The 72,089-nt window shown below is 27.9% G+C and overlaps 5 protein-coding genes across 5 annotated transcripts in view; 1 reads left to right on the forward strand and 4 right to left on the reverse strand.

Annotated features, from left to right (window-relative positions):
• Positions 1-9,812: 9,812 nt before the first annotated feature.
• LOC8280814 (tetraspanin-6) lies at positions 9,813-12,298 on the reverse strand. The gene is made up of 3 exons (XM_002534503.4): positions 11,561-12,298; positions 10,528-10,844; positions 9,813-10,131 (listed from the first exon to the last, which is right to left on the reverse strand). Exons 1-3 carry the CDS (start codon positions 12,050-12,052, stop codon positions 10,092-10,094), a joined length of 849 nt encoding a protein of 282 aa, XP_002534549.2. The 5' UTR covers positions 12,053-12,298; the 3' UTR covers positions 9,813-10,091.
• A 2,386-nt stretch (positions 12,299-14,684) lies between these two features.
• Positions 14,685-18,303, reverse strand: LOC8280813 (serine carboxypeptidase-like 28). The gene is made up of 9 exons (XM_048375438.1): positions 17,485-18,303; positions 17,235-17,330; positions 17,051-17,143; positions 16,888-16,973; positions 16,179-16,439; positions 15,943-16,070; positions 15,510-15,605; positions 15,159-15,267; positions 14,685-15,006 (listed from the first exon to the last, which is right to left on the reverse strand). The coding sequence occupies exons 1-9, from the start codon at positions 17,876-17,878 to the stop codon at positions 14,854-14,856; spliced, it is 1,416 nt and encodes a 471-aa protein (XP_048231395.1). The 5' UTR covers positions 17,879-18,303; the 3' UTR covers positions 14,685-14,853.
• A 13,417-nt stretch (positions 18,304-31,720) lies between these two features.
• On the reverse strand, positions 31,721-36,870 carry LOC8280793 (serine carboxypeptidase-like 27). The gene is made up of 9 exons (XM_048376142.1): positions 35,609-36,870; positions 35,411-35,506; positions 35,109-35,201; positions 34,902-34,987; positions 34,548-34,808; positions 33,964-34,091; positions 33,765-33,860; positions 32,504-32,609; positions 31,721-32,189 (listed from the first exon to the last, which is right to left on the reverse strand). Exons 1-9 carry the CDS (start codon positions 35,970-35,972, stop codon positions 32,049-32,051), a joined length of 1,371 nt encoding a protein of 456 aa, XP_048232099.1. The 5' UTR covers positions 35,973-36,870; the 3' UTR covers positions 31,721-32,048.
• Positions 36,871-46,283: 9,413 nt separating this feature from the next.
• On the reverse strand, positions 46,284-48,576 carry LOC8287950 (50S ribosomal protein L18). Its single transcript, XM_048375379.1, has 3 exons — positions 48,423-48,576; positions 47,275-47,465; positions 46,284-46,993 (listed from the first exon to the last, which is right to left on the reverse strand). Exons 2-3 carry the CDS (start codon positions 47,383-47,385, stop codon positions 46,538-46,540), a joined length of 567 nt encoding a protein of 188 aa, XP_048231336.1. The 5' UTR covers positions 47,386-47,465; positions 48,423-48,576; the 3' UTR covers positions 46,284-46,537.
• Positions 48,577-65,312: 16,736 nt separating this feature from the next.
• LOC8259383 overlaps positions 65,313-72,089 on the forward strand; it is a 9,902-nt gene continuing 3,125 nt past the window's right edge. Inside the window, exons 1-4 of the mRNA XM_015728523.3 lie at positions 65,313-66,303; positions 66,803-67,696; positions 68,362-69,522; positions 71,944-72,089. The exon at positions 71,944-72,089 is cut by the window's right edge and continues 3,125 nt beyond it. Coding sequence (XP_015584009.2) covers positions 66,132-66,303; positions 66,803-67,696; positions 68,362-69,522; positions 71,944-72,089 — 2,373 coding nt within the window. The 5' untranslated portion in view covers positions 65,313-66,131. The remainder of the gene's footprint in view (positions 66,304-66,802; positions 67,697-68,361; positions 69,523-71,943) is intronic.

The raw sequence follows: 72,089 nt of genomic DNA on the forward strand, positions 1-72,089 counted from the left end.
TATTTATGAATTCTGAGATTACATTGTTTGATGATTGTGAATATATATACATGAAGTGCAACGGTAGCCTAATTTATACTGGTTGCCTTGTAAACTCTGTCCAACGTCCCTTTCTATTTAGGAAAGGTTGAAGTAACCATTCCCTGCCATAGGGATGGTTGCTCCTTTTTGCCTGCAGCCTGTGATGAGTAGCCCTGCACAGGCAGAAAATCTGAGGCTCTCTTTCCTGCTACATTCAGGTTATAGTCTTCAACACTATTATCCACTTCTCTCACCTACTAGTTAAGCTTTTTACTTGTATGGAGGGCTTGGATCAGCATTCACCAAAGAAAAAGCTTAAGCTTGCTCGAGAGTGAAAGTTTCCAAAGATCTTTCCATACACCTAATTCTTACAGTCTCTTGGAAAGCTCCTCATTGGATAAAGATACTAGGTTAGAATCCCTTCTATCCATCATGACTTGATTCTTTGTGAGTCTTGCTATCTCATAGTCCAATTTTACTAAATATTCACTATGTCTAAAGAAGTGCCAAACCCTTCTGTCTTTACTTTGACAAGGCGAATAAGAATCCTCTGAATAATCTCTGCATCGTCCTTTAAAAACAGTTGTTGAATGAGCTGCTCATTCCAGCTTCGTGACTGTTGATTAATTAATTAGTTGACAAACACCCTGGGACAGTTGCGTGGCCAATCTGACACATTGAAGGGGGTAAGTAGGCAGCCAAGCATCTTTTTAATACTAAATACTCTTTTCTTCTTGATCCTATTTTCTTAGGGCATACTTACAATATTTTTTAACCCTTAAGATAACTTTGTTAAGACCATAAGATATTAGAGCACGGGTCTACCCATAAGAAGGAAGATAAGAGAAGATACTTGCCACAAAACACTCTTAAAATGAGAGAGTTTGGGTTAGAAATAAAACTCCAGCCTTTTTTTGCAAAGAGGGCAATATTGAAACACTCTAGATCCCTAAACCCTAAGCCCCCTCGCCCCCTCTCTTTCTTTTTACACATTGTCTTCTAAGAGACTAATGATTTTTTTTTTTTTTTTGCTTGAACCAAAAATTAGCAATCCTTCTATTATTCTCTTTGTACAACGATACTGCTAGCTTGAAGTAAGATATAGCATAAACTAGTATTGCCATTACAATAGCCTTGATTAGAACCTTCTTACCCCTATGTGACTATAGTTTCTCCTTCCAACTAGCCAATTCCCCCAACACGCTCTCTTTGATCTCCCTGAAAATTTTAGTTTTTCAATTTAAATACTACTTGCTAGCAGCCTAAGTTCTTATCTTGTGCTCTTATATGGCTCGTCCCAAAACTCCTAGCAATTCTCTCCCCTTGACTATCTAGAGGTATTCTTGCTAAAAAAGATAGAAAATTGCACCATAAAATTTGCCAATTAATAATAGAAAAGTGGAGGCAGAAATATCAAATAGAGGAATGAATGGCCAAATTGACCTAAAATCTGAAGAAGGGCAAGCTCGCGTACCTTGAATTGACTTCACTTTTGTATATTACTGGCCATTGATTCTCTGGTTAGGACCACCATAAATATTCGTGGTTGCCATGTGGGTTCCACAGAGGCCAACTTTTGCCTACACTGTTTTTCTCTTTTTTTTTTAAAAAAAAAAAAAAACTTTCAATTTCTTGTTTTGATGGAAAATAGAAAGAGACTGCTGCAAGCAAAAGGATAAATCCCCAGGAAAAAAAAAAAAAAACACCAAAACTGAGAAGATGTTTCTCCAATAAAAACCTGATCATAAAAAACAAAATATATATATATATATATATCCAACTAGCAACTAGTAGATGAGGAGCTTTTATTACAATTTCCATGGGCATGAGAAAAAGCCACTGAAAGCTTAACTGCCTGATATCATCAGGATAGGAACAAATAAGGAGCCGCTCAGAATTTTATTTTGGTATAATCTATTAATTTATAAAATTTAATATATAATTAAATTTATATAAAATAGTTATAATTAAATTAAATTTTAATAAAATAAGTAGAATTTTTATATATTAATAAATCAAAATATTTTATAATATTAAAATCTTATTTAAAATTTTATTATTTTTATTTTATTTATTTTATATTTTTTAAATAAAATTAATTTATTTTTAGATTTAACTAGACATAGCATAAAAATTAATTCGGCCTTAAATTTTATCCTTTTTGATATTTTAGGATAATTTAATTTAAAATCTTACTTATTTTTAGCTCAAGTCACCCCATTTGGAAAAGAGTTTAAATCACTCTTGATAAAAGGAGTAAATAATAAATTAATTATTTTTGCTAAAAAATTATTAAAATTAATTATTAAATTATTTTTTATTTAAAATATATGATGATTATTAAGTTGAATAAAAAAATAGATATTTTATTAATTATGTGTTTAAAGTTATATTACAAATTATAAAATAATTTTTAAGAATTAGTAAATTATTTTCTATTTTATTTTAATTTTTTATTTTTTTTAAAAAGAACGATTCTCACTTTTTTATGTAAGGATTAAAACACTATTTTGGTATTAAATTGATCTAAAAGATAATAAAAAAAGAATTAAATTGAGTTCGTTGGAGAATAAATTAAACCATGTTTTATGATTTTGACTTGCAACCCAACAAGATTTTATAGAAAAATTCTTGCAATAAATTATGATATTGGAGAGTAAGAGACAAATCTAGGAGCACATTTGTTATTACTGCTATTACAACAAGTATTGATCAAGCGTAACTCTTTATGAGAGCAAGTCCAACGCTAACCTAAAAATAGACAAATCTACCATTTCTTTTTTCTTTTTTTCAGTTTGTTTGGACTGAGGCGCTCCCATTATTTGAATTGACTTTTATACATCTTCTATTTAATTCTCTTATCTAGATATTTTCAAATTCACATTTTCTTTTATTGTTTAATAGCTCAATATTCTTTATAATTCACTTAACAAATGTTTTGCGGCATCTATGGTTTATATAAGTTTTCAATATTTGAAATTCTTCATGATAATTTAAATTATTAATAATTCAAGATAGATTGATCAAATCATTATTAATTTCTACCCAGTAGTTATTTGGTGTCTTCTTTAAAATATTTTTAACGATATTTCTTATACAATTTTTTTATTAAATTATAAATAAGAATGTGTATTTCAAAAATATTTTTTATTTTATTCTCTGATTAGTTTTTATTAATAGAATAAAAAAAGAATAAATGAGAGATAGTATATCTTTTAAAAAATAAAAAAATAATAGAAAATATTTAAAATTACATCAAAGTCACTTTCGCCCTTTTAAAATTTTAAAATGAGAAAATATGGCTCATATATTATTTTAAAAATGAGAGATAAATTAAGAAATCTCAATTTATGTATATACTCTCTGTAATTGAAAATTAACGCAATTTAAGAGTTTATTGGGACATTGTGTATTTTAAACAAATTAACATCATTTTAAGATGAAAGAAAGATAAAGATATTTTAAAGAAAGTATCAATATAATTTTAGAATATGAGTATAAAGTTTTATTATTTTAGTGAGATTTTCTTTTTATACTTTATAATTATTTTTATTTTATATTTTTATTCACTATTTCTTATTATTTCAATCAACAATCGAAATGTATTTTTATTCTTTTAATGAATAGAAGATTTATGATTTTTCAATTCATTTTTGTCATGAGGAAAATTATATATACAACTAGCAATAGCGTACCATTTTGCAGTTGGGAGTTCCCCGAAATCAATGGATGTTTCTTTTTTATTTTTTTCCTTGTAATTGTAACCACTAAATAATGTTTCAGTCAATTGTATGACACATTTGGATTGCGACTCCTATTTCTTTTCTTCTTATTTTTGAAAGAATTAGGACTCCTACTTTAATGAACTAAATGATTGAGTTTGGGGTGAAAATTTAAACATAATATTTGTTAATTTGAATAAAATCTAATAATTTAATCGTATCAAAAATTTAAATTTATATATATTCGTTCATGAAATGAATAATATGATATCGACATAATAATTTATTTATTATAAATATTTTTAATAAAATAGCAAGAAATAGTTTAAGGTAAAGTTTCTTATATATGCGATATATATTATAAATTATGAATAAAATTACTTTAGTACAAGAAAGTTTTAATATTTTTAGCATAAAAATATCCCAAATATATAAATTCTTCATATTTATATCTTATTAATAAGTACTATGCAACAACGAATCGGTACAATAACGACACTAATATTATAACTTTGAACCTGAACCCTTTATTTTCATATCATATTTATTAGCTTCTAGTGGCCAATATTGCCACCCCTACTCTTAACTAATATTAACAAGTCAAGTGTTGCCGCCCCTTTGTAACTGAAGTGAAAATTGCACATGGCAGTGGTCCAATTTGGGGCTCATTTAAAGTAGCTGTTTATCCATTAAATGAGAAGCAAATGGGTTTGTATCATTTATGAGAGTTTGTCATGTTGAGAAGGTCAGATCAGTACTTCATTTTCATCTCAGTTCAAGAAAAAGTACTTCAATTTCATCAATTATTGGGCAGAAAATGTATTCTACTAGTCTAAGTCTTTATTTTCTATCAAAAACCCATTTAATTGCAAACCAAATTATTTACTCTACATATTGGTATGCACTCTTTTTGTTTTGTTTCTTCAAATTAATATCATTATAATTAATCTGTAAAGCTTATATTGGTTTTGTTAAGGAATTAAATACATTAAAAAGCCTAGTAATTAGTTGAGTTTATGCACCAAAAGAAATAAATTGTAAAGAATTCTTAGAGAACACATGCCTCACCATCATTGGCAAAAACTACTGTAAATTATTCCAATTAGGAACGTGCGATGTGGTGGATACTGGCTAGGTAGATAAAGTATTAAAGAATATTAATCAGATTAGTTGAGCTAGTAAAGAGAAGGGCATTAAATTTTTCAATTGAGATTTGATCATCATATGAAAAATGTTAATTAAATGCATTAAATTTATATGAAATGGACATTTTTAATTAAACTAATATGATTGTCTAAAAGGGGGCATTTTATAAAAACGATCTAAAAGTACAGTAGTCAGGTATCAATATTTCAGAAAAAAAGAAATAATAAAACATTAATAATAAACATAATTATAGTATAAAAAGTTTAATTTCACTAGTCGTTTATCCGTGCAACGTATCTTTATTATTATTATTTTGATTATAAAATCAAGTTGATAGATACAATCTAATAAGATTTTCAAAGTATAATATTACCTTGTAAAATTTTAAAAAATAATAACAAACTAATTTTTTTAATTTTTTTTAATCCAATAATATAAAAAAATTATTAATTAATTTTAATATTATGAATTAACATGTCAATATAATTAATATTACTATTTTCAGAATTAGAATTTATTATATAAATAAAATTTTAATTTATTAATATTCAAAATATATTTTAAAATATTATTTTCTATATTAGAATTACTATCTAATTATAAAACTAATTTATTAGTTAATGTAATATTAAAATATAATTAATATTTTATTTTTTAGAATAGATTTAATATCGTTATTTGATTAGAAAACTATTTATTAGTTAATATAATATTAGAATATAATTAATGTGCTACTATTTCTTAAAATAGAATCAATATTATTATTTGATAGGAAATTATTTATTAGTTAATATAATATTAAAATATAATAATATAGTCTTTTAAGTTTTATTAGGAAGATTATTTAGATAGTTTTTTCCGGTAAGCGTAATTTTTGATTTAAGTATTTATAAAATAATTAGTAAGCGTGATTATTATTTATTTAAATATTTATTAAATAAGTAATAAATAAAATATAACGAGTATGATATGAATTTGGTGTTTTAATTGAAGATATATTGTAATATAATAATTTATGTTTAAAAAGAACTATTCTCTTGATAAAAAAATAGTGTTTATATTGTGAGATAAAAAAATATAAAAATAGTATGAATTTAATACAATAATGAAATGCAATTTGTTACTTATCTATGGAGTTACATATAATATTATGCAGAATAATGTTTAAAGTAAACGTAAAAAAATGCAGAAAATGATATGAGTAAAATGATTAAATTTATTTCTAAATAATTAAATAATAGATAAATGGGTAAAATTTAAAAAACTATTCTATAATTTGATGCTTTTTCACTTGAGGAACGAATATATTTTTTGTATTAAAAGAGTACCATGTGTTTAATTTTTTAGCATTTTTGGTTGCATCATTTTTAGGTACACATTTATGTTTTCATTATTGGTTTACATAATTTTTTTATGTATTTATTATAAACTATTACTAAATTATGATTTTATAAGTAATGTGACATCTAATAATACATCAAAGAATTTATAAATGTATTAAAATTTTATTTAAAAAATAATATTTTAAGTTTAATTAAAAATTTAATATATATTTTAACAATTTATTATGATTATAAAATATTTAATTGAATGTTAAATTAATTAAATAAATTTTTATATTTTTATTAATATTTACAATTTAAAAAATAAAAAAAAATATTAAATGAATCTAAAAAATACTAAAAACATAAAACACATATTACGAAGAATACATCTATCCTCAAATGTAAAAGCGTCAAATTGTAGGATATTTTTTGAACTTTATCCTAGAAAAATAATAGTCTGTGAAAATTAATAAAAGTCTATCAATGTCTATAAAAATATTTTTAAGTAAAGTCTGTAAAAATTATTTATAAAATCATGAACTTTATAAAAATTTAAAAACTCTTTAAAAATAATTCATTTAAAAAGTCTTTAAAAGTCGTAATTAAATATATCATTTCACTTCCTATGCTATTATAAATAATTCAACTTTTTATTATAATTTATATTAAAAGTTATCCATGTTTAACAATATTCTCTATTTCATTTTTTATTTCAATATTTAATAAATTAAACTATTTAAAAAATAATAATAATGTGGAGAGAGAAGAAGAAAAGAAAAACAAAGAAAAGAAATTGGTTAGGAAGCTTTTGGATATTGGGATGCTTTAGAACACAATGTGCCATATGAAGTCTGAGAGGAATGAATGGCTAAATTGACCTAAATGCCCTGATTTGACTTTTATATATATATAATCCCTATCCTTCCTAATTTAATTTTTCTTCTCCTAAGTTTGGATTCCACAAAGGAGTCATTATTGCCTAACCATATTTGGATTATATTCAATTCTAATAGTGAATAAGGAGCCCACTCACAGTACCATTTTGGCATCATCTATTGTTTTAACTTGCAACTAAAGTTGGGATTTACATTAGTATGGAGTGAGCTACTGAGGTTTGGATTTTAGGAGACAAATTTTGGGGGCTTAATGGCTATAAATTTTAAATCTTTGCTTGTTTTGCTGATTATGTCCAAATCTTTTTTAATTTTGGAAATTTAATGAAATATTTTTTAGTAATTATAGTCAATTTTCAAAGTTTGTCAAAATTGAATAAGGTAGCAACACAGTGGCACACATGAATTTAATTTTTAATTTTTAATTTTAAAAAAGAATAAAGATAAAAATAATTGTTATATATCAAATAGGGTATGGCATGAGAGAATATTTTAAAACTACCAAGATGATATGGATGGTTTTGGCTATTTGTTTTTGTCCTATTGTTGCTGTGGATTGCAAAGAATATATTGAAGCAATTGGAGTTAAAAGTTCAATGTTTTTAAATTAAAAAAGAATATCAATTTATGCCCTTATCAAATATATCATCTTAAGACATACACTCTGATCCAATTCATATAAAAATGATAATTGATGTCAGCATAATATATACTTAATGTATATATTAAAGTAGCAATGCTTTATATTTTTAAGTAAAAACTAATAAGTTTCTTGTTATAAATTTCTAGCTAGAGCTATACAAACACCAATGTTCTTAATGACTTAAGTTTCAAAATTTTCTTAATTGTTTTACCATTATTATAAAGCTGTAACATGCCATCTTTATCAAATTGAATTTACATTTAGTTTTATTTTAATCACAAAATTTTATTTATTTTATTTTAAATCATTTAATTTTGATTTTATTATATATAGTTACGTTATTATTAAGAAATTAATATATTATATTTTTTTTAATTAATCCATTTCTATTGGCTATAAATGATTAAAAAGAAACATAATTAGAGTTGAAAGATTAAAACAAAATAAATTAAAATTTTATAACTAAAACAAAATTGAATACAACATTCAGCGGTCATTTATGTCATTATTCCATAAGTTTTGGAAAGAAAAAGAATTACTATGTGAAAAGCAATTTCTACCCTTTAGATTAGGAAGTCATCTTGGTATCAGTGATTTTAAGATTTGAAAAAGAAAATCTAAAGAAATGTCAACTTTTACTGGTGTGGACATGGGAGTATGATATAGGGAGAAGGAGAGCTTATTATGTATGTGGAGTCCAAATTGCAAATAAGTACTAAATATGAATTAGATGCCTAACACTAATTTGTGGACTGGAAAATGATTGAATCACTCACATTTCTGGAGCAACTAATTAAAATAAATAATTTATAAGTCACTTATGAGTCATGGAATTCTAATTACTTCAAAAGATTTAGTGTAGAATTAAGAAATTCTGTACTGAAATGGGCAACCCACAATACTAAAACTAAAAAGAGTCGAACAAATTAGCCCAATTTGACCCAGATCAGACTCCATGCAAAAGGAGGGAGGACAAAAATTTTACTAAAATCATTCATTTCAATTTCATGTATCTCAAGTTTTTCTTTTAAAAAACCACTAGGAACCGAAATCTGGTAGGTATATCCGACTGACCCTTAATATGATGAATTTATGTAATATTAGATGAATTTAAAATTTTATTTTATTTTTTTATTTATATTAATTGTTGTTAATATATTTTAAAATTTGATTATTATAAATGGATTCAGTAATAAATATCTATTTAATTATTCGAATATTTATATAAATGAGTAGGATATCATTTATCTGTTTAATTATCTATAAATATATTTAATAGTTATTTAATTTAAACATATTTTAATTGGGTTTCAGTAACAAAGGCAATTTCTTAAATGAATTTAGAAAAAATTCAGATAGATATATTTTAATCAAATTCGGATTTGGACATCCTTAAATAGGCAAATACTCTATCTGTTGTTATTTCTAAAATTCACAATAGACAATTTTACGAGTCAATCGTTATACTCATTTGTCACTTAGAAGTTTCAGGTTTGAATTAATTATTTTATGGTATATTAATAGGAAGGTGAACTATCATTTTATATTTATTATAATTAATTAGAAAGAATCAACGCCTTGATTCATAGCCCAAAATTCTTTAAAGAAAGCCATTGAACATGTTTTCACATCCAGACTAAATACATGTTGTATTAGAGATCAACCATCAAAATTGGAAACATAAAATTCATTTAGAGAAGCTTTTACAAAACGAAGATTTTATTACGAATTAACACTTTAGAAATTTTAAAATGCGTTTATCAAATAATCATCCTATCTAAAAGTTTAAATAACAAATAATGTTTTGAAAATAATATATCTTAAAACATTTATACTTGCGGATGTTCATTAAATGTAAAATATGAAAAGTGCATGTTTATTATATATTTTATTGAAATATTTAATTAATAATATATAAATTATTAATGATCATACAAACTATAATATTATGTTAAAGAACCATATTACATTCCAACTTTAAAGTAATAGTAATCTTGAACCAGCTTTAGCCTTTATGCAATTTGAACATCAGAACACATTGTCAAAAAAGGCAAAAGTAAAATAATAAGTAACTTGTAGGAGAAAGATATTATGATATGAACTTTGGAAATTAAAAGTGAAATCCATCTTTGTACAAAGCAAAAGGAAAGGTAAAAGCAAAGTAAACCAAGAACAAGAAGACTGTCAAAAAAAAAAAAAAAGAGAGAAAGGAAGAACACAAAAGAAGGTGACTTTGAAACTTCCAAAATGCCCACTAAAACACTGAAGAAACAACTGAACTGTCCCATCTTTAGACATCCAAAAAACATAAGCATGAGTACAAGGCTGCCTTTGTTATGCTCTAGTAAAGCTGTTCTCTCTTGTCATGTAACCATCTCCACCTGTTTTCAAAAGCATATTAAAAGCATTAGCCCTAGCAATAACTGAGGCTCATCATTCTAGGCCCACTTTTCAGTTTTTCTTCTTTTTTCCCAGATATACCAGAAGGCCCTACCATGATTTTATACCATTTTTAACAACAATAGAGTACAATTTTCTGTTTTCAATTAACATATTTGTAAAAGAAAAAACAAATTCAATTGCTTGCAAAATATAGGGATAATTACATCAACATCCCTCAAGTTTATCCTGAAGAATACTTTAGTCCTATTCTTTTCAAAAATGATATCTGCAGTCCTTGATATTTAAAGGTGAATGAAATTTTGGCAAATTTTAAGGAGACAACTCTTAACCCAAATAAAAGCATGTAAAAAAATGTGGGAATTTGATTAACTGACCAATAATAATCCCATCTGGGTCTGACTTTGGTCATCCTGTTTTCACCATAAGGGTAATCAGTTTCAGCCCTTCTTGTATTTCTGAAAGCACAGCATCCTATTGAGTAAATTCCAATTAGAAGCACTAGCATTACTATGTTAAGGACAGAAAGCTTGTGCCAATCCCTTCTCACATCTTCAAGAACTCCAGCTTTGCAAGAATCACACTCATAGCACAGTAAAGTTGGGGAATTATTCCATCTATAGCAATCTGGGTCTTGGGGCACCAGTGTTGCCATGTTGTAATTACATGATGTTGGTGGCTTGCAACATCCAGACTGCACCAAAAATCATTACAAACTTCATTACAACCAATAACAAGAACTTGCAAAGTATTGTAATAACAAGAACTTGCAAAGTAAAAAGGACAAGGATAAATTTTACCTTTTAGCTTATTATTTATTTAGACTTTGTTCATTTCATGAAAAATAATTTATTTCTAGAAAAGAAAAATAATTTATTTTTCTATATTTGGTTGTAATGCGGAAAATTATCAGGAAGAGTTAGGAATAAAGGTAAAGATGGAAAAAGAGAGTAGTGTGTTATCAAGAGCGAAGGAAAATGTTTATTTCATTTTTAAAAAGAAAGTCATTTTAAAATATAAGATATTTCATTTGACTTATTGTTTTAAGCATCCCAAATAGAGAAGAACTTGAAAAATGTTTTCCATGAAACAACAAGAGCCTTAATTATCACATAATTTCAATACAATTGTTATCTTTATAATATACGCCTAAAGACATTCAAACTTTGACATAATAGAAGATTACAAGTTTGAATCCCAATTGAAACTTATTTAATTAAAGATATAATACTAAACATGGATTTTTTTAACAAAAAACTTATAAATCAAATCTTATTTATGATACTGACCCTTATAAAATATAGAAGAAGAGCTACTTTCAGGTTATGTAATTATCCAATTAATGAAGAATTAGACATCATATATAAAGAAGAATAAAAGATAAATCTCAAGGAGGAAAAGAAAAATTACCTGGATATGAGACATGTCTTTTTCCATATAATCAAGAGGAGTCCAAGAAGCAAGTTTGGCACAAGTCCTTGAACCCAATATGCAGCTTCTGATGGTTCTCCAATAGTCAGGATCCTTAACCCTATCTCTCAACCAAGGAGAATAATCTTCAAGTCTGTACTCTTTGTAAACCCTACCAGGAACATCAACACCACCACCTTGGCTTGTAACGACAAACCCAAAAATAGTTAGACCCATTAAGGTTGCAATAAGGAACAACATCACTACTAAGTAAACCCAAAGTGCCCATGCTACATGGAAGCAAGCTCCAATGAAACCAGCTAATGAAATTATGAGCACCACAAAACCCACTACTAGAAGTGGAGTTTGAAGGAAACTTTCACAAGTAGTGCTACTCTTTGCCATCCATAATCCTCCACCAATTATTGGTATTGATGCTAAGAGAGTGAAAAGATTCAAGAAACCTATGACTGTGTTGCTAAACCTGTACATGTTTCTTTGGTCTAAATTTTAAGCTCTAGCTTTATATATCTCTCCCTCTCTTTCCCTATGGCTATCTCCCTTTTCTCTTTATCTTCTTGCTTCTTTTCTTGTGAGTTTCTTGTTTCAGCTTTCTTTTTCTCTCCTTCCCTCTTTTAATGGGTGGCAATGCTTTTCTTTATTATTTTATGTTCCTGAAAGATTCAAGAATTCAAAATGTTTATCACCTTTTCTCTATTTGCTTTTTCTTGTATTCTTTATTTGGTGTATGTAGAATTAGTGACTGAGTTACACTCTTAGTGATTAAGGAACTTTGTTAAACCTATAATTTGACAAGATTGCCCTGTAAACAATATGTCTCAAGGAATTTGCATGGCTTGACTTGAGTTTGAAATTGCAACAATATTCACTTGATAGCTAATGAAATTAGGAAAGGAATAATTTTTCTTATTCATTAATTCGTGGCTTAATATTTTTTTAAAAAATTTACCACAGACAAAGAGAACGTAACATAAATTTAAAGTAACAATAGTTAATTATATTTTCTTTTAATTCATGAGAATCTCAATAAATAGTGAGTTATATAAGAGAATTAGTCGTTGGCTCACAATAAACATCACTAATAAATTTCCTTAAAACTTCTACAAATTTTACTGAACCATTTCAATTGATTTAAGAAAGTGATCCAACAGCTTTTTGAATTTTTTGGTCCCTACATTTTTATTTTTAATTTTCTTTTCGTTTATATGAGGATATAAAAGAGTTATAGATCCATATCAACAATGTGCAATAACTAAAAAAACAGAAAATTTATTAAGCATCATGTTTATAGTAATTTGTCTAATATTAAAAATGGTGATGACCGTAAGTTTCATCCATTTGAAAGCCAGCTTAGGTGGAGAAATCAATTGGCATCCCAGTTTCTGTTCGAACAATTCCTTGATTTTTTGCATCAGAAAACCAATTGAACTAATTTGAATTGGGTTACATTTATATATATAATATGAAGTCGAGTGTTGTTTGCAACTGTCAAAAAACAGAACATTCTTTGAGAAAGCAGCTTGGTGAAGGCATCAAATTCAAAATGCAATATCCAAGGCAAGTAAGGAATAGTTAGGCATATAGGTAATTTCCATGTTTGCCTTTTTGGGCATGGACCCTTTTCTTCAACTTTCTTTTGAAGCAATATTAGAATCAGAATTAGGTTATTATCTTTGGTTGAGATCATAGAATATATTTACACTTTTTTTTCCTTCTTCTTCTTCTTCTTCTTCTCTTATCTCCTCACATTCTTTAATTAATTCTGTCTTTGGTTCTCTTTATGGCTCCACTACACACCTTTCTTTCTTAGTGCCAAAAGAAAAATAAAACAATAATAACAATCATTTCATCAACAGTCTTATCCCTTTCATATAATTCATAGAAATTTAATTAGAGAAAGAAAGAATACTAATTGCTTTACTATTGTTGTAGTTTTGTTTTCTTTTCCTTTTTCTCTTAATTAAATTTAGAAAGATGTAAATTTGGAGGCTCACTTCTAAGGTGTATCACTTTATTACTTTATTATTAGGTTAAGTCATCAGCTATTTTTGATAGTTTTCAAATTGTTAATTGAATAAAAGAGAAGACCAAAATTAACTTTTTTATGTCCTTTTTATTCTTGCCACGTCTGAAAGAAATTAGTGGGAACATAAAGAAGCTCTAAAGAACACAAATTTCTGTTATTCTTCTTTTTCTTTTTATTAGTCAAATTGGTGTTCTTCTTTTTATCAACCCACTTTAGATTATCTTCATTATTGAGGCAAATATCTATTAAATTAACTTCTTCAAGTTAACATTTCTCTATGACAAAAAATGTAATTGGGCTTTTGAATTTTTTAATTCTTTCTGTAATTAATTTCTTTATATTTAAAATGATAGAATTGTGCTGCCTTTAGTATCACGAGCCTTCTATCTTAATAATTTAATTAAAAAAATTATTTTGACTTATGATCATTAAATATATATTTAAAAATTGATTGTTCATTATTTTGAAAATAATAGAAATAGAAATCCAATAGCTTATTGAGATTTTTATCTGTCATTCTTTTCTTGGAAAAAAATATTAAAAATAGAGAAAAAGAAGATGTGAGAAAAATTTTATTATTTTATTGTTGACTTCATATTTTATTGCTTGAAATATGATTTCTGGGACTTGAGAAGTAGTTCCCAAACATACACAAATGTCATTTTAGTTAAGATCACAGATATGTTGTGCTATAAATTGGAGGGCTTAAATATGCCACTTTTTAAACTTGAGGGGCCTAAAGCCAAGAAAATATAAAATTGAGGAGCCCAAATATATATATATATAAATATAAATATATATGGCCTTTCTCTATGTATATTTATATAGCATTATCATAAAGATAGCAATCATTAAGTAAAGCACAAAATATTTATGAAGCTAAGTGCAAAAAGGCTGGCTTGCAAAATTGTTCAAAAACTTTTTGGATTTCAGTTCCTTGCCTCCACCTGCTTTAGGGATTCTGAATTCATTTTCTTGAACTTTTACTAGCATCATTAATTTCTAGATGCAAGATAATTAGATCATGAACTTTCTAGTGTCTGATGTAAATTCTGAGAGAAAATTGAGGAGTACAAGAAATCATAATACATACATTGAATTTTATTTACCTGAATAATTAGTAATGAGGCATGCAATATATAAAAAAAAAAAAAAAAATGATCTGGATTGGAAAAGAAAAGAAAAAATAAACAAAAAAAAAAGTCTATTATAGCATACAAGAATAATTAGATAAGCAATTAATTTTCTAAGGCCAAAATGCAGCAGGCATGGGCTGATTTTGCAAGAATTGCTTAAATAGTGATAATGCAAGTTGAGGCTGTGTGAGAGGAACTTCATGCCCTGCTCCCCTTACTGTCACATATGTCAATCCCTTGTAAACTTGGCTCCAACCTCCAACCTAATGTCAAACATATTCAAAGAAAAACATTTTTGAATGTTATAAACCTGAAGTTCTTCTTAATTACCATGTTGTTTATTTTTCTCTTTCTTTATATATAATAATCTAAATATATCCATAAGTTCAAAAAAAGAACAAGAAAAGTAACTAACCTGTTGATGATCATCGTACCAAGCATACCAGTTTGTGTTGATGCTGAGGTTCAGAGCATTAATGGAGTAACGCGTTGCAGTCAGGGGCAAAACCGCATCCGTGTCGCCACTGTAAATTATTTTGTTAATTGTTAGACTGTGAAATGATTCTGTGAAGTGTTTTTAGTCCAGCTGACAATTTTGTTGCACATGAAGATTGTTCTATGTATAATTTAATGGGCAATTTCCAATATAAAGCTTGAAATTTTCTCATTTAAGAATGCATGCAATCAAAGTTTATGGTTTTAATTATTTCCCTTCCCTCTCTTGATTTCAATAAAAAAAAAAATGTATATATAAATTCAGTTTTACCTGAAGACCCAAATTCTGATTCCAGCTGCTATAAGTTCTTTGAATATTGGCAACATTGATTTAGGAGAATCACTCCAATTGCCTCTAATTGCAGAACTGCATAAGAAAATAAATAAAATAAAATAAAATTATTAGATAATTTATTTATTTTTTTCCAATAGAAAGAGAAGTCCTACTAATCCCAACAAAATGTATATACCACAGGATGTTGCTTTTACCTAGCACGTCATAATTTTATTGGTAAAAGAAATTTGCAGTAATGATTCATGATTTGGTAATAAGAGATTATGAATGAATAAATCCACAAATCATATGGGGAAAAAATTGTCAAAACTCTATTGTGATAAATAGCTATTAAAAAAAGAACAAAAGAAAAAGCTAAAAGCTAAAGCTAGTCCATAGAAATGAAAAATTCCAATGGACATGGGGATACCTGCAAGTGACCCAAGGATGAGGAATGAGGGTAATGTTGGCATGAAGAGCCTTTTGCACCTCTGGCAGATTCATATATCTTTTTGTGTTCATCACCACACATTCATCATTTCCTCTGAATTTCCATGGCTATATATATAATATATAATTTATTTCACAACAATTTGACTAGAGTTAAATGAATGTGTTTATATATGAAAGAAAACAGCTAAGAATTTGAGTGATCCAAGAAGTTACCAGTGAAGAGTTTAGGTGGTGGATCTGAGTGGCACTGTCATAGCAAGGAGGGCTGTAAATGCTATAAGGGTTGATATCTCCAAACTCAGAATAGGCTTGATCTAAAGCATCGTAGCACTCATTTTTGGGGAACAAAAAGGTCTCATTGGTGCATGATTTCTTCAGATCTTCATATGTTGAATCTGATATCAATCCATGGTTCCACCAGTACTCATGCGTCCCTATGTTGTCATAGTAATCATCGATCAGTGGATTGCCCAACTGCAACACAATAACAACTTTCATAAATTTCATGTATAAAAAGGAAAATTAACGATGAGCCAGCGATTCGTGACAATCTTATCAGTTATATGAAAAATTGGCAAGTGTTAACTGGGTCTTAAGTTTAAACTCAATCTTCTCATTTCAATATCACGACACAAAATATAATAATGAATGCGTAACATTATTCTATCGACTAAATTTTACTTCTGAAATTTCAAGTCATACGCTCTACTCGACTTGACTCGATTCCTTTCTCCAAAATTTATCTCATTTGAAACTAGAATATGAATAAGCTCCAAGTCTGAATTTGAGGTTGAATTCACAATTTGTTCTAAAAGGTTTTATGTTATTGACTTAGATTACGTCTAAGTGAAAGCCAAATATACTAATAAGAGTACTCAAATCTAAAGTAAGATGTTAATGTGAGAAAGGTTGATAAATTTACCAGGAAACCTTGAAAATTAATGACAGGATTCTTGATTCCCTTATTTCGGCGGACGATAATCTGTGATAACTCAGGAATATAATGGCCTGATGAACAGAGATCAGCAGAATATCAATTAACTGTTAGAATAATCAGCAAGAAATGCAATTTAAGTAAAATAAACCTGCATAGCTTTCTCCAGCAATGTAGAAGGGCCTGTGGTTGTATTGAGGGAATCTCTTGAACCAGTTAATGAGAAATTTATATGCATCCTGAGCTGCAGATTTTGTAAGAAATTCTATAAGTTAAAGTTTAGTTGTAAAAAAACTGTTGGTAAATTACTATAAGGAGTAAAATTTCTATTTTACATGTCCTCTTGTCACCAACTGCATATATATCTGATGAAGTGTTTGAATAAGAAAATCCAACGCCTGCTGGGGAATCAAGAAACAGCAAATTGGCCACTGCGGCAAAACCCAAGTTAAGTTAGAACTCTTACATTTTTATTTTCTCTATTATAGTAATATAAAATTAGTTTAACCTTAATACAAAAATATTAATTAATATTTAAAATCAATTAAACAATAAAGATTGACATGATAATATTGATTTATTTACCTTTATTCCAAGTATAAGGATTCAAATAGAGAGTTTTGCCATCAGATCGGACCCGAAATGGGCCGACCTCCTCAGAAGCACCATAGGCTACAGATGAGCAACCGGGACCACCGTTGAGCCATAAAACAAGCGGCTTTGATTTGGGTCGGGCCATCTTGGGAGCCTCAATCAACCAATAAAATAAGGCTCGGCCTGCTAATGGGTCCACAGTGACATAGCCAGAGTATTGAGAGAAGTATACATTTGGTGGTTGCCCTGGTAGCTTGATGATCCTATCCCTTTCTTGCTCCTCTTTATTGGAGATCAACCTTGCAGAAATAGTAGAAAGCAAAAGAGTAGCAAAACTCAAGGCAAGGAGGAAAGAGCAAGAAGAGAACTTGATGAGCATTCCCATAATGAGCAATTAAGTTAGTTATGTGGGGTTTTTTGAACTCTTAGTACTAATTGACTTTTGTAATAGTTAGTCATCACTTTTAGTTGTGATAGGAGTAGAGCTAAAGGAATGTGGTGCTTTTTCCAAAGATCTTATACATTGTCCAAAGTTTAGTTATAATTGTTATGCCTTGACTTCTTTTCATGCAAACTCTTACTTACTTTTGTTGAATTACATGCATCTTTGTATAAATTAATCTCCACGAACTGCATACTCATCTAATGCCCTCACCAACCCAAGAAATTATGAGTTTTCTTCTTCAAGTAAAACATATAGCATAAGGAAAAAAAAAAAAAGCAACCTGTTAAGCTAACTAATACCTAATAAGTTTGAAAATAAAATAGTTTGATATTCTAAATTTTCATTCACAGAATTTTACATGGGCTAGTCACTAATATTTAAATTTGAATTGTGAGCTTAATTTTAAATTAGAACGGATATTAAAATTTTATTCCTTTTTGAAGTTCATTCGGTTTTACTAAGATTATAAAAATTTCTATAAAATTTTATTAATATTTTTATATTTCAGTTTAGACCGGACAAAAAAAATAGATATAAACGATACAACTTTTTGTTAATATAAAGTTTAATATAACTATAAAAAATTTAAACTTATTCAAATTTAACTTCAATAAATTCAATCACACGAAATTTATCCATAATTTAGGAAAAACATGAACATTTTAGTACTTTTGTTTCTCTTTCAAATTTTTAAAACTGCAAGAAATTGTATATTTTATTTTATAAGAATGAAATGTTATTTTCTAAAAGGAAATTGGTGAGATTTAGATCTTAGTGCTCAGCATAAAATATAAAATTAAAAAGGAAAAGAGAAAATAAAACTAACAATAATAAGTGATAAGGTAAAATAATTGTTTTGGAGAGACATGAAATCATTGGCCTTAAATGAGGATGAAAAGAATATTGTAAATGAACGTGGGGAAGGTTGAAGTGAGCTGGATCAAGCTTTGCCGCCCATTTGTTTGACCACAGTTGTTGACTTTCTTTTTTATGGATTTGATGGTGCCGTGTATTCTTCTATAAGTAACATCCACGTGGGGCAAATGGTTAATTCTACACCGTTGGATTAATGAGAGAATGGCTGCTCAGTTTTCAAAAAGTATCTCTTGGATCGGAAGATAAAGCAGCAGTGTCCGTACATCCGCCCCAAATTTTGGTACTTGTGTTGCAATTCTTCAATTTAGGCTGTGTTTGGGGAACAAAATGAAGAGGAAAATAAGAGGGGAAAGAGCACTTGATTGGATAATGAAAACAAATTAGAGTGGAAGAAAAATAAAGTAACTTTTATAGATTTACCGGAACGAGTTATATTTTATGATTTTTTTTTTTTAAATTTATGATATTTTTAAAAAAAATTATTTATACGGTATGTTTTGAAATTTGTTATAATAATATTAAAGTGTTTGAATTATATTAAATATTTATTATTATTGTCTATAGATATTTTTTTTTAATGTAAATAGAACTCTATTTCTATCATACTTTATGTCACGACCCCACCCGTGGGCCCGTGACCGACACTAAGGAATAGGTAGGCGTAAGGCCACCGAAACCTGTAGTAAGCCTGACACTCACTGACTTAAACAAATCTCATCTCAAATTTATATTATTAAAACCACAAATTATCTTAATAGCTACATTCTACATAAATACTTCGGTCTGCCAGAAAAAAACTAGGCGAGACCTAAAACTCAGAAAATTTACAACTGATACATCTACTATTACTACTGCGGAGAATCTAAGATTTACCAATTTACATACCAAATCAAATACATCACCCGATGATGAAGGAGTCGGGTTACTGAATAAGAGTCGCGAGAGGACTAACAGTCACGAATCTGAAAAACAGTAAAAATGAGACTGTCAGTCTTGAGAGTGAGTTAAAATCAAATAATCTGGGGACTATTGCATTCTTCTCAGAAAACATAGATTATTCAAATCAGTATATCAAACCATGCACATAAATACCAATCATACTATAATCATACCCTATTACTTTCTTCACAGAAAATATTAATCATTCGAATCAATATATCAACCATGCACGTAAATACAATCCATGTTATAATCATACCATAATAAATAAATAAATGAATAAATAAAAATATATTTTTACTTTTACGGGACGAGTGGCTCAAGAGAACCCTAACCCCAAATTCTATGACCATTTGGCTCTCTTAATCCAATAAGACTGGCCCCCGAGAGCAATGCTCGACCAGGGACCTTACTTCCAGTCTAGTCACTTTAGTATCCAAATAAGAAATCTAGTAGCCATTCGGCTCTCTTAATCCAATAAGACTGGCCGAGAGCAATGCTCGACCGGGGACCTTACCTCCGGTCACTTAAGTATCCAAATAAGAAATCTAGTAGTCATTCGGCTCTCTTAATCCAATCGCCGAGAGCAATGCTCGACTAGGGACCTTACCTCCGGTCACTTAAGTATCCAAATAAGAAATCTAGTAGTCATTCGGCTCTCTTAATCCAATCGGCGCCCCTGAGAGCAATGCTCGACTAGGGACCTTACCTCCGTCACTTAAGTATCCAAATAAGCCGAGAGCAATGCTCGACCAGGGACCTTACCTCCGGCAATTTACACAAATCCGCCCCAGAGAGCCATGCTCGACCAGTGCCAAACCCATAAAAAAAAATCCGATTACATGTCCATGATCATTACCGGTATGACGCGTCCCGATGTAACCCATCAAAGGCATGTTCTACGAAAGCCACATCCCCAAATCGAAATCATCACATATAATAAATATCATTGTATAATGAAATCATTCAACCATATCAAAATAACAATTAACAATTAAGAGTAAGACATCAGGCAACTCATGTGGAAAACTGATAATATTTGGTATTATCATAACATTACTATAATAATACTTATATTACCTTTAATAACGAATAATTCAGTGAAATTATTTACGTTGCGAAACTAATAACCATATTAAGCATGAACTTTCAAAATAGCATATTAAAATCAAACTTAGCAATAGCGCAATGATTAAATGACTTTAACTCACAGAATTGGGCGACCTCCTAGCTCTGCTCCGGTGCCTCAGTTGGAGCGAGCCGAACAGAGAGATCATCTAATCACGGAAAACAATTTATCAAAATGCTGAAACAATCGATCATTAATCCTAGGTCTAGACTCCTAGAACTGACTGTCTAAGAATCTCGACTCGGGAAAATTCTACCGAAAATCCGGCAGAACCTCCCCTACAACACGAACATTACCCCCCGTAAAAACGGGTCCAGGACCTGCCAGAAGAACACTTCAAATATCCAACAATTTAAACAACGGGAGTCGGGTCCCTAAACTTCACTATTTCCCGACTCCGCCACACAGCACAAAATACGAGGCAAGCAAATTGACAGACAATTATTTATGACTCACAAACATCATCAAATACTCAATATAACCCAATAGACACAAATTTAAAATCAAAGGATTTCCAAGATCAACGGCCAGAGAAAATTACCGAGACGCTCAGTCGACTCGCCTCCGGCCGCCGGAGTCCGATCGACGATCTGAACACACCATCGGACTCACAACGACGCGCTGATGACGATCCCCGCTTCCGATTTTTCGATCTGACACCCGATCATCCGAAGAAATTTATGGACGATCACGGCCGTCGATTTGCAAACGGAGCCCGATCGCCACCAAACCGGTGCCATTTCGAAGCTTGAGCTGAGGAGAGTCGGGATACGTCCTCCGATCGTCCATCCTCACGGAGCTCGGAAAAACCGAAAACACGGCTGCCACCACTTCGCGAACTCTCTCCTCCCGGCCATCGGACGTCACGCCGCCAAAAGGAAGCTCTCCAAGGGGAGTACGATCGCCACCGAGATCGACCGGAAGGCCGGAAGCGGTCGGAACGGCCTTCTCTTCTTTCTCTGCTCTGCGCCGGCCGCCCGCCACGCATCACCGGCTCCTCCTTCTTCACGCGCGACGCCCACTTTCTCTCTCTCTCTTCCTCTCTTCTTCCCCAATCCCATTCCTTTCAATATCGACATTAGGCCCCCGAACTTTTCCTTATTACAATTTGGTCCCTCTACTTTCTTAATTACTTACAATTTCATCCTGCAGAATTCCAAATTAACCCCTAAACTTTCTTTTATCCTTTCAATTAAGCCCTTAACTAATTAATTTGGGCCAAAACCGAATTATTGAAAATACACAATTACAAAAATACCCCTGACCGACATATTTATTTACGAAAATACCAAACTCACAAATTTCCATTAAACCCTCACAAAAATAAAATTATACTTTTAATCCTTATTCCAAAATAATCCTCCAATTAAATCCTATACACAATTAAATTAAATAATCAATTTCCAACTCAAAATTTAATACTACTAATCAATTATAATACCAATTTTCCCCAAAATTCTTTTATAAACATCCCTCACAATTTCTATCATAATTTTTCAATATATAGTTTTATTTATATACATATATACATTTGGAAAAATTTTGAATAACCAAATAAAAATATAATTTATTCCTCAAATAATTTATTTAATTAACTCCTTAAAAAATCAAACTAATTGGATATGGAAAATAACTCATTTGTTTGTCTAACAAAAAAATTCAAAATTTATATTTAAATCATTCCAATTAAACCGAATAAAAATAAAGCTAAAATTAACTTAAATAAAAACTCATTATTAAATATATAAAAATTCCGAGTGTTACACTTTATACCTATAAATAGGTATTACAATCAATGGAATGATACACATATAAATACATATATATATATATATGTATAGAAAAATTACTCTTTCTTCTCTCTTTATTTTGTTTGTTCTTGTTTTTTATTTTACAACACTCGTTATTCTTATTTTTTATTTCACAACACATTATTAGCATGATTGCTTAAAATAAAATTCGATGTAGGGTTATTTTTTCTTTCTATATTCTTTATAAAAAAAAATTAATGAGGCTATATTTTATCTTTTATTGAATTCATTATTAAATTCACAATAATCCATTTTGGTAGTCCTATTGACTATAAAACACCTATTTTTTATTTTAGTTTTGTGGTGTTTGAATCTCTATTAAATTTCTTAGTTTTAACTAAATACTAGTTTATGTTGCAATTGTAATTTTATTTGCATACTTCGTAGGATCGTAGTTTTATTTGATCATTATTATAGATATATTATCTGATATTAGTTATAGTTCCTGAATAACTTGTATTATAAATTTTAGTTCCTGAAGAACTTGCATTATAAATTTTAGTTCATGTAGAACTAATTAAATAAATAACTAAAGTATAGATTCCTGAAGAATTTTGACTATGAGTTCCTGAAGAATAAAGTATCCTGAAATCTAGTATCCTAATTTATTAAAGAATTAATATTTTATGTTCATGAAGAACTAAATATATTATTCTTTAGAAGAATTATTTGTCATGAATATTAGATGCTGAAATATTTTGATGCTATAGGTCTTGGAAACATAATCAAAGATGGAAATCAAGAATGTCAATAAAATCATGCTAAGGCTATATTTTTTTTTTCTTTATCATCATCTTCTTGAAGGACTTGAATATTTGACAGTTAAAGATCCATTAGTTCTTTCAAAAAATTTAAAAGAAATATATGATCATCATCAATCATCCTTCTAAAGGCTTGTTATGAATGGATGCATTGCAAGATATCAAAATTATATGTAAATATAATTCTACAGTTTTCAGAATTTATAATTATGTGGAGAAAATATTATTGACCACGATATGTTAGAGAAGACATTCACTACTTTTCATTCTTCAAATATGCTCCTGCAATAGCAATATCGAAAAGAAAAGATTTTAAGAAATATTCTGAATTATTTTCATGTCTTCTTGTTGTTAAGCAAAATAATTAGGTCTTATTAAAAAAATCATGAAAGTCGTTCAAATGGTTCTGCTATATTTCTTGAAGTGAATGAGACAACATATAATAATGTTGGGCATGAATGAGGAAGAGGACGAAAAAAAATAGTGGTCGATGACGTAACCAAGATTATGACAACAATCGTAGTGGTATAAATAATAATATATATCTTCACCACAAGTGGAAGAATCATAAAGAGAATAATGGAGCAAAGCAAAATTCAAAGAATCAATACTATCGATGTAGCATGAAAGGGCGTTGGTCCGGTACCAAAGCACCTTTTTGATCTATATCAAGAGTCACTCGTTTAGACTATGTTTGGAAAACAAAGTGAAAGAGGAAAACAAGAGGGGGAAGAGAAAAGTATCACTCGTTTGGATAATGAAAACAAGATTGAGAGGAAGAAAAATAAAGGAACTTTTATAGATTTATTGAAAAGTGCGACAAATTCTATTTTTATGATTTTCTTTTAAAGATTTTTTTATGATTTAAAAAAATTATTTATACGATATTTTTAAAACTGTATTATAATATTCTTTTGATATGTTATTGATAGTCTTTTAGTATATTTTTATCACCGTTAAATATATTTTTTAATTTAATTTTAATTATATCTTCATATATTTTTAAACTATATTTAGTATATTATGGTATATTTTTTAAAACACACATCTTCATATTATCAAAACACATTAATTACTATAAAAAAATATATAATATTATTCAATTCATGAATAACAACCATAAAGATATAAAATAAAAACGATAAAATCTACTTGATTTGGCTGATTTCATAGTAATAAAAATTAAAATAATATTATTTCAATATCTTACAAGTATATTTTTAGCATCTTTTTTCAGACGAAATTATAAAAGATAAATTTATAATAATACAAATTAAAATAAAATAGACTTTCAATATCATTAAGTATATCTTTTGTATCTTTTTCTGACGAAAAGAAAATATAAAATAATAATTGAATTCATAATAATATAAATTAAAAATAACATTATTTTGTATCTTATCAGTATACTTTTAGTTTCTTTTTCTTTTGATATCTTTTGAGTGTATTTTTTGTATCTTTTATCTCACGAAATTCTAAAAAAATATATATATAATATAAAATAAAAATTAAAGTCACAATAATATAAATTTTTTAAAAAATATCTTTCGGATATTTTATAGATATACTTTTGGCATCTTTTCTCGAACAAAATTCTAAAAAAAGTTATATAAACAAAAAAGAAATTATTTTGACCGTAAAAAAATCTCAAAAAATTATACACCATGAAAATTCTTCAAAAGTAAAGAAGATAAAATATTTTATGATCCCATAAAATTATTTTCTCTCCAAAATAGAAAAAAAGTAGAAAGAAAATAGTTTAGATTACTATCTTCCCTTTCTAATAATTCATTAAATAAGAAAAAGTACACTGCAAAAGTTGAAATCTTATTTTAGATACCAAATTTTCATTCTTTATTTTCCTTCTTTATCCAAACATAAAAAGGAAAATAAAATTTTATTTATTTCTCTTCTCTATTTCTTTCCTATATTTTTGCAAATATAGGGTTAGGGTTGGTTTAATCGGTGAAAAATGAAAAAGTTAAATATTCTATTAATATTTGTCACAACTCTTCCCCACTTAATATGGCATATAATATTTTTACAAAATTGTTCTTTCACTTCAAAATATTAAAAAATAGTTTAGTAAATATATTATATACAATATGTCACGACCCCACCCGTGGGCCCGTGACCGGCACTAGGGAATGGGTAGGCGTAAGGCCACCGAAACCCGTAGTAAGCCTGACACTCACTGATTTAAACAAATCTCATCTCAAATTAATATTATTAAAACCATAAATTATCTTAATAGCTACATTCTACATAAATACTTCGGTCTGCCAGAAAAACTAGGCGAGACTTGAAACTCAGAAAATTTACAACTGATACATCTACTATTACTACTGCGGAGAATCTAAGATTTGCCAATTTACATACCAAATTAAATACATCACCCAATGATGAAGGAGTCGGGTTACTGAATAAGAGTCGCGAGAGAACTAACAGTCACGAATCTGAAAAACAGTAAATAGAGACTGTCAGTCTCGAGAGTGAGTTAAAATCATATATCTATAACAGTTTCAAATATCTCAATGTCACCTTATTTAATTTTAAAATAATTAATAAATCACGCGAACCATACGTGTCATGTTAAAACATATGTGTCATGCCATGCTTAAACAAAAATTATTCCACATGCAACGGGACGGAGTACTTCAGTAGAACTCTAATCCCAACTCTAAAATCTCGATTATTTCAACACTTATGTCTCAACTAACCTCAACTCTATCATCTCAACCTCTCATTCCAACAGGACTGGCGCCCAGAGAGCAAAGCTCGACCAGGGACCTTACCTCCAGTCCGGTCACTTAACTCTCAGCCTTAGCCTTTCGGCTCTCTTATCCAATAAGACTGGCGCCCAGAGAGCTTAGCTCGACCAGGGACCTTACCTCCAGTCTGGTCACTTAAATTTCCAAATAAGCCGATGCCCAGAGAGCAATGCTCGACCAGGGACCTTTACTCCGGCAACCACACTCTACTAAGCCTAGAGAGCGATGCTCGACCAGGGCAGGTCCTAATCTTTCTTTCTTAAAATTTTTACCTCTTTACCCTTTCCCTATCTCTCTCAGATTATATTGGGACACTCATCCAACTCCTATGTTCTACTGCCGTCCCATCTTGAGTCATCATGCAATATTAAAATTGGTAATAAAGGAAAAATATATTTAAATAGTAATTAAAAGCATCATGCAAATGATAATAATAATAATTAAATGAAAAATTGAAATTGCAAATAAATATTCACAGTAGCAAATCAAATTTTATACATGACACGTGCGTAAGCGATATATGACTTTAACTCACAGGTTTGGCGACCTCCTAGCTCTGCTCCGGTGCCTCGGTAGGAGCGAGCCGAACGAACTGACAATCTAGTCACGGAAAACAATTTATCAAAACGATGAAACAATTACAATAGATCGTAGGTCTAGATTCCTATGACTGACTGTCTAAGAATCTCGACTCAGGAGAATTCTACCGAAAATCCGGCAGAACCTCCCTTACAACACGAACATTACCCCCCGTAAAAACGGGTCCAGGACCTGCCAGAAACACTCTAAATATCCAACAATTTAAACAACGGGAGTCGGGTCCTCAAACTTCACTATTTCCGACTCGCCACGCGACAAAACACAAGGCAGTAACCGAAGGACAATTATTTTTGACTCACAATATCATCAAATTCACAATATAATCCAATAGACACAATTAAACCAAGAATTTCTAAAATTAACGGGCCAAAGAAAATTACCGAGACGCTCGATCGCTCGGTCGACTCGCCTCCGGCCGCCGGAGTCCGATCGACGATCCGAACACACCATCGGACTCACAACGACGCGCTGATGACGATCCCCGCTTCTGATTTTCCGATCTGACACCCGACCATCCGGAGAGATTTGCGAACGATCACGGCCGTCGATTTGCAAACGAAGCCCGATCGCCACGAAACTAGTGCCATCGCGAAGCTTGAGCAGAGGAGAGTCGGGATATGCCCTCCGATCGTCCATCCTCCGCCGGATCTCGCCGGAAAAACCCAAAAATGCCGGCTGCCACCATTTTCTCTTTCCACCGGATCTTCCGATTCGGCCGCCAAAACAAAGCCGAGGCCAAGAGGAGTCGATCGGCACAGATCAATGACCCCGCCGCGGCGGCCAAGGCTCGGCCCGGCCGGCCGACGCCTCCTCCTTCTTCTCTCTCTCTCTCTCTTCCTCTCTTCCTTCCCCGATCCTTCTTTTCTTTCTTTCAATATCGACATTAGGCCCTCGAACTTTTCCTTATTACAACTTGGTCCCTCAACTTTCTTAATTACTTACAATTTCATCCCGCAGAATTCTAATTTGACCCCCAAACTTATTTTTAACCTTTCAATTAAGCCCCTAACTATTTAATTTGGGCCAAATCCGAATTATTGAAAATACACAATTACAAAAATACCCCTGACCGACATATTTATTTACGAAAATACCAACTCACAAATTTCCATTAAACCCTCACAAAAATAAAATTATACTTTTAATCCTTATTCCAAAATAAATTTCCAATTTAGTCCTAACACACAATTAAATTAAATAATCAATTTCCAACTTAAAATTTAATACTACTAATCAATTATAATACCAATTTTCCCAAAATTCTTTTATAAACATCCTTTACAATTCTACCATAATTTTCCAATATATAATTTTACTTATATAAATATGCATTTGGAAAAAAAATTGAATAACCAAAATATAATCATTTCTCAAATAATTTACTTGAATAATTTCTTAAAATTTCAAACTAATTGGGTATAGAAAATAACTCATTTATTTGATTAATATTAAATTTTTCATTAAATCATTTCAAATTAAACCCAATAATAATGAAGCTAAAATTAACTTAAATAAAAATTCATTATTAAATATATAAAAATTCCGGGTGTTACACAATAAGTAAGAATTAAGGCAAATATTAGCATTACTCTTAAAAAATAGAATAGGATAGAAATTAAAAAAAATTATTATCGATATTTAATTAATTAAAAATTATTTTAAACGTGAATTATTTGTTCCTCAATTTATTTTAGGGATGAATTTTTAATTTTATTCTTAAAAAAATTAAATTAAACTAATTATAAATAGTTTTTCATTCTCCATCGAATTAAAGAATATATAAAAGATAATAATTTTTATTTTCATTCTTTTCCATTCCTAACTTTCAACCAAACATGTTCTTACATTTTTCAGCGTAAAATATATCTTTTATGGTTGAGCCTTTGTCATAACCTAAGCATAGAAAGATAATTTTAATTTAGTGCCTACTAATAAAGAATATAATTTTATATCTTTTTGCACCCATAAACTTAACATGTCACCTTTTGTATGTATCAATTTAATAAGGCCTAATAATTATAAAAATCCAATCTTTTGTGTGAATTTACTATTTTGATTAGATTTTTTAAAATTGTCAATTTATTCATGAATTGGTTTAATAAGTGCAATTTTGACAATTTTACATTTTGGTCAAAATTGAATAACATGAAAACTGGCATGTAAGACATATAATGTCTAATTAATTTAAAATGTAGGATCTTAATGCCACATTAGTTAAACAAACTAACTTGTCTAAGTTAATTTAACCACAGATAAACTACCCTTAAAACCCATATCAAATCAATGGATTTCATAGAGCTAGAATCCTTAGATGGTTTGGGTTGGTCATAAAATTCATGGATAACAAGAAAAATTGAAGTTGTGCTACTAACAATGCCGTTGGTGCATATTGATCAGTGGGTTTTACTCATCTAGTTCATTTTTATTTTTTATAGTAACATTCACTGTATTGATTAATTCATTTTGCAGAAATGGTAAATTACAGAAAGTTTATGAAGTTATTGATGTGATGAACAAAATTGGATGCCAACCAAATGTTCAAACATGCAATTGCTTATTGAAAAGGATTATATTATGTAGGGAAAATAGAAAAAGCATCTGAACTTTTTGGAAGATATAAAGAAATCATCTATAGAACCATATTTTTATACATACACAATTATGGTGGATAGTTTTTGCAAAGTGGATAGATCATAAGAGGCAATGCAGTTGCTAAATAAAGCCATAGATATGGGTCTGACACCAAAAGTTGTTATTTTTAATACTCTCGATTGATGGAATAGCAAAGAAGGGAGGCTATTGCAGGGAATTGGCGTGCTAAAAAAAATGAAGAGAAATTATATGCTTGACTATTATTAGGGCTGAATAAGTATTTAGACACTTGTACTTGTAACTTTTAGTCAAGTAACTCTTTATACTTTGAGTTTGACCTATTAGACATCTAAACTCAATAATTGCCTAACACATAAATATTTGATAGCTTACTTGGCAAAACGCGTAATATCAAATTCTTTCAAGAGAGTGAGGTCTTTTTCTATAATATGACGTTGCGGTAAAACAGATCTATTATGTTTTTTGAACAAATATCATCAAATTCTTCATTTTCATCTTCTTCTTCTTCTTTTCATTTTTTTAGGGTTTTATTCAAGTTTATCAGCTCAAGAATGATAGCCTTTTATAAGGCCTCATTTTCTATCCTCGCTCTAATGCCCAAATTCAAACTCCTTATTTCAGCTCTAATCAATTATATAACCTCTTGTACTTCGACTTTTATCTTGTGGTGCTTTATAGCAGAGTAATTAAATCCTTAAGCTACAATCATGGTTTTATTGGTCGTCAATTTGTGTATTGCTTATATTCGTTTGGAATGCATAAAAGACACACATAATGTATTCCATAAATTGCTTGAGAAGGACTTGGCCTCCTAGAATTCTCTAATTTCTAGGTTTCCGCATAAAGAGAATTTGGATAATTACTTAAATGTGTATTTCAAGATGAAATATTAAATGAATTTGAAATCCAGTGAGGTTATATTTATAGCTCTGCTTTCAGCTTGCATTGATGATGGAGCTCTTGATATGGGCAAGTATATTCATGGGTTTGCAGTGAAATTAGGTACAATTTTGAAAGTGAAAATTGTTGATGCTCTTTTTAACTTGTATAGAAAGTCTGGGTGTTTGGATGCAGCTTGTAGATTATAATGCAAGTGCATAATTATGTGTCATGCTTCAATTATTGCAGTTCAAGTTCAAAGAGGATTTACTAAGGATGGACTATGATATTTTTAGTTGGGAGAAAGAGAAAAAAAAATCGTATGCGTCTATCAAACTCAGTAATGTAAACCTACATGTCTGATTAAATTAAATGAGTCAGCGCGTGTATATTTGTTTCTAACTTTCAAGCTTTTATGTGTTTATGGATTAGAAATTTGTCAAGTAGAAGTGTTTAATAGGTCAAGTTTAAAATATAGAGGATTATCTTACTAAAATTTATAAGTTCAAGTGTTTGTGTATCTATTAGACCTTATATAAGCAATAACGCATTGCTTCATAATTTGTAACGATGATTCGAGTTTATGAGGAAATTGTTAGAAATGGTTTTGAGGATGAGGAGAAGATAATGAACAGTTTGTTGAGAGATTTATATAGAAAATTCTTGAAGAATAATGAACTATTAAATAATGCATATCAGATGTTTGAGAAAATGAAGGAAAAAGCAGTTGGATAAACAAAGGATGTGTAAGGTTAGGCTAATTTATGTGAGTTAGTTGGTTTACCTGAAATGTCATTGGGTTCCTACATTTTAAATTACTCAGATTACACGTCAGTCTTTATGTCATTCAATTTTAACTGAAATATAAAAGTAGCCAAAATTATATTCATTAGATCAATTGGTGGATAAATTGACAATTTTAAAAGATTTAGTTAAAAAAATAAATTTACACAAAGGATTGGATTTTTATAAATATTGGGCCATTTAATAAAACACATTTACTGTTTAGAAAAAGAGATAACCTAACAATCAAAGATAAATAACAATCAAAATGAAAAAAAAATAATAATAATAATCTAAATTTGAAGTTCTTTCCACTGCTATAATCATCATAATCATATTTGCTCTACCGGTATACTCTCATAATTTTAAATGCAAGTAATAAAGAAAAATATTTATTCTACATTCTTTTTTCTTTTGTTGTCTATTAGATTAGTTTTCAGTTCTTCTCTTCATTAGGTTTGGAATTTAGTATACACAGTAACTTTAATTTCTTTTCTTTTTTTTTCTTTTTTTTTTTTGAAAAAGAAAACATAAAGAACTCTAACAATATATGTTATTATTGGGTGCATTTTGGACATTAATCAATCCAATTACTACTGTTAAAAATAAGACAACAGAGATAGTAAAAATGATACAAAATAACGAACACTTACAATAAATTCAATTACATATGAAATGCTTGCAAAATGGGTAAAGTCCTACAGAAGAATGATCAAATAGTTGGGGGAAGAGATACAGCAACTTCAATAATTTAAGACCTATAAAGAATCAATGCCCCTCCTATGAATATTCTACAGCTTCAAGACATAGAAATGGAGTTGAGAATGATTGGTAGAGCACTCGAGAGGAGTGCTTCTTTTATTCTTTTGCCTGCAGATTCCTTGTATACAAATAATTCTATAATCTGTATATTTTTATTCATTCGAGATTTAAGTGAATCAATGAGATTTAGCTAGGCATTGGCTTGTTCTCCAAAAAAGACCTGAAAAGAATGAAAGCTTGTCGAGGGCGATGGAGTGGGACCTCATGTCCTGCTCCAGTTATTGTTACTAAAGTTAGTCCTTTGTATACTTGGCTCCATCCACCAACCTGTAACAGAAATTAAGCTGGTTGATGAGAGATCATTACTTTTAGTGGAAATTGTTATATAAATGTATCACCAAGAAGAAAGTCCTGCCTAAATCCACCAAACTGATATGGGGGAGTGCAATCTAGCCTGAGGATACCCCTATCACTTGAACCAGAAAAGGGAAGAACAAAAAGCCAACGTTCTATGACATCAAACATAAGAAAGGCCCAAATTCCCACTAATTTAGTCCAAAATCAGTTATCATTTCATGGGTCATTAACATGATGCAAGGAAAATAAGCTAGATGCAGAAATTGATATATGTACTCACATACCTTTCCATTATCATACCATGGATACCAGTTGGTAACAGTTGGTAGCTTCAATGCATCAATGGAGTATCGGGTTGCAGTTACAGGAACCACTGCATCAGTGTCTCCACTGGAGAAAGATTTCAACAGAATTCATCATTACACACCAACGTATATTAAATCAAGAAAAGCAATTAAATCTGAAAGATGTTGGTTGATGCTAAAAATAGAAAAATGCTAACTGAAGCTTCAAAAAGAAAATGCTAGGCAAATCCTGAATTAGAAACAATAACAGCTGACTTCTTTTACGGCATTACAAAGAATATTTGTCATTAATGCTAAAAATCTAAGAATATTGCATCAGAAAAATAGAGCTTTTATAGCTTATAAACAGACAACACTTTATGTTTTATTCGTATTATATCCTATGAAATTTATGCATCATATTTACGGTCAAGTTTTCTAAATATTATCTTGCATAGTGACCTAAATGCCCCTATTCAAGAAGGTTAACATGGTTCATGTACTTCCACCAAACAAAAGAGGTACCTGCCTTATAACAAAAGATGCTTCTCAGCTAATATAGAACGACAAAAATCATTCATATTTCTCAAACTACATCTACAGAAAATAAGTAACCCAGCCATGTAAGGAGAATATTCAGTGAAAATTAGAAGCATTTAAAAGAAAAATTCCCACTAGGCTTCTATATCTAGCCTGGATGGTTGTTCACACCCAACTAATTAGTGTCAGTTACATGATTTTATCCATCCTACCCTGTCAATGATCCTATTACTCTGTAAGATGAATAGAAATAAACAATGTTAAGAAAGAAATCTAGTTATATAAAACCAAAAGTTACAAAAGAAAAATCAATGATTTCAAACACCAAACAAAAGACAAACATAGGGCGTTGGAAGGCCTAAGCATTTTCCACAACCTGAGGTGGGGGGCTATAGGGATATAAATTAGGCCATGAACCTAACCTCTCATTCCATGTACTAAAAATTTGGTAGCGCATCTTTTAATGGTTTAAGAAAATGACTTTTAACTGTTTCCCAACAGAGGCTTACAAGGTAGTGAGACTTTCAACAACTGTTTCTGAATTGCGAAAGGAAACCCTGATTGCATCCTAGCCCAGAATCCAAGGATTTTGAAAAATGTGTCTATAATTACTGACATAGTATGACTACCACAAACATTGCTGAACCAAGTTTTCAGATATCTAGACCAATTTTATAGACAAAGCCGGGAGCAGAGGAAAAAAGTGAAGATGGGGACATACCTGAAAACCCATATCTTCAGACCAGCAGCAATAAGTTCTTTGTATATAGGAAGCATAGAAAGTGGAGAATCTGCCCAGTAGTTTCCAACAATATCACTGTGAAGAATACTGATTTAGTCAAAAAATGATACTAGAACATAAGGGGAAAAAAAAAAAAGAAAAAAAAAAAGTCTCTAAAACATATGCATGAAATATGCACCTGCATGTTTTCCATTCGTACAGGATCCCAGTTACATTTGCATGGATTGCCTTCTGAACTTCTGGGCGGTTGAAGTACACTATAGAATACCTCTCAGTGCAGGGATCATATGCTCTGGACATCCAGGGCTGAGTTTAAAAATACAAATGAACGTGATCTAAACACAGATTGAGATTAGACAAGTAATGTCCAGACTAATAAGTATGCACACAGTAAATGCAAGAATACAGATAAATTCTAGTCCATTCATTTTCATTTCAAAACGCATGGCCGAGACTTCTAATCAGATCAAATGATCCAACTGACCAATGTAGCAGCTGTAACATTTGAGTGGACCCACACCTTATAGCTGGGAACCTTACTTAACGATCAACAACCTTAAGAACCACAAATTTTACTAACAGATTGTACTTTAAACATCCACAATTATCAATTTTTAAGTTTTTAAGAAGTCACAAAAAAATATTTAAACTATTTGCAGACTTCTCTTGCAGGTCTAAGTTGTGCTGTTTTTGAACTTTGGTCGACAGTCAAAACTCCTTAATTAAGTTGATTTTGAGATTGAAAGTACGGTGAGAGCTTACATAATGACCCCTTAAGTTGCGCCTGAGCGATGCCGTACTATTGCATGGCCGAGTGAAAATGCTATATGGATCAATATTTCCCTGCTCCAGCTCCGCAAGGTAGAGAGCCTTGATGCATTCCGCTGATGGATGCAGAGAGGACTCAAAATTGCAGGTGTCACGCAAAGTTTTATAGGTAGAATCAGAAATTAAACCATGCGTCCACCAGTACTCAAAGGTGCCAACATAATCATGGTAATCATCAGTGACTGCATTTCCCACCTAAAGGGAAAAATGTTTACTCGTACCATAAGCATTGGGAACTAAAAGCATGCAACTTTCAAGTCCCATAAACTGTGGATTATGATTTCTTACCAAAAATCCCTTAAAGTTTATAACTGGATTCTGAATTCCCTTGTTCTTTTGATGAACAATTTGAGACAGCTGAGGAACATAATGACCTAAAACCAACATTCAGAATTTGAGTTCCTCACTATTGAAATGAATATCTAAAGTGAGAAATTCATGATCAACAAATTAAGGTGAAAGAAAAAGAGAAAAGACTATGAAGCGCTTCATAACCTGCATAGCTTTCTCCAACGATGTAGAAATCTCTATGTTTGTACTGCGGAAACCTTTCAAACCAATTGACTAGAAATTCATATGCATCTTCAGCTGCAAATTCCCAACATACAGATTCCAACAAAATTTCCGAAGTCAAACCAACTAAGTTTGAGCCAAAAATAATGATAAGAACAATAACAATAACAATCATTTGAACAGCAGATCTGTGGTATGTCATATGATACCAAAGCAACATCTTCACCAACTTAATACTAAAACATTCAACAGCAAAAAAAAAAAAAAAGCAAACATAACATTACCAGTTCTCTGGTCACCCGTGTTGTACAAATCTGAAGTTGTGTTTGTATATGAAAAGCCAACACCAGCAGGAGATTCAAGGAATAGCAAATTCGCCACTGCCAACTCCAACCACAACATAGACAGGAAAATATCAGAACGGAAAAAGAATAGTAATGGCGGTATATAATAGTTTGTATATAGTATAAATTATCACATACACTTATTCCAAGCATAGGGATTGAAGTAAAGAGTTTTTCCATCAGGCTTAATGCGAAAGGGTCCAATTTCCTCAGCTGCTCCATAAGCAACAGAAGAGCAACCGGGCCCACCATTAAGCCACAAAATAAGTGGTCTTGATTCAGCTCGACGACTTGCTGGAGACTCAATCAACCAGTAAAACAATGCCCTCCCAGCTTGCTGATTCACAGTCACATAACCTGAATATTGATTGAATTCTACATTTGCTGGTTGTCCAGGTAGATATGTAATTTTGTCTCTCTCTTGATCTTCAAGAGGAGAGGATATACAGGAATAGAGTAAAAGAGACAAAAGGAAAAGAATATAGAATAAAGAACTATCCATTGCTCAATCAAAGCAAGAAAAAAATGGTAGAATCAAGCAAGCACGGCACAGAAAAAACAAATCCCAAAACTTTTGTGGGTTGCTAAACAATCTATTCTACATCACACAATCCTAAAGCACTGACCAAAGAGAGATTGTAAGATAGATAGTCAATGCTAGCATAACTAAAACAAGAACTAAAGAGAGCAGCCAATGAGCATCAAAGAATAGACATTTGGATGTTATATAAGCATGCGAAACACAAAAAAGAGATTAAAAAAAAGAAAAAGAAACAAAGAACTTGGTCAAAGAAAGTTCCAAGAATGACTACAACAAACAATGAGGGAGGAGAAAAGGGAAGCTACAAAGAACAAAAACAGAACACAGACAAAACAAAAGCAACCTTAACACGAAATCACATAAACTGTTTCTGGGCTTATTATTAGAAAGGAACTTATCAACAAACTACTAAAAAAATTATATATACTTCTAGAGATCAAGAAACAACAAAAACAATTAAAACCCAGATCCCAAAATACCTCAATAGAATGTATATTAAGAAAGAGACCTCAAAAGAATAGAAGAGAAATGTGTGTGCACTTATAATGAAGGCTTATTATTGGCATTTAATTCACACTCCTAATGGTTGTGATTAGTTGTGCATGAGGTGTGGATACTAGCTAGAATGAATGTAATGCAATCTGTTATCTGTCTTTAATGGTCTGCAATGTAACCATCAATGCTAGAACTTTATTATTATTAATATTATCATTATTTTCTTTTAATTTGTGTCCATCAGGCAATTCACCGAACAGGTTAGAGGCGCACATGGGGTGTGTTCAAAATATTCAGTCTTCTTTGAACTATAAATAATATAATTGAATAAAAAACAAAAAGGGTAATAGCTTTGAGATTGAATCTTCAACAACCAATTAAATAATGATTAATAATACCATATTAAATGTGAATTATCATTCAAAGAATGATTAAAGAAGGTCCAAAGAATTAATATACATTAGGGTTTTAACTGTGTATCTATATGAATAAATATTTGTAGTAATAATTAAATTAAAAAAAAAAAGATATTTGTAGTAATAATAATAGCAGTAGCAGCAGTTGGTTTCCGTAAATATATAAAACTAGCAGTTGTTACTTGGCCTGTACTTTATTGGTGCAGAGGTGGACCACTGGATGTGATTCCTACAAGAATGGAGTCAATGTGCGGAGCAGTGTTTTAAAAGCTGAATCAGATTGGCGGTTTTATCTAGCCGAACCGGGAACCTAAGGCTAGTCCACTCCAATTAACTTTAAAAAGTTGAAAAGTTGGTTTGATCAGATTTGTTATTTGAACCGGCCATTTGGACCAAATTTTATTATGTATTTCCTTCCTGATTTTTGCACCAATATATAAATTGCTTATCATATTAAATTCTTCATCTATTTTTTCAAAATTACCTACTAACTTTCTGTATCCAAGAACAATATAGTTAAAAGACTAAATTAAAAATAAAATTATAATTTAATTCTTAAACTTTTATAAAATATAAAATTCATCAAAAATAAATATTTTATTATATTAGAGTTGAATTATTAATTTTAGTGGAGTAATAATTAGTTTTATAATAAATTAATTATTATTCTTACTTATTCTAATTTTTAGCATAATTTAATCCTAAAAACTTAAATACTGTAGAAATATTTATATTTAGAGTAATATAATCAAATTAGAATATGACCTAATTTAAATTATTAAAATAGAATACATATATATAGTTAGGATTATTTATTTATATTATTATTTTGATATACATTAGAATTAAACCATATTAAAAATAAAAAATTTACTTGAATTTGATAAAAAAATAATTTTAGATGATTTTAATATTTAATAACAAGTTTAAAGGTCAAACTATAATTTTATTTTTCAATTTAGTCCATTGATTTTAAATGTATAGGGTTTATTTAATATATAAAAATCCATTGGAAGGTAAAAAGTAATTACCCCTTTTATTATAGATATTCAAAAAAATTAAAAGAGTATATATAAAAAATTTGTTAGATGAATTAGAGCAGATCCAATTAATTGAATTGTTGAGCAAACTCTTAATTGGTTCGATCTTTTAAAACACTATTGTGGAACTCACTTTTTCCAAGGCATTTATTTCTCTTGTTAATAAATTATTTTCAAAAGAGAATTATTTAGTGAATAATTTTAATATAGAAAGAAATTATTTATTTTAGTAAAATTAATTATTTTTTATGATAGTTTATTTTATATTTTTAAATGTATTTATATTTCAGTTAATAAATAATATTGACAATTACTTAATAATTGTATACCAAATCTGTACAGTTATTTGCTCTTATTATCACCAACTCAGATATAAAATACTAAATATATATAAGTGTTAATTTATTGGAAGTTGGTGTTCTTGAAAAAAGCAACAATCATTACTGATATTTCTTTTCTCACATGAATTCCATGCAAATGGGCAAAGAAAGGTATAGAATTTACATATGCCTTACTCATTTTTGAAGATTATATGTAAGCAACAGAAAAGAAAAGGGAAAAAGAGTATAATTGCATCTGCCCCTTTCCTTTTAAACAGATATATATAACTGTATATCCTCTGCTTTTCAGCCTTATCCCTTACTATGTGATACCAACAGAATAAAAAATAAAATAAAAATGTTCATGGAGGAGGAACTGGTCAAATTATCTATCAAAATTGAAGATTTATTTTAGTAATTAAATGATGATCTTCTCTTCCTTGTAGTGGATACTGTTATGCCTTTTATCATCTTTTTGTACTAATGCTTGCTTCTACTGGAAAGTAATGGTAAAACATCATCAAATTGTTGTCATAGTGATTGATAGCAAGTTTGGGACCACATAATGGACTCACTGTCCTTTTTCTTTAGCGAATCCACATTCTTTTACTCTTAAAACTTTACCCATTTCTTTATTTTAATTTTTAAGATAATTTAATAAATATTTTAATTTATTTTTTAATATTTTTCATATATAGTTTTATTCAATACATATAGAAATATAAATGATGAAATGTTATTAATAAATTAACTATCTATTATATTAAATCAAAAGTTAAAATATATACATATCTAACAAGTAGAATTTAGATTACACTAAAAACTTTTAAGATGTTGAATTATTAAATCTCAGAAGTTGAGTATTCAAATATGAATTATGTCTCTTTTTTCTGAACAAACTCTATCTCTTTGTGTCTCATTAGTAATTAGAGGTTGAATTAATTGATTAATTAGAAGTAATTAAATTGGATTATATTACTTGGATTCAACTATAATTAAAATTACTATAATTAGTTACTTAGGCGGTTGGCCCTTAATTATTTATGTGCCATTAGTATTTTATTTTCTTTAAATGTCGAATATTCTATCACTATTATTAAGTGCAATTAGGTATTCATTTTTTAGTTGTTACTTGAAATGAATAAACTAGACATATTTTAATATTATATTAAAATTGATTGATTGATTAATTAACTAAATTGAGAAAGCCAAAGGTGAGAATTGGCAGAGTTTATAGTCCACCGATAAAAAAAACAATATGATCAAACTTTATTGGTTTGAATTCAATCATAACTAAAATGGTTAAAACTAATCATTTGGCCAAGTTCGAGTTTTATGCTTTTTCAATATTTTATTTTCTGTGTATATTTTACTAAATTTGAATATAATAATAACTAAAACATCTATATATATTGATTTTTGAAATTTAAATTTTTTTTGATATGTGTGCTTAATTTTTGACATGTATATTATTTTTAACACATAAAATTTCAGTTTATATATAATTTTATAATTTTTTATTAATTTATTGATTAATTAATTACTCTCCTAATTAAACACTGGTTTTAATCTTAAGAAATAAAATATTACTTATATTAATTAATTAATAATCTTCTAATCAGATAATGATACTAATTCTATCGTGAAAAATAACATATTAATTATATTTTAATATTATATTAATTAATATATATTAATTTTCTAATTAGATAATAATTATAATTCTAAGAAATTATATTTTAAATTTTTTATTATATTCAATAATAATTTAATTTTTTAATTATATGATAAATCTTTAATTTTAAAAAATTATAATATTAATTATATTGATAGTATTAATTTATAGAATATTAAAATTAATTAATTTTAAATATTTTTAAAATAATTTTTATATTATTATATTAATAAGAATTTAAAAATTTAAAAATTTAAAAAAAATATCATTAGTCTGCTATTATTTTTTAATATTATAAATTAAAATCAAATATTAAAAATTATTAAGTTGTATTTATCAACTTAATTTTATAATTAAAATAATAATAACACTCCTACAACCCGTGGGTATACAACAAGTTAAATATTAACTTGACAGATATGCCTTCATACCTTTTTTATATTTTTTTCTTTAATTTATTTAACCTTTACAAGCATTAATGGTAAGAAATAATTTTAAATTGAAATATTTTTCGTAATAAAAAAAATAAAAAGAAAGAAATATGATGTGATTCTTTTAGTACGTTTTTGTTAGCACTTATATTTCTTGTTTTGAATCTTTATTTTTTATATTTAAAATATTAAATTTTTACGAAATAAACTGAAAAAAATCAGAAGATTTATATTTTATTAGTTTAATAAATTTTGAAAATCTAATTTCATCTTAAAATAAAATAATAAAAGATCTTTTTATTTAATATATTATTTTAAAAACTCAAAATCAAAAAGTAAAAGAGTTGAAAATCAAACCAAAAATTTAAAACTGAACAACATTAAGTAATTGCAAGTTCCACGATGCATATTAATTTATTTATTAATAATATAAATATCGGATGCTTTTATGGCACTGTACTTATTATCAGATTTTATCAAATTTATTCAAAATGATATCTTTGATTGATTTCTTTTTTAACAGAGGTTCAACTTTGCCCATATAAACTTGTATTTAAGAACTAAATAAATTAAATTTTATTTTCTTTAATAAATAGATTCACAATTTATCATATTTAAATTAATTAAATTTAAATTTTAAATCTTATAAAATATACTTTTATATAGCGCGTCATTAAATATCATATAAGTAAATTACTAAAATAAACATTCAATTAATCTTTATAATTTATTAATATCTAAAAATCTACTATTATTTCACTTTTTTAAAATATTAAAAATTAGATATATTCGACTATTGAATATAAATTTTAAAAAAATATTTATTAAAAGAATTTAAATTAAATATATTTAATCCTTGAATATAAATTCAGAATTAATTATTAAAATATTCAAATTAAATATACTTAAAATAATTCAATTCAGTCAGTTCAGTTTCGGTTTTATAAAATAAACAGTTGAATCTTAATTTCTAATTAATGATTTGGTTAACGAAACCATGATCTACTATTAACTTGCTAAGAAATTCCTGACAGAAAACAGTGAAAGAGTCGGTAACTTGGACTATTATGCAGGGCCTAATAAATTGAGTGGGGCTTCATGTCAGCCTTGTGTTTACCAGCTTGTTTAAGTAAATTTATATTTATTTTTCTTCTATTTAGGATTTCAATTGCAGTCACACCTCTTTAAATTAATACTTATTGAAATATTAAAGAAAACAAATTGATATTTATTTGTAATTTTGATACATAGATATAATGGTTTTAAAATTTTTAATTATTTTGTTATATAGTATAATAATAATGTGTACTTACTTTATTAATTAATAATTTAATTTTTAAACTAAAAAATTTAATTTCAAAATATTATATTAATTATGTTTTCGACATTAACATATAATTAATCTTATTTAATGTATTAATAGGCTTTCAAAATATTAAAAATTTTATTAAGAAAGATTTTTAAAAATATTTTAAATTATTAATATCTTAAATATGATGAATAATTATAAAATATAACATAAATAATTAAATTTGTTTTATTAACATTTTTATATTATCACTTACAATAAAAAAATAATAATAGGCATGCAACAAATGAATAGATCGCTGGTATGTTTAAAAGTCAACTTTAAAATTCTTTTGATATGTTTATATATATATATATATATATATATATATATATATATATATATATATATATATATATATATATATATATATATATATATATGTAATATTTCTCTATATACAATCAATTATGCTTTTAATACTGATTTAAAAAAAAGTAATTATTAATAAGTTATTTTTAATTAAATAATAATTATAATATATATAAATTATATTTTTACAATTAATTTATAAATACAATTTATGTGTTAACTACTAATGTTGGAAAGAAAGGGAAAAAATTCTAAAATATTAAACACTCTATTATAAGAGAATCATTAAATATTAGATTTTATTGTATTTAATTTATTATTACTTAGATTCTATAAGGTATTATTTTTTAAAAAATAAAAATATATTTTTAATTTTTTAAATTGGAAAGTATTAATAATCTGAATAATTAGAATAGTTTTATGATATATATTTCATTTATTATTATTATTATTATTATTATATATATATATATATATTATGTTTCATTTATTCTTCGTGACCGGTATAAAGTCATCATCCTCACTCCCAAACTCTTGTCCCCATCTCATTATGTGGCGACTCCTTCTCGGATTAGTTTTAAAGTCTTTCGTAATCCCTTAGAACTATTAACTAAATGGCCTATTTCAAAACGGGCTTAGTACGAAGAACGGTACCTTAAAATAATGATAAGGTCGCTCATAACTTTGGGCAGACCCTGAAAAGTCACACTCACAAAGCCCCACAGTCTAAGACTGCATCATGAAATCCATTCACCAACCAACGAGGGTACAGGGTCCCTCCACTTTTCTCATTCACTGTTAATAAATCATTAAAATCGTTCATAATTATTTAAGGAAGATTAGAAATAATAGCCAAGTTTCTCAATAAGGCCCACGATTCATGATGCCTATGTCATTCAGGGCACCCATGATAATTAGTAAAACTTCATTTGCCAATTTGCTCAATGGAGATTTCAGCATTAATAAAGTTGCGAGAAGAATCAATGCCTGAAATGAACTTGTATCCTTCTGAAGAAGGGTTAGACCTCCTTCATGGTCCTCTCTTCAATAACTAACATACACTTATAGCCCAATTAGGCTTGGATCTATTCCATTCTTTGTTACTTAATTAAAATTCCCCTAAAAAAATAAGATAAAGCCTGCAAAGTTAGACAATGTCCTTCAAGACTCGAATTGCACGTGGATTGGCTAGCCCGCGGCAATTCCACGTCGTAACACTCATTGAGCTAGGCGGGTCTGATAACCAGAGCCTGCCTCTAATAAGTTTTTTGAAACCAATGTGATACTAGAATGAACTTGGCCTATATGTCCCAAAGGCCCAATGGTGGTTTCCATATAATCTAAATAATCATTCCACTCCTCATTCTAAGTACGGTGCTGCTTAGGATCATAAACTACCAATCCACCCATATCTTCTGGTTGATTTTAATCCATGGGGACTACAACAAGATACCTTTCATTGATTATCGTATTATTACTAGAGTTACCCAAAATAGAAGCTCCACTAATTGGTCTAACTGAAACGAAATTCCCACCTACATTATCGCCAAAAAAGTCACCAGTCTTCTGAATCATCATTATTTTGCCATTATTGGAACTGTTTCTTGTCTAGACGGATATAGGTGCTTTCATAAACTTTTTCTATTTGTACCTAATCTTTCGAACCTATAATCTATAATTTTAGAGATGGAGAAACTTAGGCTCTTCGTGATGAGTACAAAGCCAGCACCATCACTCCTGAAACATGTTTCAATCTCATTGGGTGGTGACTTTTTCTTCGAGAGGTCTTAAGGCCTTTTGTAATCCCTTAGGACCATCAACTGGACAACTCATTTTGAAACGGGTCTAATACGAAGAATGGTACTTTGACACAGTGACAAGGTCGCTTATAACTTAGGACAGACCTTGAAAAGCTGACAAAGCCCACAATCTAAAATTGCATCATAAAATCCATTCACCAATCAACGAGGGTATGGGGCCTTCCTCTTTACTTACTCATAGTTAACATATCATTAAACTTCCCCATAATTATATAAGGGATATTAGAAACAGTAGCCAAGTTTCTTAGTAAGACCCACAATTCACACCTATGTCATTAAGGGCAAACATGGTAACTAGTAACCCTCCATTTGCCAATTTGCTTAATGGAAATTTCAAAATCAATAAAGTTGAGAGAAGAACCAATAATTGAAACTTAAGATGTCTCCAGTTTTTAATAGAATTTATCATTTTTATAGCAAGAGATATAATTTTAATAAAACCAAGCCAAATCAAACTTTGAAGAGTTCGAATTTGAAACTGTTATAATGTTCAGGTCAAATTTGATTCAAAATCTTTATATTGAATCTTAAGCTCAACTCGTTATAAAATAATTAGGCTCATATCAAATTAGAAATAGTTCAGTTATTGCGTTAAAAAAACTTAGTTGGAATTCTACTTGTTAAATGATTATATTAAAGAACTAAGAAGAACTTCGAGTTAGATTAGCTCGAACTCGCGAACCATTATGAAGTTCAAACTTCAGCTTAACTCGTTTAAGTTGATTTCAAGTTCCATAATACCTAATTGTTCCATCATATTCAATATCATAGCACCATCTCAGTACTAGCATTCCATAAATTCACCATAATCAAATAAAGATCTTATAAAATATACAATTATAGAAAAAGTCAAAATACATCAATAGCAATAAGAAATGAAACAGTCTTCAAATAATCAATACATAAAAAAATAAAAAAAAAATGAAAGTGTAAGAAATTTTTAAATGAATTTTCAATGGCTAGAAACCAATGGGATTGTTGCAATATATAGTTCATTCTTTTTAACAATAAATTCCGAAAATCTCAGTAACTTAACAAAAACAACACTAAAAAAAAATTTATTACTATTATATGAGCACGAATAGTTAGAAATTTAAGTTAAAAAAAAATGGGCAACTCTTAAAAATATGAAAATCCCACACATGATTAAAAATGGAGATGATATATAAATATAATTTTATTTAATTATAAAATTTTAATTTATTTCGTTTTAATTTTTTTAATTTTAATTGTATTTCAACTTTATCACCTTTATAAATGAAAGATTGACACGTCACACATTTTTCTCTCTCAATTACTCTTTTTTTTATTGACTATTTTTGTAACGTGTCAATCTGTTATTATTTAAAATAATTAAATTGAAACACAATTAAAATTTTAATTTATTTCATTTCAATCATTCAACTTTAATTGTGTTTCAATTTAGTCACCTTCACAAGTGAAAGATTGACACATCACAATTCTCTCCCAATTACTCTTTTTCCATTAGCAATTTCGTAATGAAATTAAATCAAACATTTAATAAATAAAACACTATTTTATTATTTTACCAAAAGAAATAGTAAACTACTATGTTCTTATGTAATATTCAGTAAAAAAAAAAAGATTTAGAGTACAATAAAACATAAAACATACACAGGAAAATAAATTAAAAATCTAGCTTAAAAGTCAATAATCATTAAAAATTTGTATTTTCTGAATTATATGGAATGCCAATCAAGCATAAGGCTATGAGATAAGCTAGCTTTCTTCCAGTACTTCTTGGATTGTTATGCTTTGTTTGATGGTATTGGCTTAAACATAAAAATGCAAGGGAGTGGAAATTTGGAATCTTTTTGACAAATTTGGTTGGTAACTTGAAATATACAACTCCATTGTGTGGAGTTATGAGATGGACCATACACTAACTTTTCCTTCATCTCTATTGACACTCTGTATAGGTATTAGGAGCCATGCTTCATTGTCAATGAATGACAATATGATTCAAATGTCAATGATAAGCCTAATGAAACTTGTACTTGGTTCTTCTTCTATTCAAGCAAGGCATATTGTATCTCAATAAACTTGAACCATCTTTAGTATTTTAACTTTCTTGACAACATTTGTTTATAAAAAGCGATCAAATCCCTCACAATAATAAAATTAGGAAAAAAATAATCATATGCTTAACTTAGTAATAAGATAAGAACATTATAGAAGTTATCGTAATTTAAAAAATAATAATAAATAAATAAATTATAAATAATCATGATAATGGTTCTGAATTATGCCCTTTTTGTGATTCAAAAGTTGGGTTAGCACTTCAATTCTTCGGCCGTCTCTTATAAATGCCTTACTATGTCCAATTGAAATACAGGTTCTGGCTTTCAGGCCCAAATTTTGTAACTTTTGCACCCTTACAGGCTATAAGTTTAATGAGACAAAAACGGAGAATTAAGAGGCTTTTTACCTTCTCTCTCTTGTTTGATATTTATATTGTATTTGGTTCAAACACAATAGATTTAACTTAAATTCTAACCTTAATACAGCCGCTTTCATTCAATTAATACTTAAGGGAAACAAAAAAAAAAAAAAGCAAATATGCAAATTGCATACATAGACTAAAAGATTGCAACAACTATTTTTCCTATGGTCTAAAGGATTAATTTCAAGAATGTATAAAAACCTGGTCAGTCAAGATAAACTTTAATGTCGATCCCATTATCAATGAGAGATTGAACCACAGCTCTAATCTTTCCTTCGAACTTGTCCCTCTCCCTTGGAGTGTAAGATGCAGTATATACATCAGCTTCTCGTGCTCTCTCGGATAAAATGCGGCCAATGGCCAAACATGCAGGTATATCTGACCGGGACCTGAGTGCAGCTTTAATGTCTTTAGAGTTAGTACCAGCAACTGCAACCTGCTTACTTGTTACCCTGTGGGTAAGTGATGCAGAAACAAAGCGCTTTGATATAAACACATCAAGTGTAAATGGCTCCATGTACGCTTTGGTCCGTTGCTTAAATGACATATGCTTGTTGTTGGGGTTTTTTGACTTTTTCTCTTTCTGGTAAGTGTAAGGCCTGCTATTGTCATCGTCAAGGAAATCTTCTACTCCAAAAAAGCTTCTTGGTGAATAATGAACCTGTAATAAAGTAACTATTAGCAAATTTACCACAAGGTTTTGAGCATCACAAAATACAATGGAAGTAGAGCCCTCCCATCCCATAAAATAGTTCTATGAAATTTACAAACTAAAATCTGATGTACAAATCATTGAGGCGACTGTTGGGAATGGATGAACTGTTGCTATCACTGAAAAGATAAAGTTGGAAAACTACAAAAGCTTTCCTATTTGATCCATCTATCCATTGGGGAATATTGCTTTATCAGATTCTGAGGTGAGGCAATTAGGAAGCCACATACCTGACCATTGTGGAAGCAACTGCCGGGCACATAAAGAGACAGTCTAAGCTTGTCTCCTCCATTTAGAAAAGGCCCTCTGTGAATAATCTTGCCAAGCACTTGCTTCAACATATTTGATGCACAGCCAGCACCTTGTTATCCCAACTTCAACTCAATTAATTATACTTATCTTATAATCACTTGAGAAAAACCTACAGAAAGAGCACAGCCCAAATGAAATAATTTTAAGTCACATTAGAACACCCACATGAAATCCAATAAAATACATCACACGAGCACTCCATCCACAAACATATTGACACCATTATATCCCAAAAAGAATTTGAAATGCAGGATAAATAAATATAAAGGTAACGTTAAATCCTAATTACTAAAAGATTTGTCACGCGACTTTATAGAACAACTAACCATTTTCAGAAAGATAATCACCGACACTTAATCTAGGTAGACATTTCAAATCAATTTTTCACCAGAGCATGTACTAAGAAAAGTCTACATTCAGATAGAACACAACGTCCTACCAAGTTAAATCTATCAATTCATTGAAAAGTTAAGTCAAGTAAGACTTTCACCAAATAAAGCTACAAGAAATTTTCAAATGACAGCAACAAGGGCAATAGTATTGAAATGAGCAATCAAAAGCACACAATTAAAGATCAAATAGTTCTACTAATCAGATTCTCCACTCAATTCTATAGATCCAAAAACTCAAACTCATTTTCTAACTATAAAAATAGAATAACATAGTATTTAGAAAATCTAGAAACTGTAAGCATTCAATTAACTGAATTCTATTTAGTCAATTATTATGCTTGAAATTGGAAATATCATAGTTTTTTAGAATTCAATTCTCTCAAAAGGGCATTTTGCAAGAATTTGATTGAATTGAAAATATTCCAAACAAGGCCTAAGTACATTTGCCGATAAACATGCGAAATTTTACAATCCAATGTCATAGAATTAAAAAAAAAAGAATTATAAATTAAACGTATAAACTTTTCTTGTTCTCTCAGGCAAAACAACAAACATTTGATAGGCGTGCAAATGTATTAGCACATCATATTATACGCTATAATTAAGTTCATCACTATCATCTGAAGACTATAAAGAAAACGAAAAGAGTATTACGAAGGAAAAAGGACTCTGACCTTAATTTGAAGAGAAGTGTTGATATCCGTCGATGAACGTTAAATTCAACGAGAGAAAGGAGAAGGTCGATGCCGTTTGATAGTATGAAGAAATATTAGTCCAAAGCGTTTTTGACCTAAACTACATCGTTTAGCTGATATAGATTTTTTTATTTTAATAAGTTTTTATAAAAGATAAATTTACAAAAGCGTCATTGAGAAATTATGGAATCCATATATTTAGCGAAGATTTATGTATTTAAAACATATAGATTTAAAATTAATAAATTTCAAAATATTGTTTTAGAATTAGATATAAAAATAATAAATCTTTATCTAAATTTAAAATAATTTTAAAATAATATAAGATTTATTCATCATTTTTATAAACGATCAATTCTAAAATTTCAATCTCTAAAATAAAAAATTAAAATATTAAAAAATAAAAAATTTAAAAACATATTATTTTCTCAAGTTCATAAATTTATATAATTTTTGTTTACATCGTTCATTTTGTAAAACATCTAATATATTTTAATTTTTTAGGTATTGGAGGATATAGTATTACTGTAATTAGTATTATGCTTGTAAAACAATATTACTAAAGCTTCTATTAATTTAAGTGGTATTATCTGCTTATTCATTTTCGCTACAGCCGTTATCAATATATGATTGTAAAATTAAATTTATTAATAAAATTTAATAAAAAAATTCTTAATATTTATTTATCATATTTTAAAAATAACAGCAAATTAAATATTTTTAATTCTTTTAACTTTTTAGTATTTTAAGATTTTATAGAATACTAAATAAAAATTATTTTAAAAATACTTATTAATTAATTATAATATTATTTAAATTAATACTATTAATATAATTTATATTACAATTTTTTAGAATTAAAAATTATTATATAATTAAAAAATAATTTATAGTTATAGTTAATCTAATATTTAAAATATTATTCTATAAAATTAGAATTAATATCTAATTAAAAACTAATTTATTAGTTAATATAATATTAAAATATAATAAATATATTATTTTCTAGGATAATTATTATATAATAGGAAACTAACTATTATTTAATCAAAAAAATAATTTATTATTAATTTATTATTTTTTAAATTAAGATCAGTATTTATTTAAGAATATAATTTATTAATAATCAATAGAAAGAATCAAAAAATTATATATAAATTTAATTTTTATATGTCAAAAATAAATATATATGTTAAAATAAAAATAAATATACATATTAAAATAAAATTTTATATGTCGGAAAAAAACATGTGTCAATAAAATATTAAGTCTCATAAATTAAAATATATATATATATATGTGAGTTTATTTCTAATATCTAGGATAAATTAATTAATATTTATATAAAATTGATAACAACACCACTTGAATTAGCTTTAATAATTAGAAGACTGGAATATTAGAGAGAAATGAATAATTTATATCTATATATATTAATCTTTGATATTTAAATATTTTTAATATATGTGCTTAATTTTTTAAATATAAATTTTTAATTTAATATTATACTTATTTTTGACACAAAAATTTAAAGTTATTATTTCTTTTAAGTCGCAATGCAACAACAAATTAGAATAGGAGGGATTGATATCTCATTTTATATTAAATAAAATATTTTCACAAAGAGCATGTTTGGTTCGGCTAATTAATGCAGTCGGTAGTTAGTAACTGATGGTTGATAATTGGTAGTTGATGGCTAAAAATTAAATATTTTAATAAAATTTTATTAGTAGTTGTTATTAATATGTTAAATGATCATCGATCATAATTTATCGTTAAATATAATTTACTATATTATAATATATTTAATAATATAAATTAATAAAAATAACTAATAATAATTAAAAGTATTATAGCTAATTTCTTTTAGCTCAATTGTATTTATTATTAAAAATATTTATAAAATTTATTTTAAATTTAAATTATACTAATAAAAATTTCTAATTTCAAGTACCATAGTTATAAATATTATAATTATTTAACTATTAAAAATAATTTTTAAAAAATAATTATTCATTATAAAATATAAAAGTTTAATTATATGAGATCAATATAAAGTAAGTTATTATTAATAAATTTTGTCAAAGATAACAGTGTCTAAATAGAAAAAATTAAATCAACTATGAGCTAACAAGAAAAAGTTCTAAAATAAAACTGATACAATCAGCTACTGTAAGTTTTCACCAAATATTTTAATATAGTTGTGTAGTGAGAAAAAACTATCAACTGCATCAAACCTTTGAACCAAACACTCTCAAACATTTGTTGTAACATCTTTTATTAATCTGAATAAAAATATATAAATATAAAATAAATTCTCCAATATTAAGCACTACGAAAACATCAAAATAATTGTAGATATTAAAAAAAAAAGTCATTATCTATCATAATTGATTAAGAATTATAAATATGAACAGCTTATTTAAAGGAAAATAAAAAATTAATACTCGAGTTTGATCAATATCAAAATCCAAGTAAATAATTAATTTATACTTTATTCTAATTATATATTTTATCAATAATTTTAATTTTATATTATTCTTTACTTTTACAAACACATATTATAACTAAAATTTTAATTAATTTTATATGAATATTGAGAAATTACACCAATTATGAGAGGTAGGAGAAGAATACCATTTAATGAAAAAGGAGATTTACCACAATGTATGTGTATAAAATTTATTATTTTTATTGCACATACTATGATATAATTTATTAATATAATTTAATTTATTTTAAATTAAATAGAATTCACACAATTAATGAGAATTAAAAGAAAAAAAATCCTCCATGAAAAAGAAGATAGAATCAAATTTATTATTATTTGAATTCTAAATTTAAATTTAGCTAGTATCAATTATAAATCTCTAATTCAATTATTATAGTGAATTTTATATTATTGAATTCTAATTTTAATGTTCTTTTATTATTTCGTAATGTAGGTATGTGTCTAATATTTGTTATTTTTATTATAGATAGTACAATTATAATACCTTTTCAAATATAAATTGTTGTGTATTTTTTAGTTTTATTAAAATTGTACGAGTATAAAAATTGAAGAAAAATTATGAATAATAAAAGAAAAGATAATCAATTTGATATTGTAGACATGTCTATTATATTTTTTAATATATATATATATATATATATATATATATTATATAAATTTCTACGATATAAAATTTTTTTTAATATGTATTTATATTTTAAAATTTTTTATTTTGTTATGTGTAAAATTTTATAATTTTTTATTTAATAAATTATATTTATAATTAAATAATATTTTTTATTTTATAAATAATATTTTAATAAGTATTTTTAATATTATACTAATTAATAATTAATCTTTAAGTATATAATAATTTCCGATTTAAAAGATAGCAATATTAATTATATTTATGATATTAATTTATATATTATTAGAATAAATTAATAATTACTTAGAACAATTTTATATTATTACACTGATAAAATTTAAAATACTAGACTTTTTAAAAAAGACATTTAGGAACATTTAATTGATTGTAAATTTTAAATATTAATATTAAAATTATTATTAGATTTTTATAAATTTAATTTATAGTATTATTTTAATTAAGATAATAATAATGACGTGCTGACTTATTGAAATTTGAATTAGGTCAACTAATCAACTGTATATATTATTTCAAATTCTTATTTATAAGGATTTAAAGAAAAACCCAAATTTAAGAAATATATGGGTGGAATCGGAATAATATTCCAAAGAATCCTTTGCAAGACAAAAACGTAAAATGGAAAAACTACAAGGATGAGCTTGTAATAAAACAGAATGAATAAAAGTAAGAAGCCGGCGATAAGAAGCGAAGAAGAAGCAGCGATTAGATTCGCCACGTCAGCCCTATCTACCTACTCAGAGAAAAGAAAGTGCTGCTTAGCACGTGACTTGGGCGAGCATTCTCGAAGCTTAGTGGGCGCCGGGCACGTGTTAGGAGTACTTTCGATTTTGTTTGGTTACAATTATAGGACTTATCACAGCTCCAGACTCCAAATCTCACACGTGTGCATGCACGCGTTCTATACATGACGTGGATCACGTTATTGTTTCTAGTTTTGAGTCCTTCTACTCCGCCTTAAACTTCTCCAAAAAAAAAAAAAAAGAAATTAACTGTAAGAAACAAAGAAAACTTAGGCGGGAAAATGGTTATTTACGTTAAGGACCTTGAATTTATTGTGCGAAAAGAATCACTAATTTATTGATTTTTTTTTCTTTAATAAAATAATTTATTGAATTTCTACTCTGAATATTAAGATTTTTTGTTTCTAGATGAAGCTATCATTTTGATGGTACTTTTTGTTAAATAATATTCATGAACATAAATATGCTAACCATTCATCATAAACTTAGGTCACATTTAACCATCAGTAAATACTTTTATTAGGTAGAAGTATTTGTATCATACGATACATTTAATATCTGTCTAACACATGTATTTATGTATTAAGATATTTTATTATTTTTATTTTTATATGAATATGACTAGAGTATATTTCTGACACTTTTAGAATATGGCGAGACAATTTTCAAATTTAAGAAATTAGAATAAATAGTAATTTAACTCCCTAAGTTTATAGGTGATTCAAAAATTAGCTCCAAATTGATTTCTCTTAATATAAATAGCCATAATATGTAAGAATATAATTATTTTTTGATATAATTAGAAAAAAATATATATATATATATATTTATTTTTAAATATAAATAAAATATTACTAAAAATAAATTTTATTCTACTTATATGATATATATTTTTTTTCATTATTATTTATTTTAAATCTAAACAATATTTTACATTTTAAATATAATTAACACATATTTTTTAATTGGCATGTCCTTCTTACCTAAATTTTTAGAAAAAGCCTTATTGATGTGTCCTTAACTATTAAAAGAAATATAGCTACTAATTAGATTTTTGCATTTTTCATTTAAATAAAATATTAATTAAATTATATAAGAATATATAATTGATAATAGCGTTTCAATTTATAAAGCTCGAGTCTGCATAAATAACTAGTCTAACAGTAACCCGACAATGTATAATGTGTGTACCGATAAATAAAATTAGAAAAAGAAAAAGAAAATATATTACAGCTAAAAAAACATTGACTTTTTTGGTAATTTGAGAAAAGAAGGAAAGATTTTAGAAGAAGTTTTAATGAATAGTCTAAAATCCATTTGAGTTCCCTCCACTGAAAATGCTGCTTCCTAACTCTTCCCACAAGTTCTTCTATCATGAAATGCTTTATCTCTAAGGTTAAGAAAGACCCAACTTGAACATAAAATGTCAATGTTTTTAGATATCTATTTGCACACATTTATAATTTATATTACCATTTTGTCAAAGCATTAAGCTTAAAGCAATCACATGTGCTTCCCCTTCTTATTCTTATTTAATTTTGTCATTTTGCTCAGAAAGGAAAATATAAGTAAAAATAGAAAAAACACAAAAGTCAAATATTGTTGGGGTTTTTGCCACGTTTATGTATGAGTGGATTGCATTACAGCTTGACTTTTGTACTATGTCTCTGCGTCTTGACTCCACTCGAGAAGATCTAAAGGTCTCAATTCTCCAAACAAAATCACACTAAATATTCAGTTCTGTGTGTGCAAAAGAAAAAGAGAAAGAGAGTCGCTTTTAGGTCGAATTAAGGGTGAGGCACCCATGATCTAACACAGTACTCTTCTCCCCTAACATTTAACTATATTTTTAGAAAATAAATAAAATACTAATCGATAATTGCTCAAATCAACCGCTATTATTATTTTTTCTGTGTTTAATAATTTGGATCAAAGCTTACCAGTTCAGAACGTTGTTGTTTTATCGTCAAATCGGTCTCATCGAGTCAATCACTTTTTAAACCGTGATTTTATAATCAAACAATAAAATTTACTAAACTCTAAACTCACATTATCAAATACGAACAATATAATAAAAATAGTTGATCGAATTGAAAGTGACTAAATTTTTATAAATGAAGACTTTTAAATAGTGAGATATCTTTTTTGACCATATATCTCTCTTTATACATATAAAAAAATTATATTAAAAATTATAAAATAATAAAATTATCTATTTTCTTAACTTATATATAAAAATAAAAATAAAAATAAAAATAAAAATAAAAATAACTCTTTTTCCTCTCATCTCATACAAGAATTGACCGTATATCCCCTCATACATCAATTGGCATGTTTATTATTGCAGGCTTGGAATCACACTCATCTAACTAAGCATGAAAATGATCGAGTTTATATAAAATATTTGCATTGATTGGTTTTTCTTTATTGCAACTCTACTTGCGTGGATTCATGAAATAACAGTGAAATTTGTAAAATTAAAATTTGAAACTATTTGTATAAGAGATTGATTTATTTAATTAAAACTTTAGAAATATTTTTTTATACTATCAGCAATGCAGTATCATTTTATCCGATTTTATCACTTTTAATTAGTACAATCAGAATCAACTAATAATTCAATATGTCAAGTGTGATTTTATATCTAATGTAGGTAGTTTCTATTTTTTTAATTCATGCTAAGAACAACAGATCGTAAACTATATAGTAGGAAAAATCATTCTCTTATACTCATTTAAGACTTCTTATTTACTTTCATCATTTGAGCTAGACTTTAACTATAATTTAATTTAATTAGTAGACAAATAATTTTCTATCGTCGTGCTTAGCAAAGCAGGGTCTAATAGGTTTTAATTTTTTTTAATCTATAAAACCGATTATCGTTCTTATTATATGCCATATATAAAGATAAAAATAAAAAAAAATAATTTTTTTTAAATTGTTTGCTCAAATATGCATGGTATGATAAAGTTTATTTTTTAAAAGTTTATAAAATATTTAAATTTCACAGATTTAAAAAAATTTGTAATTATTATTATTATTATTATTATTACATATCATAAATATAAAAGGATTTTCATAAAAGTGATTGGTTAATTTTTAAAATAAAGAAAAGCATCAAGTTAATAAACTTATTATCTAATAAATAAAAACATAAAATATACTTGAACAAAAAAAAAATGTCAAAGGAAGAATGAGATGATAATTGAAAAAGTCTAAGATCACACAAAGGCAAAGTGATTGGACATTTGAAATCGTGTATACCAGCAAAAAAATAAAATAAAGAAAATGAGAAAGAAAAGGAACCCATTGATAAATGAACTAAAAAGTAAAAAATTGTACATTAGTTTATTTGAGCACATGGTATTAGAAATATATTTTAATTTTTGACACCATTTCCCATATATAATTAACAAAATAATTAAAAGGTCTGCTGGTGTTGGCTAAGATATTTCAGTTTTTCTTTTCCTCCAATGGGATTCATGCAAATTGAAGCTTAATTACATTTTCCCCCTTTGTTGCTGAATATAAGACATACAGATGTAAAATATTATCTAACATTTAAAATATTTTTTTTCTTTTTAATATAATACGATACAATATCCAAAATAATAAAATACATTAAAATAATTCAAAAGGTTCAATTTTATATTTTTGGGCACTTTCACTAAAATAAAATTAAATATATAACTAAGTGATATTTACTGAATTAATTTATTATAAATAAAAATTTACACGTATTGGTTTAAACGGTCGATATTTTTAAATACCAAATAGCAACAGAAATAACTAACGAATTATCCAAACTAAAATTCTGTTATTGCAATAAAATACATTACAACTTACAAGTCTATAATATCATAAAGGCAAAATCTAACATTAAATCTCTAAACTTTTTATCTTTATTTTATTAAATATTTCACTTTTTATTTTATTTTATTGAGTATAAAAGTGGAACAATGACTTTGCAAAGATAGTTTATGAGATTTCTTTTGTTCTATTTAGTTTTTTATTTTTATTTTTATTTTAATCAAGAATTTAATATAAAATAAAATAAAAATATAATAATTTAATAAAATAAAATAAAAATTAAGAAACTCGATAAGATAAAATTAAGAATCTATAGACTTAACAACGCATTTTCCTAACACCAATAGTCATCTAATTCTTTTTATTTAGTTTTATTTTAATTATAAATCTTTAATTTATCTTATTCAATTATATAATTTAATTTGCGTAGAATATTAATCACCACCAAGGTTTATAGCTCTTGAATTAATATTTAAATTAGTCGGAGTTCTTTTTTACTCATTTGATGATACAAATGATAATCTAAATCGGCAGTCTATTCTCATTTTAGATAAATCTTTAGTTTATTCTTAAAATTTGATTTGATTATATTCACCGATATAAGATATAAAAGTTATGTGAGCGAACTAAACAAAATTAAATACGAAGTTAAATGACAATTATTGAATTACGTGCCTAAGCCTGTAAATAAATTAAACGTCCCATAAGCTATTCGGAATTCGGATTGCTAAACAATTCGCTTAAGATCGTTCATTAATTTAAACGAGCCGAGCTCAAACTTAATTTTGAGTTCGATAATTTTTTGATAAATTATTGGATTAACCACTATAAATCCCGATCGCGCCGAAAAATCTCCCGTCTGCGTCGCCGATAAATCGACGGGCCCCTGCGTCGAAAAATCCCGACGGGCCCTGCGTCGCCGAAAAATCCGACGGGCCGTCTGCGTCGAAAAATCCCGACGGGCGTGGCGAGAAATCCTGCGTGCGGCCATTGCACACGTAAGATTCTCATGGTAGAAGAGTTTAAATCTGTGGTGCAACCTCAAAGGCATCTCAATCCTAACATGAAGGAAGTAGTGAAAAAGGAGGTAATTAAACTCCTTGATGCTGGGATTATCTATCTCTTTTTGGATAGTTCTTAGGTAACCCAGTACAAGTAGTGCCAAAGAAGGGAGGCATGACAGTTGTAGTAAATGAAAATAATGAGCTAAACCCAACAAGAATTATTACAGGATGGAGAGTGTGCATTGACTATAGGAAATTGAATGATGGCATCCAAATCAAGACTTATCATTAGTCAACTGAGCATGATAGCGTTCCCTATCAACTTAATGATAACATTAAGAATAATGAGAATGACTAAACCAACATTAATTTAATTGAGATAATTGAAATAACCTTGTTCCTTTATTTCCCTAGAGCCTATCATGCAAGCTATGTAATTCGAATAAGCCACAATCACACACACATGAGCCAGCTCCTTACTACTTGTGTCAATCGTTCATGACAATTACGGATCACAAACTCAAAGTTTAGCAATAGAAAAATCAATATCAAAGTTGAGTCGTCAGTTCAATCAATATTAATAATTCATAAATAATAAGAATAAGAAATAAAGAATACTTGAATTAAAGAAGAATTCTGTTAAGCACGAAGCCTCACAAAATCACAATTGGAATTCATTCACTCTTGAATTAGAAACTAAGAACTTAGCCACTCATGGTGGAGTAAGAATTCACAAGAATTGTAGAGAATAAAAGAAGAATAAGAATATGAATATCTAAAGGTACTTCCGGTACCGTCCTTATATGGGAAGTAAAACCCTAAACCCTAATAGTAGAATCCTTGTCAAAAAGAAATATGCTTCCTATTTAATCTTATCCATATAAGGAAGGATAAGATTAAGAGTGATCTAAATAAATTAAGACCCTAAATACATGGAAGAAAGTTCTATTAATCTAGCACTTCCAAAAATAAAGGAAATTAACTAGGGATAGGTCCACCATAAATTAATCTCTGAAAATTTCGAAGCTCTCTTTCACATCTTTTAGCAGCTCATGGGATGCAAGGCGTGGTCATGCCTTGTTGATAGTAGTCTTCTGTGCAGATTTCTGCACCTCCTCCAAAAGACTTGGTTTTTGATAAATGATGACTTAAAACATCTCCTCAGGCTAGATTTTGCTCCATTCTTGATATTTCATCACCTAAGTCAGAATAAACAGAATTTCCATAATTAAGTACATTATTCAACCAAATCGCAAGGGAATTAAACACAATAAATATAACTATTTATGACCTATCAGTAAGCCATCTAGAAAATAGTAGTACTAATGTCCTAACAATCTCTCTAGCATTTAATCAATGAATGGTAAAGGGAAATGATCCGAGATCGAGCTCTACTCGAGCTTTTTTGATTATGTAGTCATTTAATGAATCAAATTCGAACTATGCTCGAACTATTCAAATGATATAAGCTTGAGCTTTATTATAAAAATTCAAATTGAGCTTTAGCCAAGCTCGAGCCTCCACTAAAATAAAATAAACCAAGTCTAAATTTGTTAATGTTCACTTCAAATTGGTTCGATCACAGCCCTAAAAGTGCCTATAAAAGAAAATTTACATATATCAATTGCTAATTAATTTAATTAACCACGCTAGTATTTTGGTACCTATAAATACTAGATAATGACAGAGATGACCGGTGTGTTATAATTAGCGATTATATTATTATAATAAAATAAATTAAAAATATATAATGAGAAAAAGTTAGCAAAGTTAATTGAACATTTATAATATTATCCGTGTTATCGTAATGAAACAAATCTAATATTCATAACTAACATTTTAAGAAATTAACTTTAAATATACATACCAAATGCTGAATATTAATATATTTTTAAAATTCCACTAAAAAGGAAATTATAAAAATAAGCGCAACACTGATATGTGCTATTTTAGTTATTATTCTTATGACAAAAATATAGTTTGATAATAGAGTAAATTTTAATTTTGAGTCTTTCCTTGTCTAAAATAGGAATTTTTTAAGAAATATTTTTGTGTGAATTAAAGAAAAAAAAAATCATTTTTGTGTGTTTTGTTGGACCATTTTTGTAGAGAAGGACTTAGTTTTTAAATTTTTTTACCTTATACATGAAAGTTTATTTAGGGAGGAAAATGAATAAACTGGAAAAATAAAATTTTCTTTCTTTCTTTATTCTTTTTGTTTTGTATAGAGAAAAGAAAGTAGACGATAGAGAACAATAATCTACTTTCTCTAATAAGGAAAGTTAAAATGTGAAAGGAAAGAATATTATAACCTTATATATTTACTATTTTATACTTTTTCTGGAAAAACTATAAATATTTCATTAATGGAAATTAACTAGTGAATTTTGATATAAAAAATAAAAATAAATATCAAACATCAAGAAATACATATAAATAAAACTATTTCTAATAATTATCAATTGTATTGATGAAATAGTTTTTTGCAATTATTTGGTGTACTAAATACATATATCGACTTTATATGTATTTTTTTAACAAGTCTTATTGTTAAATGTTGGATTAAATCTTTTATTTTTCTTCATCACTCTTATAGAAAGAGAACTCATCAACCACATCATGATTTCTACAGGAAAATAATTCAATATTCTAATATTGGATGATAATAAAATTCCTATAGATAAAGAAATCAGTACTCCCATAATAGAAGACCATAATAATTTTTTTTTTTAAATATATTAATTTTTATTTCTTAAAATTAATAATATATAAAAAAAGATCACCATCAATTTAAAAATAATAAGCGGTGGATAAAAAGATATAATTTGAATAAAAAATAAGAAAGATAAAATAGAAAAAGAATCATCTAGGATTTTTCTCGAGAAATATTTATTTATACTTTATCTTATAAAACACCAGATGATGTTAACATTATATATGGTTGAAATCAATAAAATTTATGGAATTCATTTATAAATTTAAAGCTAATATACTTTTACTAAAAGAAAAATTAATTTAAAATTCTACATAATTAAATTTGTGTAAAATTATTTATAGTTACACTAAATTCTAATAAAATAAATAAATTCTATATTAGTAAGTCAATATATTTTATAATACTAAAATATTATTTTCAATTTTATTATTTCTATTTTATTTTCTCTTTTATAACTTTTTTATTTAAAATAAATTTATTAATAAATTTCAACTAAACATAACATAAAGATAAAAATGTGAATTTATTATGAAAAGAATAATATTTTTCCCCTACTTATTATATTTTCTCCTTGTTTTGGAGAGAAAACAAAGCTAGAAAAGTTGAAGAGTTTATTTTGTTTCTTCTTTATTCTTTTTCCATCCCAAATATAGAATTAGCTTTTCCAAAATTAAATTTAGGAAAAAATATATTTATAACTTTCTTAAGAAATGGGCTTTGGGAAAAAGTTTCTAAAGAATTATAAAAAAAGAAAAAAGAAAATTAAACATCTACTGAAATATATAAAATTCATTTTCTCAATTTAGATTTACAGTAAATTGGACTTGAGTCTTATATTTCATATTATAGAAAGCTTACAATTTTCATTTGATGTAATATTGTTACTTGAACTTTTTTCTTTCAGCAAAGTCAAGATCCCTAATTTTTTTTTTATGTTACATCAAAATTATATAAAACATGAATTTTTTTTATGGATGCTGAGAAATAAAACTATATTATTTTTTTTATTTTCTTTATTGAAAAACTCTTTTCTTCTTTTGAACTATTCTTAATTTTTTTATTTAATCTAAATATATATTTCCACCTATAATTGATAGATGATAAACATATGTTCATTAATTTTTTTAAATATCAATAAATTTAATTTAAAAAATATAAAACACTCATATATATAGTCACCATCGTCTTTATTATGCATGTCATATTGGTTTTGAATGAGAAAATGACATGTGACATATTTAGAAAAGTATTAATTATAATATTTTATTAAAAATCTAAATATAATCTTAAATTCTAATAATAAATATGGTAAAAATTTATGGCTTTTTAAATATAACACTATTATATTCTTAAAAAATAATTATGATAAGTATAATAACTATTAATAATAAATATTATTATATTTCTAATAAAATATACATTTATATTTATGTTACATAAATTAAAAATAATAAAATAGTAAAAAAATAAAAATTATAGATTTAGATCATAAAAAAAAGTTAAAAAATATTTGGGATATACTTAGGAATTTATTAGTTGAATATAATAATTATAAAAAAATTAATCTATATGAATGTGATATTAAAAAGTAATAATAAAAAAACAGAAAAAATTTTAATAATTAAATTTTCTTAAACTAATTAATATACAAATATGTAAAAACTTATTAGTATAATGAAATAGATACAAAATTAAAATTGATAAATAAATAATATATATATATATATATATATATATATATATATATATATTATGTTTATTTGCTTTAGCATGTAATAAATATAAATATTTTATAAAATTATATATAATTCTTATAAATGACTAATAGATGTAAATAGAAATATCATAAAAATAGAAATAAAATCATATTTATACTAATAATATTACAAATTAATTATATATAATACATAAAACTAGTATTTTTAAATATAAAATAAATAAAATAATCATGTGTAGCATGAACAAATTGCTAGTTGTGTAATATGACTTTAAATTTATATTTAATGTTTATATTTAGTGAAGATCTATATATCTTTATTTTATAAAAGTTTGACTTATTCTTCATTATGATATCAGTTTTCTTTAAGTTTTATATTTTTTACAATATCAAAAAATTATTATTAATAGTATGTAATCATTATTTATTTAATAAAATAATAATAAAGTATCTCTATTTATTTTTAATTAGTTATTTATTTGTACATTGTATAACCGTTGTTATTTTAATTATAAATAATAATATAAATTGATTTTATAAATAAAATTTAATTTAATATTTTATAGTTATTTTTAATATTTTAAAGTAAATAATAAATTAAATATTTTTAAATATATTTCTTATAAAAATTAATATTTTAAAATTTTATTACTACAATAAAAAAATTATTTTTGAAATATTTATCAATTAATTTTCATATTTTATAAATTAATAAATATAATTTATATTATTATTTTTAGAATTAAAAACTAATTTATTAGTTATTATAAATATTAAAAAATAATTAAAAATAATTTTCTATAATTATAATTACCTTCTAATTAAAAAATTAAATTATTAATATTAAATAGAAGTATTATATTTGAAATCAGAGTTATTGTTTAATTAGTAATATAATTTATTATTCAATATAATTAATAAAAATTAGTAATTTATTTATACATTATACATCATTCTTATTAATTGATTCAAATATTAAATCTATATACAAAATTTAATAGAATTTTAATTTTTAATATTTATATATAATATTAAAAGTAACAGTAAATAATTTTTTAAAATTTATTAATATAATAATATAATAATTATTTTAAAACTATTTATTAATTAATTTTAGTATTATGTAAATTCATATTATTAATATAATTGATATTATTGTTGTTTAAGATTAGAAATTATTGTGTATCTAAAAAATTAATTTATTAGTGAATATAATATCAAAAGTATAATTTAGAATGTTATTTTATAGAATTAGAAAATTACTTAATTAGAAAACTAATTTAATAGTTAAAATAATATTAAATTATAATTAATATGCTATTTTTATAATATAATTAAAATTATCATTTAATTAAAAAATTAATGACTAATATTAAAATATAATTAATATGTTGTTTTTAAAATTAATATCAGTATTTAATTATGAATGTAACTTATTAATCAATATATTAATAAAAAATCATAAAATTATACATAAATTTGATTCCTATGTGTCAAAAATAAATACACATATAAAAATAAAAAATTTATTTGTCAAAATATAACCACATATTGTCAAAAAATTAGATATTAAAATTAATATATATATATATATATATATATATATATATATATTTTAAAATTACACATAATCTTAAATTTAATATGTAAAAAATAAGTACATTTATTAAAAATAAAAATCCTATAATCAAAATAGTGATATACATATTAAAAAAAGTTTATATTTAAAAAGTTAATGTATATATATAGGTCCGCTATATATGTACTCATTTTAATTTAAAATTTTACTAAGTCACCTATAGATATCTCTCCGTTTTTTTTTTTGCTACCGTCGGCTACTTTTCTTATCGCCGATGACTTTCTTACTGCCGACGGTAACTAATTTCAATTCTTTGCGAATTATTTTTTTTTTCTTTTCTCCTCTAGTTGTTTATTTTCTAATTATAATAACTAACTAAATTATGTTTTATATTTTTTTGTATGAGTTGGTCAAAACTTGTAGATTTTGATAATAAAATTTCTTAATTTTTTAGTAGTTAATTTGAAAAATTAAATGACAAATAAAAAATATATAGAAAAAGATCTCATGACTACAAAAGTTTTAATATTTGGAGATGAATCAAAGCTTCACAATAATAAAGATGAATTTATTTGGTTGAAAATTTATTTAAATTTTTGTGTTAGATTTACTTTTCTTAGTTATTTTTTAAAATTTATTGATAAAATATTATGAATTTTTTGTTTTATCTTTCTTGATAGTGATTTATTTTTCTTTATTTATGAGAGTTTCTTTGTCTTACTTTATGGGAGTGTTTATCTTAGAGTTAGGATGAGTTTGAGTATAATATTCAAAAGATCAGATTTATTTAAAAACTCGTTAAACGACAATGAAATCGATTTATAGTTCAATATAGCCACCGAGTGGAATGTGTTTGTTATTGATGCCTAAATGCTGCCAATGTGCTGTATATAATTGTTCTATCAACACGAGCATTAAAGTTTATATTTTTTAAATATATTTATAATAAAATTAGTACATATTTTTTTGGATGTAGTCAAATTTACTTATCTATCACACGTTGTATTAATACTAATAAAAAATTCTTTTTATTTTTTGAAAAGAAAGTAGGCTGTTGTTAAGATGAGATTTGTATCAATATTTATTAATAGGTTTCCCTCGAAGAAAACAGCATAAGCAGAATGCAATATTTTTCAAATATTTTAGATAACTAAAATCATTATTAAGAAAACACACAATCTACATAATTAATAATCATATAGAACAGAATAATCCACATAGCTTTAAGCTTTCCTAAATTATATAGTCTTGTAAATAATAGTCTACTTCATTAACACACACAAAAAATCAAAGACTGTAAATAATAAAAAATTTATAAAATTCAAAATTGATGACAATGTTAATATGTAATTTATAAGATAATAACTTGATAAATTATAAGATACTAATATTAATATGTAATTTATCATTTAATAAGAATATAATAACAAAAATTCATATTAAATTCATGATTTATAGGTGGTCATGACAATCATAACTTTTTTTCTTTAACCGCTCATGCCTTATCTTTTTATTACTCTTCTTTAATTCCTTTACATATAAAGATGCCAACTATAATCTTGCAGGTGATATTCCTATATGTATCATCCAATCACAAAAATGCAACAAATCAAATTACTTTTCCTACCATTAATAAAATTACTTAATTAGATTATATGTCGGAATTGAATATGATTTAGTAAATCTATTTATATTTAAAAAAATTACAATTATAAGGGAAATTCAAAAATTAAAAGCACAAAATAACTAACTAAGATTTGACAATAATTCCTCAATTACTATTGGCTGAATGAGTTATTAATTATTTCATCCGTCGCAAAAGAAATTATTTATTTATAATTTATAAACGGCTAAAAAAATATTATTTTTAATTAATATTTTTTTAAGATATCTTTATTAAATCCTTTTCAGAAATTATAATTTTAGATATTCAGATATAATAATTAATTACATAGTATATTAGTCATATAAAAACTAATTCTAATAATTTTTTAATAATTAAGAAAAGATATAATTTAGTACAGCCTAAAAAGAGAAACAAAAACACACCACTTTAGAAACGAAGAGAATATGCATCTTAGCGCGTGATTCTACGCAATCTATTTTCGTGAATATATCTCCGAACCAAGGGCATATCCGTCAACATAGAAAGCAGAGCGAGAACACAACTATACAAGCGGGCCAAAGTAATAAAAATAAAAATAAAAAAGCAAAAGTTTGATTGATGAGAGAAAAAAAAAAAGGAAAAGAATAAGTAAAATAAAAAATAATGTGACAAACGTTAAATATTATTTTTAATTTATAATAGCGGACGCGAAGAGAAAATTGCATTTTGATTTAATATCGCCGTTGAGATACGGATACCAATCTCTCTATCTCTCTCTCAAGGCTCTCTTTTGTCCCTTATCGGCTTCGTGTTCTTATTTTCTTTTCTCTCCCGCAGATTTTCTTTCTTTTTCCTGCAAACCAAGCAACACCGAGAAAATTTTTTTTGTTTTTCTTTCAAAGGAGAATTCGACTTCATACGAACACAAAATCATAGGAGAATCGAGTAAATCTCTATGCACAATTGAATAAATTTCTTTGTTCAGCAGCGGTTAATATTCGCGGATCTGGTGTTCTGCTAACAATCCATCAGTTTTAAGCTTTTTTCAAGGTTCTCTGTGAACGCTGTCGTTTTGAGCTTGGATTTTTAGCCATTTTTAGGTCTTGGAACCGCTGAGAATCATCGAAAGCCCTAGGTTTCGAGACTGTGGATTGGTTATACGTGGTTTGGTCTGCGGGCGGCGCGAAGTGAGGTTTATTTTATTCGGTTAGGGTTTTGGAGTTGTTGTGGCAGTGGTGTGTAAGGAGTTTTTGGCTTTTTGTCTTGTTTCGTAGTTTTGTTTTTGGTGATGCGAGATAGGTGGTGGTGGTGGTGGATAAATAGATAGAGGAGATTAGGGTTAGGGTTTTGTATTGATGCCGCCAGAGAGATTGCCGTGGGATCGGAAAGATTTATACAAGGATAGGAAGTACGATAGGTCTACTCCTCGATGGAGGGATACGCCGTCGTTTTCTTCAGGTCATTATGGATCTTCTCGCGATTTTTCTCGCTGGGGTGGAGGATCCAACGACTTTCGCAGGCCTTCTGGTTAGTTCTTATTTCTTTCTTTCTTTTTAAATTTATTCTTCTTGGATGTTATAACTTGCCCTAGTTCAGTTCGGATTTTAATTGGATGCTGCCAGTAATATCTTTTGAAGCAAATTAAATTGTTTACTTTTTTGCCATAAGTTATTGATAGTTATTATCCAGAATTTGTAAATCTGGGTATTCTCTTTGGAGATATCTACATTTGAGTGCTTTGTCGCCATAAGTAGGTCTTGCAGACTTGTAAGCTTTTATATTCAAGGTTTTATCCTCTTTTCAAGGGTTTTTATTCAAGGTTGTTTCTAGTTATCTTCTGTCAATAGATCTGACTTGGTTCAGGTTTATCTGTATTTGAATGATTTTTCTTTAGATCTGGGGTTCTTATGCTCTGTTATCCTTGTTTTGAAATTTTTAATTTTTTTTGCCTTGGCTAGAATATATTTTCTGCTTGTGTGAATTGTATGTAATTTTCCTTTTTTGTTGGTTTAAATATTACTTGAAGGTCATGGTAAGCAGGGTGGCTGGCACTTGTTTCCTGAAGAATCTGGCCATGGTGGGTATTTGCCTTTCCGTTCCAGTGAGAGGATTCTGGAAGACAAGAACTGTAGGCCATCAGTTTCGCGAGGAGATGGTAAATATGGCAGGAACAATAGGGAAAGTAGGGGATCTTTTGGTAGTCAGAGGGATTGGAAAAATCATTCATCATGGGAAGTGAGCAATGAGTCTCCAAATACGCCTGGGAGGCTGCATGATGTGGTTAATGATCAGAGATCAATTGAAGATATCATAACTTACCCCTCCTCTCTTCCGCGTCCTGAATTTGCAAATACTTGGGACCAGCTTCCTTTGAAGGACCAACATAATAATAATATTAATAATATTATTAATAGTAATAATAAGATGGCTGGTGCCAATGGGTTGGGCACAGGCCAAAGAGGTGATAGGGAGGATTCGATGGATTGGAAACCTTTTAAGTGGACCCGCTCTGGAAGTTTATCTTCTAGGGGATCTGGTTTCAGCCATTCAAGTAGCTCTAAGAGCCTTGGGGGTGCAGATTCTGGTGAAGGGAAGGCTGAGTTGCAGATTAAAAGTGCATCTCTTGTGCAGTCCCCCTCCGGGGATGCTATTGCATGTGTTACTTCTGCACCATCTGAAGATATGACTGCTAGGAAAAAGCCACGCCTTAATTGGGGTGAGGGATTGGCCAAGTATGAGAAGAAGAAGGTTGAAGGCCCTGAGGTGATTGGAAACAAAGATGGAATTGTTAATTCTTCTAGTAATGCAGAACCCATTCATTCTCAAAGTTCAAATTTGGTTGATAAGAGCCCCAGAGTCATGGGATTATCAGATTGTGCATCGCCTGCGACTCCTTCCTCTGTTGCATGTTCTTCACCGGGTAATTACTTTGTTTCTTATAACTTCTCTGACTTTTAAATAGTTATTCTTCTTATGTTGTTCATACATTGGGAATCTATGACCGCTTCTATCGAGTTCCCAAGACTTGAATCCATGCTTGTATCTTTTACTGTAATGCCGGTAGTATTAAATTATTAACACCTGTATCAGGTACTTCTGAGTGAATTCATCTATTTAATTATTTGTACTGATAGTTGATGTTATGCTAATGGTAATTGTGAATGTCCTGATCTATCCTCCAATGAAGCTTCATTGGAAGTAATTTAATGCATAACCAATTCGAATGCCATTTACTTTGATTTGGTCATTGTCTTTGTATGCTCTGTATATAATACGAAGTGTTCTCATTTTCTGCCAACTTGCATGAAGTGATTTCTGTGATATCCTGTACTACTTTTACCTGATTTAGAGGACTCTTAATAAATGATAAATTACATTACTGATGCCAACTTCCTTGACACTCTCTTGTGTGTTGTAGAAAGCTTTCATTTGTTTTGTAGCTGTTGAAATTTTGGATAGTGCCATGTCAAGTAATTTGTTTCTTGAATCCCCTGTTTGCATATTGATCATGTTGTCTGGAAACTTCTTCTTCTTTATCTATCCTCCTTTCTTTAGAGGGTTTTAAGATGCCGACTCTTTTTGCAGGTATAGAGGAGAAAACATGTGGCAAGGGAATAAATGCTGAAAATGATGTTAACAACTTATGTGGCTCACCCAGTATGGGGTCTCAAAGCCATATTGAAGATATCTCTTTTAACTTAGAGGTGTTGGATGCCACTTCAATAGCTAATTTGGGCTCTACGCTTGTTGAACTGCTCCAGTATGATGATTCTAGTTCACTGGACTCAAGTTTTGTGAGGTCTACTTTAATGAATAAATTGCTTATACTGAAGGGTGACATTTCAAAAGCTCTGGAGGTAACTGAATCTGAAATAGACTCACTTGAAACTGAACTTAAGTCTCTGAAATTCAAATCTGGAAGCAGATGTACTTGCCCCGCAGCATCCAGTTCTTTCCCAGTGGAGGGTGGTGCAAAACTTGACGGTGAACAGGGGGCTACTTCCAACAATATTCCACGACCTTCTCCATTGCAGGTGTCATGCTCTGGTGCTGAAAATATGGAAAAGACTCCTTGTGATGGTGTCATGGATGAAGATCATGGTGGTATTAAGGATGATGATGTTGATAGTCCTGGAACTGCTACATCAAAATTTGTTGAATCGCTAACTGTGGCAAATGCAATTTCTTCAATTGACATTGTGAAATCAGATGAATGTTGTGGTGATATGGGTGGCATTCAAACTATGGCATCACAATCCTTTGTGCCTTGTACTGAAGAAGTAGATAGTGATGCACCTGCTTGCAGAGATGTAAATTCACTTGTAGAATTCAAAGAAGGTGCATCTTTTTCAAGTGATGCGAGTTATGCAGAAGATAATTTATGTAGCTCAATATTGGCTGCCAATAAAGAATCTGCTAGCAGAGCTTCTGAAATATTTGATAACTTATTGCCTAGGGATCCATGTAAGCTTGATTTTTCAAAAGTATTCAGTGTTGCTTTATGGCAGGATAATGCATTAGTTAAGGAAAAATTTGCTATGAGGAAACAGTTTTTAAGATTTAAGGAAAGAGTTGTTACTCTTAAGTTTAAGGCCTTTCAGCACCTCTGGAAAGAAGATATGCGCTTGCTTTCAATGAGGAAATATCGTGCAAAGTCTCACAAGAGATATGAATTGAGCTTGCGGGCAGCACATAGTGGGCATCAAAAATATCGGACTTCTATTCGCTCCAGATTCTCTTCTCCTGGTAAGACCTCTCTCTTATAACTGGCAACAGTATTGACTGCTCAATATTTGCTATAAGGTATAATACGTGAAATCTGTTTTCTTTTCATGATAAGCTTTTTGAGGAATCTCTGTTATGCATAAACTCCATCAGACACTTATTCTAGAGATTGCCAATGGATGTCTTGAATATAGTAAGTCAGTAGGATTGTCCTGTTGATTTGCTTTGGAGCATGATTAATTTGCTTCTTCTTTTAAATTTTTGTTTTCATCATATTTTGATGCATGATGGTGTTGTTGGAGAGTACATATTTTATGAGCTTGTATACTGGAGCTGGTTTTTCTTTTTTTGGCTGAGGCATGAAAGGAACTCTTGAGATCTATTTGTTAATCTCTGTTACTTTCATTGCTCGAACGTGTTGAAGGATCAAGCATTTGGAAACTATGTAACTAATATTAATAATATTAGTATTTATAATTCATTTTTTTTTTTAATTTAGAATGTATTTTTTTTAAAATTTAGAATAAAGCTTTTTTTTTTTCACATGTAAAATCCGTCTGAAGATGGTTGTCTTGAATGGTAGTAAGTTGATAGGATTGTCTTGTTGAATTGCTTTGGAGCTATGGTTATTTGCTGCTTCTCTTTTCTTTTTTTTTTTTCTTATAAAATTTCATCCTACTTTGATGCATGGTGGTGTTCTTGGAGAGCAAGTTTGAATAATTTTTTTTTAATATAGAATTAGTAATTCTTAATTTAGAATAATTTTCTTTTTTCACAAGTAAAATCTGTCTGAAGATGGTTGTCTTGAACAGTAGTAAGTCGATAGGATTGTCTTGTTGCATTGCTTTGGAGCATGGTTATTTGCTGCTGCCTTTTTTTTTTCTAAAAAAAGATTTTCATCTTATTTTGATGCATGGTGGTGTTCTTGGAGAGTGCATATTTTATGAGCTTGTATACTGGAGCTGGTTTTTCCTTTGTCGCCGAGTCATTAAAGGAACTCATGAAATCTATTTGTTAATCTCTGTTACTTTAGTTGTTCTAACGTGTTGTAGGATCAAGCATATGGAAACTATGTTCTTAATCATTACACAATTAATATTAATAATTATTTTTTTAAATTTAGAATAAGTTTTTTCTTTTTTCACAAGTAAAATCCTTCTGAGGATGGTTGTTGGCCAAAAGGTGATTTTGTTTTACCTCATCTCAAACGAGACTTGTAAATCTGACTGTATCTTGTGGATTTCTTTCGTTGTGTGGTGGGTTGACGATTGCATGGAAATTGTAGCACTGAAGCATGCAAGTCTAGTCAAATGCTTTAGATGTAGGATAGATCAACATATACACAAAACATGATAACTCATTACGTTGAAAGTTGTGAAATTTAAGAATAGGTTTTAGCAGTGTTCTGTTTCTAGTTCTACTTAGCATAGGATTTATAAGTTCGTAATAGGATCAATCATCTTTTTGTTTGTTATTTTTTATTATGACTTTTTATTCCACATGATGTTCTGGAGAGGGTTATCTCTGATTTGTTTTAAAACTCTCTGAAAGTATGCTGGGATGCATGTTGATGGTTGGTCTTAGAGATACAGCTGCATGAACTGGATATATTCTTTTTGCATCATAACTAGAGTTTGATATTTGACAAGATAATCACTTTGTACATGAATAAAATGGGAGATGGTGTTGGATGCTTTAAGCCATTTGAAGCTGCACATATGTTGGGAACTGCTTTCATAGGCCACTGTACATTATGGGAGCTGCCTTCTGGGGTACAATGCATGTCCTGGAGCTGCTTTGTTTACTATCCATGCGCATGTTATGTTCTTTGTCAAATTATGTTTAAAAGAGATTGATGCCGAGCTCTTTGAGATATTATAGAAGGCACAGCTCGTTATGGTTTCGTGCATATACTTGTTATGTGAATAAGCTTGTTCAGCATTTGCATGTGTCAAGGCTGTATGCTCGAATTTTTCTTTCATCCAATTGACGAGCAAACAAGTTTTCCAGTGTTGTGATCATAAGAGGAATTAGTGGCTTCGAACATTTAAAGTTTTCAATGTCGGAATTTCTTAATACGGAAGAATTGGAGGTTGGATATGCTTTCGATTGCAGCTAGGCCCTGTTTCATGCTGGAGAAGGTTTGCTCTCAGGGACAGAGGCATTGCTTTCAATGGGTTTTGGTATTGGTCATGCTACCTGTTAAAAGCTGAAGCAAGCTTGCAACATCAGTTCCCACTTTGTGGTTGCGCACTGACAATTGCTTACAACTATGTAGCTTCTCGATAGAATATTGTTATTGGGTTCATGTAGATAATAAATTATGATGCTACTAGTTTCTGAGAATGAATGGGTGATAAATGAATTCTCTTTTTCAAACTGTAACTTCTGATGACAAGTTTTTGTACTAATCTCTTCTTACTTTTAAAACTATGTTTGCAGTTGGAAATTTGAGTCTGGTACCTACCACTGAGATGCTTAACTTCACGAGCAAGCTTCTCTCAGTTTCTCAAGTCAAGGCTTACAGGAATGCTTTGAAAATGCCAGCCTTAATTTTGGACAAAAAGGAGAGGATGATTTCACGATTT

Source organism: Ricinus communis, chromosome 6 (genome assembly GCF_019578655.1).
Source record: "Ricinus communis isolate WT05 ecotype wild-type chromosome 6, ASM1957865v1, whole genome shotgun sequence".
NCBI classification, from domain to species: domain Eukaryota; kingdom Viridiplantae; phylum Streptophyta; class Magnoliopsida; order Malpighiales; family Euphorbiaceae; genus Ricinus; species Ricinus communis.

Coding starts and splice junctions, on each gene's coding strand:
- LOC8280793 (XM_048376142.1), bottom strand. CDS start 35,972: ATGGATAGTTCTTTATTCTATATTCTTTTCCTTTTGTCTCTTTTACTC. Junction 35,507..35,608: donor TCCCTATGCTTGGAATAAGT/GTATGTGATAAT, acceptor TGGAGTTGGCAG/TGGCGAATTTGCTATTCCTT. Junction 32,190..32,503: donor CATGGTATGATAATGGAAAG/GTATGTGAGTAC, acceptor TTTCTGTTACAG/GTTGGTGGATGGAGCCAAGT.
- LOC8280814 (XM_002534503.4), bottom strand. CDS start 12,052: ATGTACAGGTTTAGCAACACAGTCATAGGTTTCTTGAATCTTTTCACT. Junction 10,845..11,560: donor AAGACATGTCTCATATCCAG/GTAATTTTTCTT, acceptor TTTTTGGTGCAG/TCTGGATGTTGCAAGCCACC. Junction 10,132..10,527: donor CCCAGATGGGATTATTATTG/GTCAGTTAATCA, acceptor TTTTGAAAACAG/GTGGAGATGGTTACATGACA.
- LOC8287950 (XM_048375379.1), bottom strand. CDS start 47,385: ATGTTGAAGCAAGTGCTTGGCAAGATTATTCACAGAGGGCCTTTTCTA. Junction 46,994..47,274: donor GTTGCTTCCACAATGGTCAG/GTATGTGGCTTC, acceptor ACTTTATTACAG/GTTCATTATTCACCAAGAAG.
- LOC8280813 (XM_048375438.1), bottom strand. CDS start 17,878: ATGGGAATGCTCATCAAGTTCTCTTCTTGCTCTTTCCTCCTTGCCTTG. Junction 16,071..16,178: donor ACCACCTAAACTCTTCACTG/GTAACTTCTTGG, acceptor TTATATATATAG/CCATGGAAATTCAGAGGAAA. Junction 15,606..15,942: donor CATCCTTGGGTCACTTGCAG/GTATCCCCATGT, acceptor TTTCTTATGCAG/TTCTGCAATTAGAGGCAATT.